Below are 58,009 nucleotides of genomic sequence, written 5' to 3'. Positions count from 1 at the left end.
GATGTCACTGCAGAAAACAATTTTGTTATTTCTGTGCTTCATAAATACTTGATTGTTTTGGATACTTATGACTTTGTTTTGGCTTTCCAGAATGAAATATGATTACCAGTTTTTGAGCACTAACTATACATCAGTCATAATTGCCAAATACTTACATCTCATTTAACCCACAACAACTCAAATCATTTGGCAATAGGTAATAAGTTCAAAGAGTTTAAATAAATCACCCAACTTTGCACAGCTAGTAAGTATCGAAGCCAAAATGCAAAGCCCAGGTGAGTCTGACCCTGAATACTGTGGTCTTAATCACTCAAACATGTCTGCATTGTCACCTGCTTCTGGAAAACCACAAGGAAAGCTTAGGCTCTGATCATAATACATGATGACTCAATCCAGAGTAAGATGGCTGAGGACAGGCTGTAATCAGTATCATCAATATTTAGCATTTTGAATGTCCACTGTTTTGATGACCCTGGTTATTTGAGAAGGAAACAACACTAACAACAAAATGTAGTTCTCGTTTACAGGAGTAGCTTTCTAAGCTGTGACTAATCCTAAAATCTATCCATAATTTGGACTGTGTTCCAAATCCCAAAAACTTCTACAAGGTATGGGGAAGGCTGATGTGCTCACACTGACTTGGATGAAATTGATTGAGACAGATTTGTGTCTGCCCGTGTTTGCTGGTGACCTCCTAACAGGATGGATGTCAGTGGATCTCTATTGGGAGCCCTTAAAATAGAGCAGGGTATTTTGTTCGAAAGCAAAAGTTAGGGGCGTATATTAAGGGAGCAATAAAAGTGAGTGAGCAGTGTTATATGTCCCATATCCCTTCTTTACTCATCCGTTCAATAAATATTAGTTTCTATTATTTGCTTGGCATTGTATGAAGCACTGTGGATATAGCAGTAAAGAAAGTAAACAGACAAAATTCCTCTTCTAGTGGGAAGAGAAACATAAAGATTATGTTTTACTTAAAACAGAAGTCTGGGGTACCTGGGGTGGCTCTGTCAGTTAAGTGTCTGCCTTCAGCTCAGATCATGATCACCGGTCAGTTGGGGGGGGGTTCTTTCTCAGTGGGGAGTCTGCTTTTCCTTCTGCCCCTCAGTGCACGCCCACTCGTGCTCTCTCCCTCAAATAAATAAAAATAAAACACAAGTCAGATGGTAAGAAGTCTAATGAAGTTGGACAGGGAAGGGTACTGGAGAATTCTGGGATGTGTGTGCAATTTTAAATTCTTACACTGTGTGTTGCAATTGTGACAAGACATTGGCCTTTAGCCCCTCTCTCTTCCTGAGCATGCCACATAATGGCCTGGACTTGTGTCATATCCTGTAGGTCCTGCCTTCTGCACATGTAGTGTGAAACCCCAATAACCACTACTGGCTAGTTTCTTGCCGGCCTGAGTGGGCTAGATCTAATCGAGACTCTTAGATCTCTAGCCTAGAGGCGGGTATTCAAGTAATCTCAAGTTTGGGGGAAAATAGGAAGGCAGAGTGAAAGAAATCAAAATAGGATTTCTTTAGATAAGATTAGGCAGAATTATCTCTCACTCTTCACCTCTGTCCTAATCACTTGGGAAGTAGGAAGAAACAAACAAAAAAAACAGCTCAAAGGCTTGGCAGGGCGGGAAGGTAGCTGGAAGGAGGTTCTGGGTAGATTATAATATTAGTTAAGGCAGAGGCAGGTGTGAGGCATCTTTCTGGCTCAGTCAGAGGAGCATGCGGCTCTTGCTTTTTTTTTTTTTTCCCCAAAGATTTTATTTATTTATTAGTCAAAGAGAGAGAGAGAGAGAGCGCGAGCACAGGCAGAGTGGCAGGCAGAGGCAGAGGGTGAAGCAGGCTCCCTGCCGAGCAAGGAGCCCGATGTGGGACTCGATCCCAGGACCCTGGGATCAGGACCTGAGTTGAAGGCAGAGGCTTAACCCACTGAGCCACCCAGGCATCCCGCGGCCCTTGATTTCTTAGTGGTGAATTCAAGCCCCAGGTCTGGTGTACAGATTACTTAAAAACAAACAAACAAGCAAGCAAAAATTTAAAAAGTTAGAGGCAGAAGAAATTATAATAATTTGTCTAATGAATGAGGATATGGTGATGTCAAGAGGGCTGGTAGCTGCTTTAGCAGCTGAAAACATAAAGTCTGGGGTACCTGGGGTGGCTTTAGCCTCCCGTAAGATCCACCAGCTGCTAATCTCCGATAACCGCCCCTACCCCAGCAAACCCAAACAAGATTCTTACATTTTCAACTTACATTTTCTTAATCACATGTGACGTGTGAATAAAATCATTTTCGGATAACCTTGTTTTGTATGGACCTAACACACAGTTTAAGTAGGGTGTGCTTGCAAAGGAACCTTTAAAGCAAGCCCCTGTAAACCTGACGTTTACAAAACATGGCCATGGCTTAGGCTGGACAGAGCCTGTGGAAGGAGTTTCACTGTAAGTTTTAGCTGTTAGAGTGATGGTGATGGTCCCTCACCAGGCTTGGCCAGGCATGCGATTATGGGGTGAAACTGACGATGATGGTGATGAAGTCACGTCCTCCTCTCCTTGTGAAGTCAAAATCGTTATTAAAAAAAGAAAACAAAAACCAGTGACGCTCACGTCATCCAGGTTTAAGGCCTCCTTTTGGTCCTTTAGTCCTTAAACACCGAACCGTCAAACGCGGCAGGTGGGGGTTAGCGGCCGGTTATCCCAAGTCCTCCGTCCCCGGGCGGGGCTCAAGGCTAGGATCTCGGCGGGGCGGGCGGGCGATCCCCGGCCTGAGCCGGCCCGCCCCTGCCCTCCCCGGATGGCCTGCTGGGAGTTGTAGTTCAGTCGTCGAACAGACGCGCCAAGCCCCTTCCCTTTCTTCCGCTTCCTCCCCGCCCCAGATGAGTGCGCAGAATAGGGACCCGCAGGCGGGGCACCCAGAGAGCGTGGAACTACAATTCCCAACGGACCATCGCACCCAAGGCGCACTCCCAGGTAGCCCGCGGCCCGCTCGCGCGCTCCAGCGTACGCGTCGGGCGGTGGCGGGATTTGACCGGGTGCGCCTCCCTTCTCGCCCCCGCCCTCCCGCTCCTGAAGGCCACTGCGGGTCGCGGGGAGCGCGGTCCGTCGGGCCTCGTAGACCCGCCCTGTGTTCGTTCCCTCGAAGCTCTGCGTGCCCCTCCTTCTACCCAGTTTCTTCTAGAGTCCAGGCCCCGCCCGTTTCCCGCCTCCTGGGCCCGGTCGTTCCCGACTCAGCCCGCCCCTCTTTGCGCCCCTGCTGCTTCTGCTGAAGGCGGAGGCTCCATGTTGTCCCCTCAGCGAGCGGTAGCGGCTGCCTCGGGAGGAGCAGGTGAGGCGCTCAATTTTCCCCGGGCCCGCTCCGTGGCCCCTCCGCCGCCCTCCCGACTCCTTCCGAGGGGAACGCCCGCCCGCACCGCCGCCCGTTCCTCGTCCCGGGGCTGGGACCCCGTGCCCCTCGCCGGGGTACCCTCGGCCCGCGAATTCGGGGCCGGGGGCTGCTAGCGAGGCCCGGCCGGCGGGGCGCGGGCGGCGCTTCCTTCGGCTCCCGGTGGGAGCGGCAGCCGTCGGAGGTCGGGCCGGGCGCTTGGGCCCAGCGCTGGGGGGAGGCCCGCGGTGCTCTAGGGCCGGGGGACTGGCGGGCGGCGCCCCGCAGTTGCGGCCCCGCCCTGGCGGAGCCGCGCGCTCCCGGGCTGCGGCTCCCTCCCGCCTGGCGCTCCGCAGGCTCGCGGGCCGGCAACCGGGGTCCCGGTCCTAGCGGGAAGGCAGATGCTTTACTTTGTCTTTGACAAAGCGCTTGACGGCTCCGAAGTGTCTTGGAGTTGGAAGCTTTATTTTTATCCTAACGACCGAGGCGCTGGCAAGCATTAGGAAAGTTGATTTTAAACCCGCACTTCTTTCCATAAACGAGATAAAAGAATGTGGACTTAATGGCTTTTTAGGAAGTTCTTTTAGTACGTTTGGGATCGTACGTTGTTCTCTTGCTTTCCTGAAGACAGAAAGAATGGTAAAAGAAAAACCAAGTGGAAAGTCATCCAAGATTGAGGGATACTTCACCTGTCATTTTACCTGGCTTTATTCTTGCTTAATGTGTTGTGTGCTATTGAAATCGCCAGAAGTTTCACTTGCGAAATTTAAAGGCAATGAAAACACTGAAGAATCTTAATAAATCTCAGCCCTCAAAGTTGAATACGAAGCTGGGTGGAATGATTTGTGAAAGGGAGAAAAGAACTAACGGACGAAAAACACAGTTTCACGTTTTGTTTTGCTTCTGGAGAAGCGAAACCTACGTGGTTTTAAATCCATGTCAGGATTCAGTAGTGCAGTGAACTGAAATTCAAATTAGTGCTTTTTCCCCCCACTTTCCATAGAAACTAGCTTGAAGTCTAGAAATCCCCGTTTCTGTTTTACCATCTGTAAAGGAAAGGCGTGGATGAAAAGGATTTCTATGTAATGAGGAATTAACAGTAGTAGAGCACGTTGTTTTATTAGCTATCGTTTACTCTCTCATTGGAGTAACCGTGAAATTAGGAAAAATGACAACAGGATAGATACGTATACCAGCATACTTTCTGTAGCTTTCACTCAGTAGAAGTTGTTTAGAATAGGGTTTGTTAACTTGGTGTTCTGTGGTGGAGCTCGTGTGTTTTTCATTTTTATGATTTCTAAATCTTAGAATAAAGGATAAATGCACACTAATTTAAAATGAGATAATAGAGAATTATAAAAAGCAGTAAATTAATATAAAATTCTCTCTACCTCCCCAGTCCCCAGTGCTAGGTCACTTAACAGTTTGGCTACATATTAAGATTCCAGTGAAATAGGGAACCCCAGGTTGTGGGAACTTGTTGGGAACTAGAATTTGCCTATAAGGCATACCTGTTAAAGTTTCTATGGCCTTGTGAACTGAGAAATTGTTCAAATAACGTAGCTGCATTTTAAAGTTAATCTAAAAACATTTTTGCAAGTTGTCTTTGAGGTTTTGGGAGTATATTCTTTTTTTTTTTTTTTTAAGATTTTTATTTATTCATTTGACAGAGATCACAAGTAGGCAGAGAGGCAGGCAGTGAGAGAGGAAGGGAAGCAGGCTCCCTGCTGAGCAGAGAGCCTGGGACCCTAAGATCATGACCTGAGCCGAAGGCAGAGGCTTAACCCACTGAGCCACCCAGGCGCCCCTGGGAGTATATTCTTCAAAAAACATCAAAGGGGGAAAATGAGGGGAAAGCTTTAATTAAAAGAAAAAAACCTTTAGTTGGGCTTTTGGATCTGCATTCTGCTGCATGATTAGAATAACCTGTGGTATTTTAAACTGGACAGTGCTTGGGACCCACAGATTGTGATTTAATTCATTGTGTGGCCAGGCAACGTTAAAAAAAGAACCTTGAGTAATTCTAATTTGCATACTAATAGAGAATAAAATTTCCCTATAGGTGGTTGCTTACATTTCAATTGATTTGTTTACTTAATAGGAAGTTTGATTTATAATATCAGTGTATTGAAAAGTTGATGCTCTTTGGAAATTTGTAAAGGATGCTTTTTATTAGTATGTATATCGAGAGAACTTGTTGATGTATTTCACAGCTAAAGCATATTAAAAGTTAGAAAATAGCCTTTGCTGGTATAGTCAGTGAAAAAAAAATAAGATTAAATTTTTATGTCTTGAAATCATAAGGAATCCAAGTCAAATATTGACAATTAAGAAAACCTTATTCATCTGGAACGCAAAACCCTCAGGTAACCAAATGGATTTTGGTGATTTTTTTTTTTTAAAGTTTTTATTTATTTGAGAGAGAGACAGAGGGAGCCTGGACAAGCACGCTTGTGCACACAAGCAATGGACAGGGGCAGAAGGAGAAGGAGAAGCAGTCTCCCAGTGAGCAGGGAGCCATTTCAGGGCTGGATCCCAGGACTCTGGGATCAGGACCTGATCCAAAGGCAGACGCTTAACCAACTGAGCCACCCAGGCACCCTGATTTTGGTGATTTTTTTATTTTTAGGGAAGAGTCAAATGAGATGAATATTGAACTCAGTCTATTAAAAAATAATTTTTTTCTATAGCATAGCCTGGCATCATTTTTAGATTTAACCTAGTCTCTGCATTTCTGAATCTTAAGTACTGTATAGTCATAATTGGTCTTTATAAATCCATAAACCACTACAAAATTGACAAAATGTGGTTTTGTTCAGCATTCTGTGCTCAAGTATAAAGATTTGTTGTGACACATGAATTGAGAAAAAGTTTCCTCTTAAACCCTTTAATTGATTCCAATGTAAATTTTCTCCATATTCTCTTCTGTTGGGTATAGGTAGTTTTTTCATTGAAACAGCTTTAAAAATGTACATGTATCTACCAGCATACTTACTGCCTTAAGACAAAATAGACTATATAAAAGCACTCCCAACCATCAGCAAAATGGAACCACACCCAGCAGTTTGAGTTGGCTGAGGGCTTACCATCATACATGATGATGCGTTCTCGCTGGCCTTGCCTGAGTTAGGGACTTTAAAGACTGCCATCGAGAACAAGGCATGAAATGGTGTGCTTCTGGTTTGGGTGTGTTCTTCTTGCCCTTTAGTAAATGTATTTCAAAAGGAGAGTGGAAAACTCAGGTCATAACTGCCCTGAGTCATACACTCGACTCAGTGAAATGTTTCTGAAACTGTAGTTAATACGCTCTTTGGAACTCTGAATAGTAAAGATGAGCACTGGGGCCGGCTTTGCCGTAGTGGTTCTTCACCTGGGGGGATTTTGCTGCGGTGGGACATCTAGCAATATCTGCAGACATTTTGGGGTCTTAGAACCAGGGGTAGCACTACTGGTATCTAGGGGGTAGAGGCCAGAGTTGCTGCCAAATATCCTACAATTAACAGACTAGCTCCCCACAATGAAGAGTTACCCAGCCCAAGATACCAGTAGTGCTGAGGTTGAGGAACCCTGGTGTGCATTGTTGAATTGATTAACTCAATTCTGTATGAATTTTCTGAAAAAGCAATTGTACTTGCTTACAGTTAACTCGTTTCATTGAGTTTATCACTGTTCAGATGGTCTTTTCAAATATTTGAGGGAAATTAAACTTTTTTCCCTATAATGTTTTTTAATAGAACTTATTTCTTAGAATGTATATATATATATATATATACATATATATACACATATATATATATTTTAAGATTTAATTTATTTATTTGACAGACAGAGATCACAAGTAGGCAGAGAGGCAGGCAGAGAGAGAGAGGGAAGCAGGCTCCCTGCCGAGCAGAGAGCCCGATGTGGGGCTCGATCCCACAACTCTGGGATCATGACCCGAGCCAAAGGCAGAGGCTCAACCCACTGGGCCACCCAGGCGCCCCCAGAATGTATGTTTTCCATAGGACTGGAAAGGTTGATGATGATTCAGTAGTCTCAGTGACTTTTATTTAGCCTCTGCAGCTACTTTTGCATTTTTAAATGACTTTTTTTTTTTTTAAAGATTTTGTTTATTTATTTGGCACAGAGCGAGAGAGATCACAAGTAGGCAGAGAGGCAGGCAGAGAGAGAGGAGGAAGCAGGCTCCCCGCTGAGCGGGGCTCGATCCCAGGACCCTGACACCATGACGTGAGCCAAAGGCAGAGGCTTTAACCCATTGAGCCACCCAGGCGCCCCATGACTTCTTTTTTTAAGATTTTATTCATTTATTTGAGTGAAGGAGGTGACATAAGTGGGAGGGGCAGAGGGAGAGAGAATCTCAAGCAGACTCCCCATCTAGTGCAGAGCCTCACGTGGGACTTGATCCCGGGACCCTGAGATTGTGACCTGAGCCAAAACAAGAGATGGATGCTCAACAGACTGCACCACCCAGGTGCCCCTAAAAGACCTTTTATTTTTAAAAAAGATTTTATTTATTTATTTGACAGAGAGAGAGAGATCACAAGAAGGTAGAGAGGCAGGCAGAGAGAGAGGAGGAAGCAGGCTCCCCGCCGAGCAGAGAGCCCAATGCAGGGCTTGATCCCTGGACCCTGAGATCAGGACTTGAGCTGAAGGCAGAGGCCCAACCCACAGAGCCACCCAGGCACCCCAATCTAAAAGACTTTTTAAAAAGTAGCTGCAGGGGCTCCTGGGAGGTGCAGTTAGTTGAGCGTCTGATTCTTGGGATTCAGCTCATGTTGTGATCTTGGGGTCATGAGATGGAGCCCTATTGGGTTCCTCGCTCAGTGAGGGGGTCTGTTTGAGATTCTCTCTCTGTCCCTCTGCCCTTCCTTGTGCCTTCTCTCTTTCTTTCTCAAACAAAACATCTTTAAGACAAACATTCAGAGTTAGATCATTCTAGAAGAGTTAATGCTGTCATTTGCTCAGATCTCTACAGTTTTCCTTATGAGAATTAGTTTCACTTGTTAGTCTTTCAGCTTCTTTCTACTTGGGTTGTCTGTTCTTCTCATTTTAGTGCAGAGCCAGGCTGTTGAATGCGGTTATTACAGAGATTATTTGAACAGGCACATTTAAACCTACTGGTTAGTCTGGGTTCAGGTGTGTTGTGCCAGAAGTAAAGGCTAAAGCAGTACTTTAAAAGTAATTAGAAGAAAGTTTGTAGCTTCCACATGGACTGTTGAAAGGCTTTTTAATTATCCAAGAATTTTCAGCACTTCTTACATAACTGAAATGATGGCTGATTCAGTATTACCGTGTACTATTTACAGCAATAATCAGAATTGGCAATATGATACAGTATTTGGTCTATTTGTCTTTTTTTTCTTTTTTTTAAAACATTGGTTTTCAGTTCACTTATGTGTAAATGGATGACAGATGTGGCTATAGTCGGGCCATATCTGTGTGTACAAAATGTCTCTTCTGTTATTCATATAAATGAACATAATACAGCATCAACTCTTCATCTAAATAAGCATTAACTGTTCATATAAGTGAGGATTACTATTGTCTCAGAGTGGTTATCTAGATCTTGGGAAATACTTGCTTTACTAAAGGGAAAAGGCGGGGCGCCTGGGTGGCTCAGTGGGTTAAGCCGCTGCCTTCGGCTTAGGTCATGATCCCAGGGTCCTGGGATCGAGTCCCGCATCGGGCTCTCTGCTGAGCGGAGAGCCTGCTTTCCTCTCTCTCTCTCTCTCTCTGCCTGCCTCTCTGCCTACTTGTGATCTCTGTCTGTCAAATAAATAAATAAATAAATCTTAAAAAAAAAAAAGGGAAAAGGCATAAAAGGTTGTCCCCTAAAGGTTTTTCTTTTTCTTTTTTTAAAATATCTTTTTTTTTTTTTAAAGATTTTATTTATTTATTTATTTATTTATTTGACAGAGAGATCACAAGTAGGCAGAGAAGCAGGCAGAGAGAGAGGGAAACAGGATCCCTGCTGAGCAGAGAGCCTGATGCGGGGCATGATTCCAGGACCCTGAGATCACGACCTGAGCGGAAAGCAGAGGCTTAACCCTCTGAGCCACTCAGGCACCCTAAAGGTTTTTCTTTCTTTTTTTTTTTTTTTTAATATTTTATTTATTTATTTGACAGAGAGAGATCACAAGCAGGCAGAGAGGCAGGCAGAGAGAGGGGTAAGCAGGCTCCCCGCTGAGCAGAGAGCCCAATGTGGGACTCGATCCCAGGACCCCGAGATCATGACCTGAGCCGAAGGCAGAGGCTTTAACCCACTGAGCCACTCAGGCACCCCCTAAAGGTTTTTCTAATACCATTCCTGGAGGTAAGATCTCCAGAGTTTAAGATTCCTGAGAAGTGGGAGTAATTTCATTGCAATTAGGGGAAGCCCTTCCTCCCTCCCCCCAAAAACCCTCAAAACAAAAACCCCAAACCTCAGAAACTTTTGTGTGAGTCCTTACTGAGCAAGTTGCTTTAATGTTTTTATCATTATAAATTTTGATCTGTTCTTTAGCCAGGCCTGTACAATTTAAATTTAACCCAAGGGATGTATTGGTTACCTAGCAAGTTTGGCCAGTTTAGACATTCAGGAAATTTTCAGTTGTTGAAGAGTCACTGAATCTTAGAGCTAGAGAAAAAATAGCTTCACCTAACTGCCTGATTTTGTAGAGGAAACTGAGACCCAGAGAAGTAAAACGATTTAATCGTGTGGTTTGTACAGTCATTCTACAGCTGGGCCCTAAGTGTTGGGGAAGGCCTTTCTCCTGTACATTCTACCTCACCGGAGAATAACAACCTTTGCCAAAACAAGCTTTAGTCATAGGAGGGAGAAATGAGGGGTGCCTGGGTGATGCAGTCGGTTAAGTGTCCAACTCTTGGTTTCAGCTCATGTTGTGGTCTCAGGATCATGGGATTGAGCCCTGTGTCAGGCTCCACATTCAGTGTGGGGTCTGCTTAAGATCCTCCCTCCTTCTCCCTCTGTGCCCGCTCCCCCGCCCCCTCGCTGGCTCTCTCAAATAAATATACATATATAAAAAAGGAAATAATTGGATTTGGAGCTATACGGTATATAGGAAGATAGAGTCAGGGAAGCTGTGGAGGCTGAGAAGTAGAGATTTGAAGGAAGTGGAGTAACTGAGGATTCATTGCGACAGTACCATAAATAGATATAGAGAGTGTTAGTCCTGCAGGGTTTCTAGAAGTTAAATCTTGACTCATTTCACTCTTGAGACCACAAACTAGACATGCCCAGAGTCACATAGGTTGTTAGTGGTAGAACTGGAGCAGGAACTTGTCTCTTGACTCTTGTGCCCATATATTTCTACACACTACTCCTGAGAAGGAGGTGACGGTGGAGTATCCAGGTGCATCTGTCCCTGAGGCAGTTGTGTGTTGGACCTGAATGCAGGTTGGGAATTAATCTTGTTGCATCACCAAAAGAGGGTATAGTGAACTTACAAGAATAAAAGAGCTCAGTGAGGGAGTGAAGGAGAACTTCGAGACTGAAGCAGAGCACCCGTGGCGCTCAGAGGAGCCTGAAGAGAAAAAGAAGTAGCAAAAGATGGTGAAGAGGTTGGAAGGGAGCTAGAAATGGGCACTGTCTCTAAGACCAAAGGTTTTCAGGAGTTCTGGAAGCAGATGCCAGTTGTGTTTTGTTATGCAGAGAGGGTGAAGTGAGAAGCAAGGAAGGGCCATTGGATTTGGCAAGACAGGTCATTGATAAACTAGTGAAGAGTTTCAGCAAGGAGGTTGAGAGGAAGGTCAGGTTGCAAGGTAATGAGAAGGGAATGGGCAGGTACATGAATGAAGACACACCTTCAAGGAGTTTGGCCCAGAAAGAAAGGAGACCGCAGGGGGGAAGGGAAGAAACTGGTTTTTATTGAGGTGCTTGACAAGTATTACTGGGTTTAGTGCTCACAATACTAGGAGACTGTTACTCTTCCTTTTAGATACTGGGGCTGAGTATAACAGTTTCCCTACTCCCCAGAAGTTCCCACGTGAGTGATAAGTCATGATTAATATTAATATTGGAATGGGTGGGATAATACAGTATGTATGAGGTTTTAGTAGAAATAGGAAAGTGGGACCACTTTATTGAGTTTCTAGTATGTATTGGACTCTGGGCTTTGAGATGAGTATTCAGTTTCTGAATAAATGGACCTGAAAGTGGTTAGAAATTTATCCATAGTTACATTGAGACTAAGTGGTGGAGTTTATTAAGTTATTCCAGAAATATTTTTTGGATATCTACTATGTGTGGGCACAGTTCTGGGATCTTGGGGGATATAGCATTGAACAGCAGAGACAAAAGTTCTTACCCTAATGGAGCTTACATTCTAGAGGGCAGAAAGGAAGCATTCAAGCCCTGCTGTATCTAGACTCCAGAACGTGTTTTTTTTCTTTTTTTTTTTTTTTTAAAGTATACCATGTAAAGTGATAGGCAGAGGATGGGGCCAGAGGGAGGAGAAGGTGGGTGTTGAAGGGTCAGTCTTTGCCTGGAGTTGGGGGGAAGGGATGTGTTTTTGAGGCCACGGGAAGAAGTGGTTGAATAAGTTATACATTTGAAATTTTGGAATCAAGGCAGGATAGGACCAGAGTCCTGTTTCTTCAGTAGAAAGACCAGTGAAAGCAAATTTGCCCGAGAGGACGAGGGAGGGTGAGGAATAAGAGGAACCAAGGCAGTGGGGAGAATGGTGAAAGGGTTTGACTTAGAGGATGGAGATTTAGCTTTGAGTCCGTGATCCATAAAGTATTTGGGTAGTCCTTATGTAGTTGCTGTTGTGATGTATTTGTGTACTATATTGAAGGAGGTCAGCCCTAATGGATGAGATCGCATCATTAAAGCAACACTTGGGGATAGTAGCTAATAGGCGAGAAAGATCGGGAGGTGGTAAGATCTAAGGGAGAAGGTCCTGAGGTTTTGATTAAGAGATCTTAAGGGATTGAGGAGCCTGAGATATGGGGATAAATCGGCAAAGGACATTTATTTTTTTGTTAAAATTTTTATAGTTTTACTCATTTAAGTAATTTCTGTCTCCCATGTGAGGCTTGAACTCATGACCTCAAGATCAAGAGTTGCATACTCTTCCAACTGTGCCAGCCAGGCACCCCTTTTAGCAATTTTTTTAAAGAACAAAGGGCATTTAGATGACACCTGGAAAGGGGTGAGTAAAAATAAAGTTTTTACTTGGAAGATCAATGATAGTGTCTTAGGGACAGCTGGCTGGCTCAGTCGGTTGAGTATCTGACTCTTGGATTTGGCTCCAGTTATGATCTCAGGGTCGTGAGAGTGAGCCCTGTGTCAGGCTCTATGCTCAGTGCCATGTCTGCTAGAGTTTCCCTCTTCCTCTCTCCCTCGCTTTCCTTTTGCTCTCTCTCAAAATAAATCTTTTAGAAAAAAAAGGTACTGTCTTGTCCTAGAAAATGAGAGAGAAAGATGATATGGTGAAAAGTGAGCAACTTTATTTGTTTAAATTGGATTATTGGTGATGTGTGCAGTTCACAATGATTTTTCCCTTAAGTGGATGGAAACCAAAGGAGCAAGATCTTTCTAAATCCAGTGTGTCCAGTAAACCATTCGAAGAGAAATGCAAGATCAGCTCCGCTCTTCCAACTAAACGTAGTCTGGTTTTCTCTTCCTTTTCACTGTGCTCTGGGCAGAAGGAGAGGAAGAGTTGAGTGAAGGGCTTCATCACCTTTTCCCCCCGCAACTGTCCTCAGTGGTCTTCAACTTCTCTTGAAGTACATCTCATTGTGCATAACTGCATACGTTCCTGTCATTGGGTTATTCCGTCTTGTCAGTAGCCCAGGGAACCTGACTTTCTGTGTCCGTTGCTCTGGCGAAACCACCTGCATTCTCAGGGTTGTGGCCTTCCGCTATATTATAGCCTGACAGATTCATTCTTCCTGTGATCGTCTGCTTTGTTCGGTAGACTTTAATGGTTTAGTAGATGAAATGGAAAGAGCCAGTATCATGAACTTAATTGTGAGATCCTGGGGGACTCTTAAACTGGTTCCTAGGTTTGGCTGTACCCCATAGAGCCTTCAAATGAGTTAATCTTAACGAGGTAGACATTTATTTACTTATTTATTTCACATAAAAGTGAGCCAGCAGGGCAGTTCTGCTACACGAAGTCTGAGGCCTTACCTCTCTTGTAGCTCCAGTATTTCTGGGGCGTCGCCCTCATGCGCCTGGTGCATGATGACTCCCTCCCCCAAATACATCCAGAGAGCAGGAAAGGGGAAAGTGCCTGCCCCAGAATTTGCTGTATCATTTCCAGTCTGAACTGAGTCACACAGTGATAACCCCCGCTGCAAGGCTGGGTTGAAGATTTCTTTTGGGCAGTTTGATACCCAGCTAAAAATCAGTTGCCATAGCGGGAGGGGAAAATGACTTAGTGGGGCAGCAACCAGCCACCTCAGGGACTTGGTTTGGAACTGCTCTGAGTCTTGTGCAGTACTGAACACTGGTTTATCCATAAGATCTGAGAGAGTTCTTGTTAGTTCTTTTTTAAGATTTTATTTTTATTTATTTGACAAGAGAAAGGGAGCGAGCACAAGCAGGGGGAGCAGAGTGAGAGTGAGAAGCAGACTCCCCACTGAATAGGGGGCTCCATGCAGGACTTGATCCCAGGACAAGATCCTGACCTGAGCCGACGGCTGACGGAAGTAGACACTTAGCCAGCTGAGCCACCCAGGCGCCCTCGATAGTTCTTTCATATGAAAGATTGAAGGTCTTTAGGTCCTGGATTCACCTCCTATTGTGGCAGTAAAAAAGACCGCAAGAGATTATTCACAGAAATGTTTCCTTCTTACCCAGGCAGTAATGGGAAAGAAAGATAGTAATACACATTTATTACAAGGGCAATGTGGCAGTTTAAGTATATTTATAACTTGTTTTCCACTAGTCTGATAAAAATATAAAAGTGGGAAGAACCTTTTGTTGCTTTCTGATATTTTAAGTATAAAAAGTGAGTAGTAATTCCCATAGCTCAATGGGTAGAATCTGGCAGGCAAGCTGTTTCGTTGACTTTCTTACTGTGATCACGCAGCCTTCAGTGTTTCCCAGACAAAAGCAATTTGGGGACCATATTTGTGATTTTGGCCATATCTGCTTGCCTGTACTGTGCTTTGCTTAATATTTGTTTTTCAATTTACTTTGAATTGATTCATCTTTTAAACTTAGCATTCTGCTAAGTAGTAAACCATTAAAACATGGTTTTGTTTCCTCATACACATGAAAATACGTAATTATTAAAATAGTGTCCTTTTAACTACATGAAAACATCTTTTATACCAGTGCTGCATACTTGTACTTCGGGAAATAGTGCTTTGCTTCATCCCTGAGGCCACACTGGCAGTTTTTTTTAAACTTTCTGTAAATCCATAGTGCTGAGTGGCTCTTGAATTTCAAAGAATTGATATCTTTCTGCTTTCAACTTTGGTAGGGTAACTACTAGTTAGTGCTTAATTGTGAGGTAAAGAATTAATTGCCCCTAAAATGTTGACTAGGTTGTTAAGAGTGATCTGCAGGGGGTGCCTGGGTGGCTCAGTGGGTTAAGCCTCTGCCTTTGGCTCAGGTCATGACCCCAGGGTCCTGGGATCGAGCCCCGCATCGGGCTCTCTGCTCAGCAGGGAGTCTGCTTCCTCCTTTCTCTCTGCCTGCCTCTCTGCCTACTTGTGATCTTTGTCTGTCAAATAAATAAATAAAATCTAAAAAAAAAAAAAAAAAAAGAGTGATCTGCAAGTCCTAGCACATAAAGAGCCTTTCGAGCTTTTCTCCGGAACACGTTGGACAAGACGTTTAACTCTTGTAGCCCTAGTTTCCTTATTTTTAAAGGTGAGGCTGTATTATTTACCACATGGGGTTATTCTGAAGATTAAATAAAATGCATGTTAAAGGGCTTAGCAGTGACAGGCATCCTTTCTACTGCTGATGGACATTTGGATTGTTTCTCGTTTGGGACTATTTTGAATAAAGTTGATGTGAATTTTTTTTTTAAGATTTTATTTATTGGGGTATTTGGGTGGCTCAGAGGTGGCATCTGCCTTCGGTTCAGGTCATGATCTCAGGATCCTGGGATTGCGCCCTGCCTCAGGCTCTCTGCTCATCATCATCATTATTATTTTTTAAAGGGTTTATTTATTTATTTGACAGGGAGAGAGAGATCACAAGTAGGCAGAGAGGCAGAGAGAGGAGGAAGCAGGCTCCCTGCTGAGCAGAGAGCCCGATGTGGGGCTTGATCCCAGGACCCTGGGATAATGACCCGAGCTTAACGCAGAGGCTTTAACCCACTGAGCCGCCCAGGCACCCCTATTTTTTATTTTTATTTTTTTTAAAGATTTTATTTATTTATTTGACAGAGATCATAAGTAAGCAGAGAGGCAGGCGGGGGCGGGGGGGTGGGGTGGGGAAGCAGACTTCCTGCTGAGCAGAGAGCCTGATGCGGGGCTCCATCCCAGGACCCTGAGATCAGGACCTGAGCTGAAGGCAGAGGCTTTAACCCACTGAGCCACTCAGGGGCCCCTCTGCTCATCTTTAAAGATTTTATTTATTTGAGGGAGAGAGAGTAAGAAGAAAAGAGGGCACGAGCAGGGAGGAGGGGCCAAGGGAGAAGAAGAGGCAGGGAGCCTGACCTGGGACTTGATCCAAGGACCCTGGGATCATGACCTGACCCAAAGGCAGACGCTTAACTGGCTGAGCTTACCCAGGTGCCCTGCTTATTACTGTTTTAAAATTGGAATATTTGTCCTTTTCTTACGGATTTCTATATTGACTGTGGATGTGAGTCTTTTGGATACAGGTGTTTTCTCCTAGTCTGTGGCTTTCATTTTTACTTTCTCTTCATGATGTCTTTTTTAAAATTTAAATTCAGTTAATTAACATATAATGTATTATTGGTTTCAGAGATAGAGGTCAGTGATTCATCAGTTTTATGTAACACCCAGTGCTCATTACATCACGGGCCCTCCTTAATGTCTATCATCCAGTTACCAGATCCTCCCATTAATGATGTCTTTTAATGAACAAAAACTCTTAATTTTAATGGAGTCTAATTTGTCATTTTTTCTTTTATTGATTGTGCTTCTGTGTCATTTAAAAAGTTTTTGCTTTTCTCATGTTCAAAAATACAAGTTTAAAAAAAGGTTTGAAACTAATTTTTTTTTTCTCTACAACAATCTAGGTGATGCCATGGAGAGTGGAAAGCCTGGCCCAGTGCAGGTTGTTTTGGTTCAGAAAGACCAGCATTCCTATGAGCTAGAAGAGAAAGCCTTGGCCAGCATTCTCTTGCAGGACCACATCCGAGACCTTGATGTGGTGGTGGTGTCGGTGGCTGGTGCCTTCCGAAAGGGGAAGTCCTTCTTCCTGGACTTCATGCTGCGATATTTGTATTTCCAGGTAAACTTGAATTATTTCATTTCAGATTGGAAAATATCCAAAAGAGCAAAATAAGCTCGTCGATTATCCTTGATATGTAAAATTACTCAAAATTTAAGACTTAATGGAAATTTCTTTTTTTTTTCCTATAGAAGGAAGGTGGCCGTTCAAATTGGTTGGGTGACTCAGAAGAACCATTAACAGGGTTTTCATGGAGAGGGGGCTCTGACCCAGAAACAACAGGGATTCAGATCTGGAGTGAAGTTTTTACTGTGGAGAAGCCTGGTGGGAAGAAGGTAAGGAAGAAAAGACTTGTTAATTAACAAAAACAGCAACAGGACAAGAACGTTAATGTGTACCTGATAATTCATCTGAAAATAATGTAAGTGCATGGTTTAAAAATAGCACAAGTATATTTTAAAAGGTCAAATAGTAATAGGTTTCTTTTTTTTCATTTTTAAGTTTTTTTTTAACTTTTTAAAAAAATATTTTATTCATTTATTTGATAGACAGAGATCACAAGTAGGCAGAGAAACAGGCAGAGAGAGAGGAGGAAGCAGGCTCCCTGCTGAGCAGAGAGCCCGATGTGGGGCTCAATCCCAGGACCCTGAGATCATGACCTGAGCCGAAAGCAGAGGCTTTAATCCACTGAGCCACCCAGGCACCCCAATGAACTAATATTGATATACTATTATTAACTAAAGCTCATGGTTTGCATTAGGGTTCCCTCTTTGTGTTTATGTTCTCTGGGTTTTGATAAGTGTGTGATAGTGTGCAGCCGCCGTTGCTGTCTCAGACAGTAGGAACACTGCCTGAAAACCCTGTGCTCTGTCTGTTTGCTCCCGCCTCCTCCTCAACTCCTGGAGACCACTGATCTTCACACTGTCTCCAGAAATCTGCATTTTCTAGAATGTCATGTAGTTGGAATCATACAATGTGTAGTCTTTTCTTTTTTTTTTTTTTAAAGATTTTATTCATTTATTTGACAGAGAGAGATCACAAGTAGGCATAGAGGCAGGCAGAGAGAGAGAGAGAGAGAGGAGGAAGCAGGCTCCCTGCTGAGCAGAGAGTCCGATGCGGGACTCGATCCCAGGACCCTGAGATCATGACCTGAGCCGAAGGCAGCGGCTTAACCCACTGAGCCACCCAGGTGCCCCCAATGTGTAGTCTTTTCTGATTGCCTTCTTTCATTTAGCAGTGTGCTTTCATGGTTCCTTACTTTTTTTATAACTTGATAGCTCTTTTCTTTTTATCGTTGAATAATATTCATTGTCTGAACGTACCATGGTGTATCCGTTCACCTTCTGAAATACTTTTTTTTTTCTTTTCTGAAATACTTCTTGTTTGCTTCCAGTTTTGACAATTATGAATAAAGCTGCTGTGTAAGCATTTGTGTTGAAACATAAGTTTCAACTAATTTGGGTAAATACCAAGGACATTGATTGTCGGATTGTATGGCAAGATGATTTTTAGTTTTGTAAGAAACTGTCAAACTGTCTTCCAAAGTACCTGTATCATTTTGCATTTTTTCCAGCAACGAATGTGAAAGCTCTCTTGTTCTGTATCCTTGTCCGCATTTGATGTTGTCAGTCTTCTCGATTTTTGCCATTCCAGTAGAGGTGTAGGGATAGCTCATTGTTGCATTTCCACTCTTTTAAAAAATATTATGTTCAGGGGCGCCTGGGTGGCTCAGTGGGTTAAGCCGCTGCCTTCGGCTCGGGTCATGATCTCAGGGTCCTGGGATCGAGTCCCGCATCGGGCTCTCTGCTCAGCGGGGAGCCTGCTTCCTCCTCTCTCTCTCTCTGCCTGCCTCTCTGCCTACTTGTGATCTCTCTCTGTCAAATAAATAAATAAAACTTTAAAAAATAATATTATGTTCAGACATTCAGCAGGATCAGGAGAGCTTTCAAAAATCAATACAATATTGGGTAAATGTCATACGAATAAGCAGTTCTTTAGAAGTTACCCAAGTAACAGTTTTGTGTGGTTTTCTTGTTTTTTAATATAGCTGGTGAGATTTTAGCTTACAATTTATCTGGCTAAAGAAATAGATAATTTGGTGGGGCACCTGGGTGGTGGCTCAGTTGCAAGTATCTGACTCTTAATTCTGGCTCGGGTCGTGACCTCAGGATGATGATGTCAAGCCTCTGCTTGTACATTCTTTCTTCCTCTCCTAAATAAATAAAATCTTTTTAAAAAGTAGATTATTTGTTTTTACTTTTTAATTGAAAATCTACATTCTTAAATATGTGGCTCCAGTTTATTCTTTTTAACTGTTATGTGGTAGTCTTCATATGAATATATCTTCTTTTATTTGCCCATTTACCCACTGGTGAACATGTAGACTTTTTCTTTCTTTCTTTTTTTTTTTTTGATTTTTATAATCCTTGCTACAGTGAATGATCTGTTAAATGTCTCCTTGAGTAAATGTGCAAGCGTGACTCCAGGTTCTGTGAACTCTGACCATGACCCATTAATGGTAGAGAAATCAATTTATTGGCTCATGACCAGTATTTAAAAAGAAAAAACTAGAGGGATGCCTGGGTGGCTCATTGGATTAAGCGGCTGCCTTTGGCTCAGGCCATGATCTCAGGGTCCTGGGATCGAGCTCTGCATCGGGCTCTTAGCCTGCTTCCTCCTCTACCTCTGTCTGCTGCTCTGCCTACTTGTGATCTCTGTCTGTCAAATAAATAAAACCTTAAAAAAAGACTTGGAACAGTAGAAAAGTGGTAGAGTGCAGTACACAGATAAATTTAGTTTATGTGTGTATTTAGTCAGAATGTTAAGTATACTTTTCTTTCTCTGTGTTCTGGTTCAGAACATTAGAAAGCCACTTGGAAGTGGAATTGCTAGGTCCAAGAGGCCCATTCCGCCTTTTTCTAGCTTCTGCCAAATTGTTCTTGACAGTATTTATGACAGTTGACCATTTCACTGCATGGAAGAATACCATTTCCCCCAAATATCCAGCACTTTATCCGAGTGTATGTATGACTCCTGTTCTTCCAGAGCCTGTCTTGAGTCTTCTTGTTTCCCTGATACAGGCTTATTTTTCTAGTTAGTAAATATATGCCAGTTTGAGCTCTTTTTCATTGAGATCTAAGTCATATATCATAAAATTTATGCTTTAAAAGTACGTAATTCAGCAGTTTTTAGTATAGTCATGAGGCTGAGCAAGTATCACCAGCATCTACTTCCGGAAGATTTTTATCACCCCAGAAAGAAACTCACTACTCATTAGCAGTCACTCCCCATTTCCCTCCTATCCCAGCCCCTGGCCACTACTGATCTACTTTCCTTCTCCACGGATCTGTTTGCCTCCTCTGGGCATTTCATACAGAGTCATACAGTCTGCGGTCTCTGTGTTTGGCCTCCCTGACCCCTCTACCCAACCAGCCTGGTGCTGGTGATTCCAGCCCAGTGCCCTCAAGACCCATCCATGATGTAGAATGCATCAGTACTTCATTTCTTCTTGTGGCTCCATAATGCTGTGTTGTGTGGACGTGTCACACTTTATCTTTTCATCATTTGAAGGATGCTTGGGTTATTTTTACGTTGTGGTTATTACGAATCATGCTACCATGAACATTCATGTACCAGTATTGGTGTGAACATATCCTTTCTTTTTCCTTGTTTTTACTGTGGTAAAAGCACTTAACATGAGACCTACCCTTTTAATAACATTTCAAGTATGCGGTGTAATATTGTCAGCTATGGGCACCGTGTTGTGTAGCAGATTTCAAGAACCCATCCGTCTTGCATCACAGAAACTTTATACCCATTAAACAAGTCCCGTTTCCCCTTCTCCCCTGCCAACCACCATTCTACTCTCTATTTCTCTGAGTTTGACTATTCAGATACCTCACATAAGTGGAATCAAGAAGTATTTGTCCTTCTGTGACTGGCTTATCTCAATTAATATCCTTCGGGTTCATTTGTGTTGTCGCACATGGCAGGATTCCTTCCTCTTTAAGGCTCAGTGGTATTCCATTGTAGGTAGATACCACATTTTCTCTATTCCTTCATCAACTGATGGGCATTTACGTTGTTTCCATGTCTGGGCTGTTGTGAATCATGCGGCAGTGTACCTGGGAATGGAGGTATCTCGAGATACTGGTCTGAATTCTTTTGGGTATATACCCAAAGAGGATTTGCTGGATCATAAAGTAGTTCTATTTTTATTTTTAAATTTTTATTATTATTATTTTAAAAGATTTTATTTATTTGACAGACACACAGCAAGAGGGGGAACACAAGCAGAGGGAGTGGGAGCGGGGAGATGCAGGCTTCCCACTGAGCAGGGAGCCCAGTGTGGGGCCTGATCCCAGTACGTGGAATCATGACCTGAAGCGAAGGCAGATGCTTTACTTGACTGAGCCACGCAGGCGCCCCAAGTCGTTCTATTTTTGATTTTTTGAGGAATCTCCATTCTATTTTCCATAGCAGCTGTATGATCAGAGGCTCTGATTTCTCCACATCCTCACCAACACTTATTATTTCTCTCTTTTTTTCAAAGTAATCTCTGTGCCCAACTTGGGGCTTGAACTCATGACCCTTGAGATCAAGAGTCACCTGCTCTACCGACTGAGCCAGCCAGGTGCCCCTATTTCTCTTGTTTTTTGATAGTACCCATTTTAGTAGGTGTGAAAGGGTATCTCATTGTGATTTTGATTTGTATTTTCCTTTTTTTTTTTTTTAGATTTTCTTTATTTTTATTTGAGAGAGAGGTAGTGAGAGAGCATGAGCAAGGGGAGAGGGAGAAGCAGGTTTCCCACTGAGCAGGGGCCGGATGATGGGCTCGATCCAGAATCCTGGGATCATGACCTGAGCATAAAGCAATTGCTTAATGGACTGAGCCACCCAGGCGTCCCTGATTTGTGTTTTCCTGATGATGAGTGATATTGAGTACCTTTTCACATACCTGTTGGCCATTTGTATGTCATCTTTGGAGAAATGTCTATTCAAGTCCTTTATTTAATTAGATTATTCTAATTAGAATGATCTTTCCTTCCTGATGAGTTGTAGGATTAAACATGTTTTCATTACTTCTGGGAATATATGTGGGAGTAGAATTTCTGGGTTGTATGGGAACTCCATAGCTAACCTTCGAAAAATTGCAGAAATGCTTCCCAAAGCAGCTGTAGCACCCTACATTCTCACTGGAAATGCAGGAAGCTCCCAGGCTTGCCATATGCTTGCCATACCTGATCTTGTTTGTCTTTTTTTTTTTTTTAAAGATTTTATTTATTTATTTGACAGAGAGAGAGATCACAAGTAGACAGAGAGGCAGGCAGAGAGAGAGAGAGAGGGAAGCAGGCTCCCTGCCGAGCAGAGAGCCCGATGCGGGACTCGATCCCAGGACCCTGAGATCATGACCTGAGCTGAAGGCAGCGGCTTAACCCACTGAGCCACCCAGGCGCCCATGTCTTTTTGATTATAGTCAGCATAGGTGGGAAGTAGCATCTCATGGTGGTTTTATTTTTCTAATTAAAAGTTTTATCAAATTCTTTTTTTGTTTGTTTTTTTAAAGATTTTATTTATTTATTTGACAGAGAGAGATCACAAGTAGGCAGACAGGCAGGCAGAGGGAGAGGGGAAAGCCTGATTCGGGACTCTATCCCAGGACCCTGAAATCATGACCTGAGCCGAAGGCAGAGGCTTAACCCACTGAGCCACCCAGGCGCCCCAAAATTCTTTTTTAATTCTTGAAGTATAATTGAGATACCTATAACGTAACTGTTACATTACTTTCAACCTCTTGATTTGATAGTTCTGTACATTATTCATTGCTCACTGTGGTAGTGTAGTCCTCATCTGTTGCCACACAGTGTTACTACAATATCATTGATTATATTCCACATGCTGTACTTTTCATCTTCTTAACTTCTTTTATTACTGGAAGTTTGTGCCTCTTAGTCCCCTTCACTTATTTCATCTGTCCTCCTATCCACCTCCCTCTGGCAACCACTAGTTCTCTGTATTCAAGAGTCCTTTTGTTTTGTTTTTTAGATTCTACATATAAGTGAAATTGTATTTGTCTTTCTAAGTCTCACTTATTTCACTTAGCTTAATACTAACTGGGTCCATCCATGTTGTTGCAAATGGCAAGATCTCTCTTTCTCTTTTTTTTTATGGCTGAGTAATATTCAAAGATGTATACCACATCTTCTCTATCCAGTTATGTATTGGTGGACACTTGGGCTGCTTCCATATCTTGGCTCTTGTAAATAAGGCCCCAGTAGACACAGGGGGGTGCATGTACCTTTTCATATTAGTGTTTTCGTTTTCTTCGGGTAAATACCCAGTAGAGGAACTAATTGGATCATACAGTATTTCTATTTTTAGTTTTTTTGAGGAACCTCCCTACTGTTTTCTAAGGTAGCTGTACCAGTTTGTATTCCTGCCAATGGTGGTTGAGTGTTCTTTTTTCTCCACGTCCTCATCAACACTTGTTATTTATTTTTAATTTTTTGAGGAAATTCCATACTGTTTTCCACAGTGGTTACACCAGTTTACATTTTCACCAACAGCATATGAGGATTCTGTTTTCTTCACAATGTCACCAACACTTATTTTTTAATTTTATTTTTTATTATTAATCCTATACCAGTGTGGGGCTCGAACTCATGACCCTGAGATCAAGAGTTGCATGCTGTGCCACTCAGCCAGCCAGGCACCCCTTGTTATTTCTTTTTGATACTGTCCATTCTGACTGATACCTCATTGTGGTTTCGATTTGTATTTCCCTGATGATTATTAATGAGGTTGAGCATCTTTTCATGTGTCTGTTGGCCATTTGTATGTCTTTTTGGGAAAAACGTCTACTCAGATCCTCTGCCTACTTTTTAATCAGAATGTTTCCTTTTCGGTGTTGAGTTGTAGAAGTTCTTTATTTATTTAGGTATTAACCCCTTACCAGATACATCATTTGCAGATATTTTCTCCTATTCTGTAGTGCCTTTTTGTTTTGTTGATCATTAACTTTGCTATATAAAAGCTTTTTTTTTATTAAAAATTTTTTAATTTTGTTTGAGGCTGGCTAGAAACTTTATTTGGTTTGATCTTATCTTTCTATTTGGCATAATGCTTTCTTTTGCATGGATTTTTACATTTGTTCTACCACAGTGGGGATTAGGGGTATGAAAATAAAATCAAAAATATAAAATGAGATTAATGGGACCTGATATATAAGTTACAGAAAAGTGATAATCATATTATTACTTTTGTGAATACTTTTGTGAATTACTTTTGTGAATGACTGGCTTGGTAAGTGGGTTAATTTGTCTCAGCATTTGACTCTTTTAATGGATGGGGCTCTGTGGGTCTCTGTTTCATACCATCTCATCGGGTCAGAACAGATAATCTCCAGGAAAATTCTCTGATCAAGACAAGGCACTTCAATAACTACTTTTCTGTAGAATTACAAACAGGTGCCAAAGCCTCATTTAATTGTTACCTGTACTTCTCAGTTTCTTCTCTATGTTTTTGCCCTTCTCACTCTAACATATCTTGTTGGTATTTCCCTTTCTCTTAGGTTGCAGTTGTTCTGATGGATACCCAGGGGGCGTTTGACAGCCAGTCTACTGTGAAGGACTGTGCCACCATCTTCGCTCTAAGCACCATGACTAGTTCTGTTCAGGTATCACCACTTGATTAAGATAAAAGTTTGCAGAGGAAATAAGGCAAAGGGAGAGTACATCTGTTTTCAGTTCTGTTATCAGAATGCCTAGGTGATGTGTAAGTGTTCTTTTTAGGCTATAGGTATAAATTAAGCTCAAGAAAGAGCTTAACTGTTTTTCCAGTTCGGTTATAAGTATGTATAAAATACTCCAAGAAGAGTCTGAAAAGTGGAAATTGAAATTACTTTAATTACAAAGGAAATAGAGATTTGGTAAGAACTTAGGAAAACTGATTTTAAGCTGTAAAGGAAGAATTAGGTGGTTTCAACATTATATGCATAGTTTTCCAAAAGACAGGTAATATTGTTTGAACAGAACTCATGTTCTTACGTGTAAACCTTTAGTTGTACAAAGCTTCTTTCCAATGCTCTAGGCTTATTTGGGATTCCTTTGAAGTGAAGCTAGAGTGGTTATCAATCTGGATTTTTCTTTTCTAGATCTATAATTTGTCCCAGAACATTCAGGAAGACGATCTTCAGCAGCTACAGGTATGTATTCATCATAAAAACTTTAACATCATAATGTATCATTTAAAAGTTTTAAGACTAAGGGAAATTTTAAAGCTGAATAGGTTTAGTAATGGATTGAACTATGGGGAGGAGGTTTTTGGCTCACAGTGGTCCTGCACCCTGTTACTGCGGGATAATCAGGGAAGGCCTTACTGAGTTGAGCCCAGAACCCAAGAAAGTGAGAGAGTAAGTCCTGCTGTCTATCTGGGGAGGAAGTGGTATAGGACGGGGGCAGCAAGAAGAAAGACCTGAGCTGGAGGGTGCTTGGCAGGATTGAGGAACAGCAAGGAGGCCAGTGTTTAGGACGAGGAGGTGTGATAGGAGGAGGCTTGTGTGTGTGTGTGTGTGTGTGTGTGTATGCGCGCGCGCGTGCACGATGCGGAGGGACAGGAGAGGGAGAATCTTAAGCAGGCTCCCTGCTGAGTGTGGAGCCTGATGTGGGCCTCCATCTCACAACCCTGAGATCATGACCTGAGGCAAAAATCAAGAGTCAGTCTCTTCACCACTGAACCACCCAGGTGCCGTGACAGGAGGAGGCTTAGTGATAAAGTCAGAGAGGCATTTAGGTCCTGCTGATGCTTGACCTTTGCCAAGGGCTTGGGCTTTTTGTCATAGGGAATGGGTATAGGAGGCATGTTTTGAGGAGAGGAGCGGTATTTAAGCAGAGGATCACTCTGGCTGTTTAGATATGTAGGGACAGGTGTGCATTCAGTGACACTATTGCAGAAATTCAGGTGAGGCTAGGAATGGTTATTTATAAAATGCATAGCATTATGTGCTTAGAAAAGAGTATGTGCTTAATAACTGTGAGCCGTTATTTATTATTACTGTTACTACTACTACTATTAGTCGTTGTCTTTTGTTCTCCATGCAGCCCTTCTTACATGTTATTCCTGTAAAATACTCTTCCAGGGGTATTCCAGAGTTGAATGCAATTCTTGGCGTGTTTTTCTGATCTCACTTGTCCCTTTGACATTCAAGAAAACATATTGACATGCAGAGTAGTAAGGGTGTCATTTATTATGGGGATCACTTTGAGTTAGCTCTAATTTATAGTCCTTTAAAAAGCAAAGAAAATAATTCCTCAACTTTGGCTTGTGCTTTATAACTGGTGGTTCCGCTGTGGGGGTTGGGAGCTACTGTTCTTGAAACATTTCCAGCAAGCCCTGAGTTGGACACCTTTTCACCTGACACTTCTTTGTATTCTCCTTGTTTCGCACACGTTTTTGGACACTGAGCTTGTATGCGGCAGTGGACCCGTGCCCCAGATACACTCATATTTGAGGTGACGTAGTTCTTTATGGATCATGTCATCAGTCAGTCAGAGGCCCTCATGAGTAGGCCCGGGTGATGTGTGAGGGCTGCTGTAACAAAATCCCACAGTTCTAGAGTCCGATCGTCAGAACTCAAGCTGTGCACGGGCCGCACGCTCCTGAGCCTGTGGGGAAGAGTTCATGCTTGACCTTCTTGGTTCCTGCTGGTCTGTGGGCCGTCCTTGGCATTCTTTGGCCTTCGCTGTAGACCTTCAATCTCTGCTTCTGCCTTCCCTCTGCGTGTCTCTTTGTCTTTACATTGCATTCTTCTCCCTGTGTCTGTGTGACTTTTTTTTTTTTTTAAGATTTTATTTATTTGCCAGAGAGAGAGAGAGAGGGAGAGAGAGCGCGCGCAAGCGAGCACAGGCAGACAGAGTGGCAGCAGAGGCAGAGGGAGAAGTAGGCTCCCGGCCGAGCAAGGAGCCCGATGTGGGACTCGATCCCAGGATGCTGGGATCATGACCTGAGCCGAAGGCAGCTGCTTAACCCACTGAGCCACCCAGGCGTCCCTGTGTGACTTTTTCTTATAAGGACACCGGTCATGTTGGCTTAGGGCTCACCCTGATGACCTCATCTTAATGTGACTACCTCTGTGAAGACCCTATTGCCAATAACAGGTCCTGGTGGAGATCCTCCTTCGTTCTAACCCTTCTTCATAGAGGCTGAATTTAGCTCTATCAATTAGTAATAGGACATCTGTCACTCTAGTCATTTCTGTATTTTTTTTTTAAGATTATGTTTATTTATTTGACAGACAGAGATCACAAGTAGGCAGAGAGGCAGGCAGAGAGAGGAGGAAGCAGGCTCCTTGCTGAGCAGAGAGCCCGATGCGGGGCTCGATCCCAGAACCCTGGGATCATGACCTGAGCCTAAGGCAGAGGCTTTAACCCACTAAGCCACCCAGGCGCCCCTCATTTTTAATTTTTTAAGGACTCTCCATACTGTTTTTCATGATAGTTGCATCAATTAAATGTCTGCCCCCAGTGGACAAGGGTTCGTTGTTTTATTTATTTATTTATTTGACAGACAGAGATCACAAGTAGGCAGAGAGGCAGGCAGAGAGAGGAAGGGAAGCAGGCTCCCTGCCGAGCAGAGAGCCCGATGCAGGGCTCTATCCCAGGACCCTAAGACCATGACCTGAGCTGAAGGCAGAGGCCCAACCCACTGAACCACCCAGGCGCCCCTGTTTTTGTTTTTAAGATTTATTTATTTGAGAGAGAATGAGAGAGAGTATGAGAGGTGAGGAGGTCAGAGGGAGAAGGAGACTTCCTGCTGAGCTTGGAGCCTGATGTGGGACTCAGTCCTGGGACCCTGGCATCATGGCCCGAGCCAAAGGCAATCGCTTAACCAGCTAAGCTACCCAGGCGCCCAAGGGTTCCCTTTTTGCCACATTCTCACCAACACTTAATATTTTTCTTTTTGGTAAATATTCATTCTAATAGGTGTGAGGAGGTTTCTCATTATGGTTTTTATTTTCATTTCCCTGAGATTATTGATGGTGAGCATTTTTTCATGTACCCATTGGCCATGAAGTGCCAGATGGGTCTGTCTTCCTTGCAAAATGTCTGTTAGACCCTCTGCCCATTTTTAAATTGGATTGTGGGGTTTTTGTTTATTTCCTGTTGAGGTGTACGAATTCTTTATATACTGTAGCTATTAACCTTATCTGAAAAATGATTTTCAAATATTTTCTCTCACTTGGTAGGTTGCTTTTTCATTTTGTTGGTGGTTTTCTTTGCTGTGCAGCTTTTTAGTTTCATGTGTTCCACTTGGGTATTGTGGCTTTTGCTGCCTTTGCTTTTGTTGCCAAATCCAAAAAATCGTTGAGACTTAACATCAGAAAGCTTACTACCTATGTTTTCTTCTTCTTCCTTTTTTTTTTTTTAAAGGTTGTATTTATTTATTCAACAGACAGAGATCACAAGTAGGCAGAGAGGCCAGCAGAGAAAGAGGAGGAAGCAGGCTCCCTGCTGAGCAGAGAGTTCAATGAGGGGCTCGTTCCCAGGACCCTGGGATCATGACCTGAGTTGAAGGCAGAGGCTTTAACCCAGGTGCCCCACCTGGGTTTTGAGCCACCCAGGCGCCCCACCACCTATGTTTTCTTCTAAGAGTGTTATGGTTTCAGGTTTTATGTCCAAGTCGTTGATCCATTTTTATTTATTTATTTATTTATTTATTTATTTATTTATTTATTTGACAGAGAGAGATCACAAGTAGGCAAGAGGCAGACAGAGAGAGGAAGGGAAGCAGGCTCCCTGCTGAGCAGAGAGCCCGATGCGGGACTCGATCCCAGGACCCTGAGATCATGACCTGAGCCGAAGGCAGTGGCTTAACCCACTGAGCCACCCAGGCGCCCTCATTGATCCATTTTGAGTTACTTTTTGTTTGTGGTGTAAGAAGATGGTCCAGTTTCATTCTTTTGCGTGTAGCTGTCCAGTTTTCCCAGCACCATTTGTTGATGAGACTGTCCTTGACTTGTTGTTGTTGTATGTTCTTGGCTTCCTTTGCATAAAGTCAATGGATCATATACGCAGGGGTTTATTTTTTGGAGAATAGAAAGTTAATCTGTTCCATTGATCTTTGTGTCTGTTCTTGTTCCAATATCATACTGTTTTGATTACTATACCTTTGTAATACAGCTTGAAATCAGGGCCTGGGAATTCTTTTCACTTCCTTTTGTAGTTGGATCCTATTTAATCTTTTATTTGTTTATCCTCCCCTCCCCTTTTGGGGGGAGGTTTATTCTTAATTCTAAACATTCTTCACTAGCTTTCTGAGAAAGAATAGAATGGATACGTAGGATACATACATTTTTTGAGTTCTTGTAAATCTGAGAATATTTTAATTTTATTATAGAATTACAGGATAGAATTAATTTTCTTTTAGAATTGAGGGCATTGCTTCATTGCCTTCCAGCTTCCAGTGTTGCTGCTGAAGTCCCACACCATCTGATCCTTTGTATGTGACCTTTTTCTATCTGAAGCTTTTAAGATCTTATTCTTGGCATGAATTTTCATGGTAATGTACCTTGGTGTGGGCTTTTTCTTCATTCTTTGTAAATGCATATGTTCACCAAGATAAAATGTTGCAGCTGTTGCACCAAGAAAAAACAGGATGCTATTAAAAAGCAGCATTCAGAAAACAAACAAAAACTTGGAAATGTACACTGTGTCAGTCAAATTGGAAACTTCAGTAGAGAAGGAGATGGAAGCTAAATTGGAGAAAATCTCCCTTGCGGGCTGAATGAAAGGACAGAGCAGAAGTCACACCAGAGGGAGCGAAGCAGAGAGAGAAGAGCAGGGTGGGGAAGGGGAGAAGAGGGAAAAAGGGAAGAGAGGAGAGGGCGAGGTGGAGGAGAGGGAGAATGGGAGGCCACAACAGACAAGGGAAATTGGAGCACCAGTTCGGGAGAGGTTGTGTCTGTTAATGATGAGAGATGTTTTAGTAAAACGTAACAGAGAAAATGGAGGGAAAGAAATTATAAAAGGAATAATATAAGATGATATTCTGGAATTGAAGGACACAGGTTTTCGTCTTTCTTGCTAGTAGCTTTTCTCAAGGGTCTGGTGTCCTTGGGCATGTGTATTTAAGAGTGAACTGTTAAAAATCTGACCTGGACCTTTGGCAAGAGGGCTGACCTCGTGACTGCTTCGGATCACAGTGAGGTGACTGTATTTTATTGCAACCCCTGAATGTCTGTTTGTAACATGTTCTGGGGCTGTCATTTTCCCCAGAGAATTCTTGAAACTCCTGCCTGGGTGGGTAGAAGCTTGGTGTGCTGAGTCTCACTATGTGGGGTATGTAGACCTTGACCCAAGTGCCCCTTTCCAGTAAAGTAGGGTACTTACCTTACTCCTTTCGGCTGAGGTATCAAAGTATCAGTTTGGTATCAAAGTGTAAATTCTTTCTGGCTTATCCCCTCCAGACAGCACACTGCCCTTCTTCTGTAGGGGCAGGAAGAGGATTTGGAGCACAGGGAGGGAGCAGGATCTGGGAGTGTAGGTCCTCTCTCTGAAGACTTCTAATGTTTCTTTAGTTGTTAGCCCTGCTCCCTCACCCCCTCCTGCATGGTGGCTGGTGCTTCTAATTCTGAGCCTGTCAGGGATTCTGCTGAGAGAATCTACTTCTTTCCTGTTGGCCTGTCTGTCACAGATAAGGCAGAGAAAGCCAAAACCTGAGATAGTTTTCATTTGTCCGTTTTCCTCCCAGAGTGTTTATGACAACTCTTCTTTGTTGCCGTATCTTTTCTCATCCCCTTTGTCCTGTGAGTTTATAACTTTTGAACTCATTTTGCTATATTTTTAGTCAGAGGCTTCACGAGGACATAGAGATGAATGTCTGTGGAAAGCCCTGACCTTAGGGAATGTGGTCATTTGGTCCTTGGCCTGGCGTACATGCTCTGGGCCCAGTGCTCTTCCTGCTGCCAGAGATGCAGTAGTGCAGGGAACAGACCAACATCTTGCCCTCCTGGAGCGCAAATTCTAGTAGTGAAGACAGAAACTAATCAAAATAAGTAAAGATATAGTATATTAGACAGTGAGACGGGTTAAGGAAAGATATTTAAAAGAGACACGGAGTAAGAAGAATTGTGGGGAAGCTTGTAATCTTTGAGACGGATGGTCGGGAAGGCTTCTGTGAGAAGGAGCCATTTGAATGAAGGCGGCAAAGGGTGAAGAAGTGGATTGTGCAGTTATCTGGGGGAGAACCTTACAGAAGAAGGAGGAGTTGGAACAAAGGCTCTAAGGCAGCAGTGTGCACGGCGTATCTGAGGAAGAGTGAGGCGGGCCAGGGAAGCCAGATCTCACTGGAAGGGACTGGCTTTTCTTCTGTGAGGTTGGAGGGTTTTAAGCAGAGACATGATGTGATTTAACTGACCTTAGAACAGAGCCATTGTGGCTGCTGTCCTGGGGATAGTCTGGGGATGGAGCAAGGACTGAGGCAGGGAGACCAGTTTGGAAGCTGTTGTGATATTCCAAAGCCCCTTGGGAGCTGTGAGTGGTTGGATTCTGGGTTTGCTAATGAATTGGGACATGGAATGTGAGACAGAAGAATAACAGATTATCTTAAGGTTCATGGCTCTCCAGGCTTTTGAAACTGTAGAACTTTGGTCTCATAGTGGCATTGAGTCGTTAAATGGAATCTTCGCTAAATAATAGCCATAGAAATACTTTAAGTAATTTGCCTAACAAACCGTTAACTCTTCTTTTTTAAAGCTCTTCACAGAATACGGTCGTCTGGCAATGGATGAAATTTTCCAAAAACCCTTCCAGGTAGAATGCTAACTGTAAATGTAATTCATGTCTTTGTTTTATTTTATTTTATTTTTTTAAGATTTATTTATTTTAGAGGGTGTGCCTGTGAGTTGGGGGAGGGTAGAGGTCGAGAGAGAATCTCAAGCAAACTCACTGCTGAGCACTGAGCCCCACATTGGGCTTGATCTCATGATCTGAGCCAAAACCAAGAGTTGAATGCTTAACTGACTGAGCCACCCAGCTGCCCTCATGTCTTTGTTTTAGTTCAGAGATCAGCAAACTGTTGATCTCTGGCCCACAGGCCACATCAGGCTAGCTGTCTGTTTTTATGTGATCTATGAGTTAAGAATAGTTTTTATATTTTTAAATGGTTGAAATAAAAAAGTAATACTATCGGGCCACCTGGGTGTCCTTCGACTCTGGTCCTGATCCTCCCAGGGTCCTGGGATTGAGTCCCGCATCTGGCTTCCTGCTCAGCAGGGAACCTGCTTCTCCCTCTCCCTCTGCCTCCCTGCTGCTCAAGCTTTCTCTCTCTAGTTTGCTTGCTCCCTCAAATAAATAATATCTTAAAAAAAAAAAAAGAAAGAAAGTACTATTTCATGACATGTATAAATTAGCTGTAGACACTTGACTTTTAAGTTGCAGATAAAATTTTATTGGAACACAGTTACACTCATTTGTCTATAGCTGCTGCTATTCTTTTCTTTCTTTCTTTTTTTTAAAAGATTTTATTTACTTAATTTGAGAGACAGAGAGCATGTGCAAGCAGGGGCAGAGGGAGAAGTGGATTTCCCAACTGAGCAGGAGCCTGATGTGGGATTCAATCCCAACACCCTGTGATCATGACTTGAGCCGAAGGCAGACACTTAACCGACTGAGCCACCCACGGGTCCTCCATAGCTGCTGTTTTTTACAGCAGTTTAAGATATTTACTCTTAGGTCCCTTAGGAAAAGGTTTTCTGGCCCCTGCTTTAGCCAGTTGTTTCACAAGGATGAGAATGCATAGTAACCTCAATGAGATTAGGGGAGCTTTAAGTACTATTATTTATTATTTAGTTTTCTTTCTAATGTTAAAAGTAGATCTGATTACATGATTAGCTGGTACCGTGTTGTTTTCTTGTCCTTTACTACATTCCTCATGCTTGCCTGGAGAGCAGAGCCCTGAATTGAACATCTTCTCCTCAATCTCTTCCTTCTACTCTTGTCAACCCATGGGAGCAAAAACAGCCAATAGGATATATTCACCTCACATTTGACTTATACATGTCCTCCTCGTGCTTATAAAGTTTCTAAGACTTTACAGAAGAAATAAATCCTTCATAATTTCTTGCCGCCTTTGAAAAAGCTGGCTCTTTGCAAAGAAGTATTTCAGTCATATTAAAAATGAATGTATGCAGCCTAATAATATGTTCTGTTCTTTTTCCTAAATAGACGCTGATGTTTTTGGTTCGAGATTGGAGTTTCCCTTACGAATACAGCTATGGACTAGAGGGAGGGATGTCCTTTTTGGATAAACGTCTACAGGTAAGTAGAAATATAATCTTCTGAGGAATTATCTATAAAGAAAGTAGTGGTAACTTTCTCATTTGCCTCTAACTGTAGTATTTAAAGCAGAATATGGAAAATTCTGTTAAGTGTATTAAATATTTACAAATATTGGTGCATAATGGTATTCACGTAGGAGTGAAGAACCTGGGTACAGAGCAACAGGGATTACAGCAAGGACTCTGGCTTTGAAGGAATTTTGAAGGTCTCTGGACTCTGGTCCAAGCTTTGATCGTGGTTTCTGTTTCACATTTTGCACCAGGTTCTATATGTGCCTTTAGAATGTCATATTCAGGGGCGCCTGGGTGGCTCCGTGGGTTAAAGCCTCTGCCTTCGGCTCAGGTCATGATCTCAGAATCCTGGGATCAAGCCCCACATCGGGGAAGCAGGGGGCCTGCTTCCTCCTCCCTCTCTGCCTGCCTCTCTGCCTACTTGTGATCTCTGTCAAATAAATAAATAAAATCTTAAAAAAAAAGAATGTCATATTCAGAACTTTTGTTCTGTTGTTCTTCAAAATTCTGTTTTGGGGTAGATATAAACAGGTTTAGCTTGCTCTCCAAAAAGTAAAATACAGGAGTCATTTATCCATTACTACTAACTAGTTAGATCCTCCTTCATGCCCACAAACCATCTCTCATTCTTCGGAAGTGTTGTGCAATACTGTTTATTAAGAAACTCTTCAGTCCCTGTTCTTTGGTTGCTGTGGGAGCCAAACTGTGGTTAATCAAATGTATGCATTTATTGCTTCTAGGGTTCTGAGTTTTCTTACTGGACAAAATGTAGGCTGCTATGATCCATCTGAGTTGGGAAATCTTTTGTTTGTCCTATCCTAGTGGTTCCTAGTGAAGAAAAACAAATGGTCTTTTGTAAATTGTTGGTCTTCATTGGCAGGTAAAAGAGCATCAACATGAGGAAATTCAGAATGTCCGAAATCACATTCACTCGTGTTTCTCCAACGTCACCTGTTTTCTCCTACCACACCCTGGACTCCAGGTGGCCACAAGCCCTGACTTTGATGGGAAATTGAAAGGTGTGTTACAAATTATGTTATTTTAGACCTGTGATTCAATTTTTGGAATGAAGTAGTGACCGGAGATTGTCAGGCATGGGTCCAGCGAGTGCTGCAAAGGGACAGCACGTTAGCTTAGAGAGACTGGTACTAAGAGTCGGCTTCGGTTTCTGCCGCTGCCTTGGTGTGACCATTAAAGTTCACCTTAACTTTTCCATCTGACATGGTGGTGGTCAGATTCATTAATGATCTGTGTAAGAGGCCTCTTGTAATTACTGGCTTACAAGAGATAAAAGCACTAAAGAAAGGAACACTAAACATTGGTCACCTGATACTTAGCAAGTACAATTAAGTGTCCAAAAGGAAGGTAAGCGATGCGTGGCATGGCTGTGTGTTTTCATCTTTGTGATTCGTGCAGAGCCTGGTGCTGGGTCATATGTGCATGTCAGGAAGTGTTGACTAGGTAGCAGCTTAGAGAAATTAGAGTCGGGACTCTTGGATTCCATTCTCTTATTTTTGTTCCTTATTCATTAAGGCCTTGAGTCATGTAATGCCCAGCCTTCAGCTTACGTGTGTTAAACTAGCCCCTTTGTTTATGAACTTACCTGAGCTTCTCAGGTACCAGGAAAGTAGCAATAAAAATAGCTGCCATTTCTCAAGGCTCCGCTGTATCTCCCGCCACTTCTCTTTGGGCTGCTATAACCAAATGCCTTACACTGGGTGGCTTACCAACAACAGACATTTATTTCTCATGGTTCTGGAGGCTGAAAGTCCAGGGTCAGGGTGCCAGCACGGTTATGTGAAGGCTGTCTTGCTGTTCTCGGACTTCTGGTTGTACCCTCATGCGTGGAAGGGCTAGGGAGCTCCGTGGAGTCTCTTATAAACATGCAAGTGCCATGCACAAGGGTTCTGTCCTATGACCTAATCGCCGCTCATACCTGCCCTACCTGCCAGCACCATCCCCTCTAGGGGTTAGGATCTCCACATACAAATTTGGTGGGGACACAAACATTCAGACCACAGCAGCAGTGCTGGGCTAGTTTTCTTTCCTGCTTCATGTTCCCAGTGATTCCATCAGCTGATACTGTCTCCTTTATCTCACAGATGGAGAAACTGGCTTAGGAAAGTTAAGGAACTTGCTCAGAGTACTCCAATAGTAAGTTGGGGGCGGAGGGGCGGGGTAGAGATGCACATCTAGATTTTTTTTTTTAAGATTTTATTTATTTTATTTGACAGAGATCACAAGTAGGCAGAGAGGCAGTCAGAGAGAGGGGGGGGGAAGCAGGCTCCCCATTGAGCAGAGAGCCTGATGCGGGGCTTGATCCCAGGACTCTGGGATCGCGACCCGAGCCTAAGGCAGAGGCTTTAACCCACTGAGCCATCCAGGCATCCCACATCTAGATTCTTTTTGCCCCAAAGTCATATTGGGCTAAAATAGAAGTTCTTCTGTTACTTTGGGGAAATAATTTAAAGGTATATAATGTTTAGTTTCCAGGAGAACGTGGCTTTTGAAGTGGGAGTTTTTCATAGTCTCGTAATAAACATAAACTACATCATTTTCAACTTATTTGACTGATTTGATCCAAGAACATTAACGTACTTGTTCATTCTAAGATTTACATTCCAGCTGGTCTTCATAGTGCAGAAGAAACGGAGTTTGAGAGACTTAGTTTTGTCTTCTGTTTGTCACTGTGTTGTGTTTTTATGTGGTTGGCAGCTTTCTTGAGCAGGAGACGTCTAGAGCCTGTTAGATGGCAATTCAGAAATCGGAATTTGGGGTCTAGCTTTAGAGAGAAGTCTGCTCAGGCAACACTGGAGCTGGAACCTTTTACCTTAAAGCAGTTGCAAGCGACTTTTCTGAGTAGAGTCTAGAGAAAGTTGAGCATGTAGGTGATGTGTTCCCTTAGGCTTTTAACACTCTTATTAGACCATTAGACAAACCTTTACCAAACCTAACATCGGGTTTGTTCATCACTGGGAGGGGAGGTGTCTGGGGCGTTCCTAAATGAGGCTGCTGGGGAGGGGGCGGCTTCAGTGACTCCCTCGTGCGGTTGAGCCTCAGCATGCTCTCAGGTCATCGGGTAGAGATATACACAAAGGCATTTCTCCATATTTTCAAACAAATAATGTTTCAAAACGTTGTTTTAAAATTCACTTTTAGGGGCGCCTGGGTGCCTCATTGGGTTAAAGCCTCTGCCTTTGGCTCAGGTCATGATCTCAGGGTCCTGGGATCGAGCCTCGTATCCGGGCTCTCTGCTCAGCGGGGAGTCTGCTTCCTCTCCCTCTCGGCCTGCTTCTCTGCCTGCTTGTGATCTCTCTGTCAATAAATAAAATCTTAAAAAAAAAAATTTTTCACTTTTATGTTATCCCAGGAGATAGGAAGAGCTTTTTAACATTTTCAAACCCCGACTTTTGAAGTTTTGTATACTGTTGGGTGTGCATTTCTGTCTGTTTCCTAGGACTGCCAACAAAGTACCACAAACTGGGTGGCTGAGAACAGCAGAAATTTACTGCCTAACAGGTTTAGGAGACCGGAATTCGGAAATCAGGGCGTCCATAGTGATTCCTTCTGGGGGCTCTGAGGGAAAATCTGCTCCCAGCTTCTCTCCTAGCTTTTGGGGTTTGCTGGTGGGCCTTGGCATCCTTTGGCTTGGAGCTGTGTGTGTCGCTCTGGTCTCTGTCATCATATGGCCACTGCCTTTCTGTGTCTCTGTGTGTTCTCTCCTCTTATAAGGACACCACTGTTTGGATTTAGGCTGCCCCAATCTAGTATGATCTCGATTAGTTACATCTGTAAATTTGCAAGGTCATGTCCTGAGATTCCAGGATGACATGCATTTTGGGGGATACTGTTGAACCCTGTATGTATTTGAATATATACAGCTTGGGGCGCCTGGGTGGCTCAGTGGGTTAAGGCCTCTGCCTTTGGCTCAGGTCTGCGGGGAGCCTGCTTCCTCCTCTCTCTCTGTCTGCCTCTCTGCCTACTTGTGATCTCTGTCAAATAAGTAAATAAAATCTTTTAAAAACAAACAAATAAATAAATAAATAAATATGTACAGCTTATCACTAAATATTCAGTGTACTGATTTTCCTATTATATTTATAAAATAGGGAGCAAATTCTGTACAAGTAGTTGTTAGTGTTGTAATTATGTACTGTTTCCCTCATTCATCATTGAACTTTAAAACACATTTATGGGGGTGCCTGGGTAGCTCAGAGGGTTGAGCCTCTGCCTTCAGCGCAGGTCATGATCTCAGGGTCCTGGGATCGAGCCCCGCATCAGGCTCTCTGCTCAGTGAGAGCCTGCTTCTTCCTCTCTCTCTCTGCCTGCCTCTCTGCCTACTTGTGTCTACTCTGTCAAATAAATAAATAAAATCTTAAAAAAAAAACCAAAACCACATTTATGGATGGGTTAAAATCTTACTCTTACATGAAAAGGCAAGTCCAAAGGAAGAAGTACAGATGTCCGTATGTGCTTATGAAAATACAGCTAGTATCACAGTAATTGAGAAAGTGCGAATGTATTGGTACAAATTCATAGTCTTTATGGGTCAGTCTCAAAACTTAAAATGTTTACATCCTTTGATCCGGTATTTCACTTTTAGGAAAGTATCTTAAAGATCTATCCAATAAGTAGATAAAAATCCATGGACAAGGGCATATATCACTGTAGCATAATTATAATAGGGAGTAATTAGAAACAAATGGGTGTTCTTGAGAAACTGTTTAAGTTATGATACATTTGCACTTTTCAAAGTTTATTTTAAAAGTTATTTAAAGTCTCTCTTTTTTTTTTTTTTTTAAGAGAGCAAGGAAGAAGGGGGGAATAGAGAATCTTAAGCAGGCTCCACACACAATGTAGGACCTGACGTGGGGTTCCATCTCATGACCCTGAGATTATGACCTGAGCCAAAATCAAGAGTCTGATGCCTAACCAACTGAGCCACCCAGATGCCCCTATTCAAAGTCCTTTAAAAGATTAAAGTATAGATGAATCTATCTGTGTTTACACAGATGTCTACGACATATTATTAAATGTCAAAAGATTGCATAATAGCATATGTTGTATGATTGCATTCATTTAAAATGTACATTTATAATTATGTTTTTAAAAGAAAAGATAAGAAAAATAAAAATTTCCTTTTTTGCTTTACTTTAAAAGTATTTAGGGGCATCTGCGTGGCTCAGTTGGTTAAGTGTCTGCCTTCACCTCAGGTCATGATTCTGGGGTCCTGGGATTAAGCCCCATGTCGGGCTGTTGCTTAGAGGGGAGCCTGCTTCTCCTTCTCCTCCCTCTCCCCCTGCCTGCTGGTCCCCCTGCTTATGTCCTCACGTACTCTCTCTCTCAGTCAAATAAATAAAATCTTTTTAAAAAAATATATGGGGACGCCTGGGTGAGCCGCTGCCTTCGGCTCAGGTCATGATCCCGGGGTCCTGGGATCGAGTCCCGCATCGGGACTCCCACATCCTTGCTAGGCAGGGAGCCTGCTTCTCTAGCTGCCTCTGCCTGCCACTCTGTCTGCTTGTGTGTACTCTCTCTCTCTGACAAATAAATGAAATCCTTAAAAAAAAAAAATTTAAAAAATATATGTATTTATAGTCTGCCTTGTGTGTCTGTTTCAGGAACTGTAGTCATTAGGAGGATTGTTTATAAAGAATTTTTATTAGCTCTGCAAAGGTTTGTGTACTTTTTAGGGGCTTTGCAGATGGAATTTTTTGTAATTTTAGGGAACCTTTTTAACAAGGTTTGAAGCGTTTTGAGTGAAGCATAAATTGGGCACAATGGCTTGGAGTATTTGGCAAGTGCTTGACTGAGAACCACATAAACTTTATTGCAGGGGACCTGTCACTGGAGCTGATGTGGTTTTCAGAGTTAAAGAAAATGCCTACGTGTTGTCTTTTTTCAAGTATATACTTGTATGATGACTCGGTTGAGATCCTGCAAGCCCCATTCCGTATAGCCTGGAAAGACATCATTTGCTTGAGAGCAGTTGGGGCTAATCCACAGAAGGACCTTAATGTCATTGCTATAGAACATCTACATTTAGTAAGAGTTACATTTTCTGCAAATGTTCTCTTAAGTACTTGAGGGATTACTTTAGTGATTTTATTTTGCTGTTTTTTTGTGTGTGTGTTTTTTTTCCCCCAAAGAATGACCATTTGTTCAGAGGGGAACAACTCGCCGAACAAGTCCTAGTTTTGGTTTAATCACTGCTCATCTGCTGCTTCCTGTTAGCTAGATTAGCTCCCTTTTGAGACCCTTTCAACAGACACAGATGACTCTGTCGTCATCATAAAGAAAGCTGTCATCTCTCTGTTTTCTAGAGCAGAGAGACCTAATGCAGTAGCCCTGAGTTGTTTAGTTAGAAATTAAACAGAAGGGCACCTGGGTGGCTCAGTGGGTTAAGCCGCTGCCTTCGGCTCAGGTCATGATCTTGGGGTCCTGGGATCGAGTCCCGGATCGGGCTCTCTGCTCAGCAGGGAGCCTGCTTCCTACTCCTTCTCTCTCTACCTGCCTCTCTGCCTACTTGTAATCTCTCTCTGTCAAATAAATAAATAAAATCTTTAAAAAAAAAAAAAAAGAAATTAAACAGAAGAGTTTGTAGGGCCCGATCTTCTTTGGCACCAGGAGATTTTGAGATCGTCTGTCAGGAGGTAGTTCTTGTCTGTTCTGAGTCCAAAACTAGTGTGTTGGTACAGCCTTTGTAGAAGCATTAATAGCTGAGGGCCTATTAAATCTGGGTAAAATCGAATATAGGAACAGTCTGGTGCTAGATTGTGCTAGTTTCTTGAGTGAAATGTTTTTGAAATTCTTAGTCTTTTAGTATGATAAAAGTTGAAACCATAAAAAAAGGGTGGTTTTTGTTTGGTTGGGTTTTTTTTTTGGAATAGGTAATACACTGACATGTCTAAAATCCCCAAAAGAATTACAAAGTTTTCAGTGAAAAGTCTCTTCCTTTTCCAGGCTTCCAGAGTTTCTTCAATATGTGCAAGCAAATATGAATCTACACAGACTGGCATAGTCTGTACGCTCTTTTACGGTTTTTCACTCCATGTTATAAAGAATTTGTCCCACTTTTTTCCTTGAAATTTTTTAGTTTTATTTTTGTTATAATTTATGATCCAGTTTAGATGCATCTTATTTTCTGAATGGCTCCCCATTTGTCCCAGAAATATTTACTGAATAGTCCAACTCACCCCCCCACCCTCACTGAAATGTCCCCTTTATCATGTATTAAGCCACTAATCGATGTGTAATATGGGGATTAATCCTTTTTAAAATTGGTAAAGGCCGTACTTTGGCGCCATCCTGAGGAGACTGTGGAATTAAGAGTATTTTGATGGAAGGTTGGTACCCATTTACTTAGGTGGGACAGATTAAAAAAACCAAAAAATATTCTTGATGTCATGAGCTCTTATAATTGATCAGTTGTTTAAGATGGAATGGGAATCGGTAGAGATGAGATGTACATGTTACTATTTAGAGAGAAATGTCATGCAGATTTTAATTTATGAGGCATAAGTAAAGTCTATGTAGATTACAAAATTAAATTGTAAAAATTAAAGCATGGAAAATTTAATTTTATTAGACCTCTGGAATTGGGGAAGGACTCTTTAAACTTAGGAAGAACAAAAGAAATTGTCAAGGAAAAATGGTATTGGTTTGAATACCTAATATTATGCATATTTTTAAAAAAGGCAAACAAATTGGAGAAAATATTTCAATGATTATAGTATACATAAGGATAGAAGATAGCATATTTGTTTATTTTGTGAAGACTGACTATATTCTAATATATCTGTATCACCTGGTAGGGGAAGAGGAAATCAGTTGATGAACCAATATGGTAGAAAGTTTGGTCTAACTAGCAGCAGTAGAAATGAAAGCAAATTAAAATAAAGAGCTACCATTAAATTTTAAAATGTACTGTTAGGTATCTAAAAGAATGCAAAAAAGTACTACATATGTAAAAGGATACATAGAACTTACATATGTAAGATACAAAACCTCATATAATGAACATCAAAATTGGCAAATTTTTTCTGTAATGGACTAGATAGTAAATATTTTAAGTTTTGTGGGCCAGTTACTTGTCTTTGCTTTTATAACAATGCACAGACAATGCATATATGAAGACATGGTGTGTTTTCAGAAAACTGTGTGGACAGTTACACTTAGCAGGCTGTATTTGGCTCCAGGGCTGTGGTTTGCCAGTCAGCATTCCCAGTGTGCTGCTGTTTTCCTCTTCCTGTGTGCTGCTTCCCTATCCCACCTCCCTGACTCCCCGCAGAAATTACCACTATTCTCAATTTTGGTTATTTTGCCCTTGAATTTTTTAAAAAAATCATTATTTGTGTTTGAAGCATGTAGTCTGTTGCTAAGTTTCTTTAATTTTTGAATCTTATAAAAAATAGTATGTGGCTAACTTGTATTTTCATTGAGTTTTTTTTTTTTTTTTAAAGATTATTTATTTATTTATTTGACAGACAGAGATCACAAGTAGGCAGAGAAGCAGGCAGAGAGAAATAGGAGGAAGCACGCTTCCTGTTGAGCAGAGAGTCCGATACAGGGCTCGATCCCAGGACCCTGGGGCCATGTCCTGAGCCGAAGGCGGAGGCTTTAACCCACTGAGCCACCCAGGTGCCCCTTCATTGAGTGTTTTATCTCTCTCTCTTTTTTTTTTTAATTAAAAGTTTTTAGGATGTCTGGTTGGCTCAGTCGGTTAAGCGTCTACCTTCGGCTCGATCGTGATCCCAGGGACCTGGGGTCCCGTTTCAGGTTGGGCTCGCTCCCTGCTCAGTGGGGAATCTGCTTCTCTCTCTGCCCTCCTCCTCCTACTCACACTTTCTCTCTCTGTGTCTCATGCTCTCTCTCTCAAATAAATAAATAAATGAAATCTTTAAAAATTTTATTTATTTAGTTTAGAGTGAGAGAAGGGGCCGAGGGAAAGGGAGAGAGAGTCTCTAGCAGATTCTGCCCTTTGTGCGGAACCTGACATGGGGCTCGATCCCACTACCCTGAGACTGTGACTGGAGCCGAAATCGGAGTCGGACACTCAATGGACTAAACCAGCCAGGTGCCCCCGAGTGTTTCATTTCTGATATTATCTGTGTTACTGCATGTAGTTTAGTTCATTCACTTTCATTGTAGTATAATTGTGCCTTCTGCAAATATAGCACAGTTTATTCTCAATGGAAACATGAGCTTTTCTAGTTTCTTGCTATTAGGAATAGTGCCAGAGACATTTTAGTATATGTGCATGTATGAGGGTCCTCCAAGTATACGTGCTTTAAAAGCAGGATTCCTGGAGGGTAGAGTTTGTATATTTTCACCTTTACTGGCTAATGTCAGAGTATGTTCCAGAGTGGTGGCTCCCGTTACGCTGCCTTCATCAGTGTATGTAGAGATTCCCGTTGACCCGTCTCCTAGGCAATCCTTAGTGTTAGGAGATACTAGCTTTTGCCAAATTAGTGACATAAAATAGTATGTCATTGTGGCCTTGAATTGCATTTCTCTGGTTACTAATGGGATTGAATATCTTTTCATGTGTTTATTTACATTTGTGCTTCCTTTCTTCTGCAGTTCCTGTTCATGCTTGTTCAGTTTTAAATTGGATTTGTCTTTCTCAGCAATGTATAGACCCTTTGTGTGTACTGTAAGATATGAAACTTTGTTAGTTATGTGTTGCACATATCTTCTCCCATTTTCTGTCTTGTCTTTATTTTTTTTTTTATGGTGTCTTAGTTTTAATGTGGTTGAATTTATTCACCTTTGATCTTATTAGTGCTTTTTTCTTTTTTCTTAAGATTTTATTTATCTGCCTGACAGAGACAGCTAGAGAGGGAACACAAGCAGGGGGAGTGGGGAGGGAGAAGCAGGCCTTGCGCTGAGCAGGGAGCCTGATGCGGGGCTCGATCCCAGGAATCTGTGACTACTACCAGAGCCGAAGGCAGAGGTTTAACGACTGAGCCACCCAGGTGCCCCTGTAGTGCTTTTTAAGTCTTGTTTTAGAAAATCCTTTCCTTTCTCCATACACTCACACCTGCACACACACCTTGCTGTCTCTCTCTTTTAGGCATTGTCTTTCATATTTGTGTTTAATCCACTGGGAACTAATTTTTGTGTATGTATGAAGTAGAGATCCATTTTCTATTTTTCTATAGATACCAATACTTTGACATCATTTATTGAATACTCTGTCTTCCCATTATTTATAATTTGTTAGGTTTTTTAAAAATGCTTTTCATTGGGGTGCCTGGGTGGCTCAGTTGCTTAAGCATCTGCCATTGGCTCAGGTCATGATCCCAGGGTCCTGGGATTGAGTCCCTCATTGGGTTCCCTGCTCAGCAGGGAGCCTGCTTCTCTATCTCCCTCTGCCTGCTGCTCTGCCTACGTGCTCTCTCTCTGTCCAAATAAATAAATAAAATCTTTTTTTTTTTTTTAAAGATTTTATTTATTTATTTGACAGAGAGAAATCACAAGTAGATGGAGAAGCAGGCAGAGAGAGAGAGAGGGAAGCAGGCTCCCTGCTGAGCAGAGAGCCCCATGTGGGACTCAATCTCAGGACCCTGAGATAGTGACCTGAGCCGAAGGCAGCGGCTTAACCCACTGAGCCACCCAGGCGCCCCAAATAAAATCTTTTTTAAAAAGCCAATGCTTTTCATTTGTGCAACTTGCTAAACTCCCATTATTTCTAGTAATTTATATGTGTAGATAGAAGGTACTATCTATGACACCTAATGAAGAATGGAGTTTTTGCTTTTTTTCCACATCACATTTTATATTTTTAAAGTTTGTCGTGGACCTGTAGGAAGATAAGGATCCTAGTGCAATGTTGGACAGAAGCAACAATAATGGACATCTTTAACTTGCTCCTGATTTTTCCTGCAGAGTGATAAGTGCCTCTTCAGGGAGCTAGAGGCTACTGACCTGGACTATTCCAGACCCCTTTTGGGTTTCAGCTTAATTTAGGAGTTAATTTTGCCCAAAGTTTAGCACGCACCCCCTCCCCCCCGCCCGCCCCGGTCACAGGGAACGGCCTCAGATAAGCTGCAGCATCATGCGAACTTAGTGCGCCGCTCTGGTCCAGTTCCCTCCTGCCCCTGCTCAGCTCCTTGCTGCCGCAACCTGCACATCCAGGTCCAGCAACGCAACGGAACAGATTCTATGCAGGGGCTTGTCAGGGAGAAGGCCTCCTCAGATTCTCCAGTCCGGAGTACTGTCAAGCAGAAGGCCCAAAACAAGAAAACTCTAGTGTGTTGCAACCCTTGGCTGGCTCAGTCAGTAGAGCCTGACACTTGATCTCGGGGTTATGAGTTTGAGTCCCATATTGGGTATAGGGATTGCTTAAAAATAAAATTAAAAAAAAAAAATCTCTAGCGTGTTGAGAGTTATAAACAACCTTCTTATACGTTGGTGGGAGAGGTATAAATTGGTACAGTCTTTCATAAAAATGACAGCAATATATAGGCTCCATGGAAAGGAAGGGGTGTATTTCAAATGTTAATCATCATTATCTGGCTTTATGGATTTTTTAAAATTCATTTTGAATGTCTTCCAGGAGTGTACATTGTCATTGTATTATCTAGTAATTGCTTTTAGAGGACCATGTATTCCAAGGAAAGAATCTAAGGAAATAAAAGTAACCTGAAGATTTTTTTACAGAAAGTCTTAATTTGTAATTGGAAAAACTTAGAAGCCACTTTGTTTTATTCCCTGCTCTGCCCACAACTCTTACAACAATGTCTGCTACGAAAAGGTTCTGAAAAACTGTTGAATGAATAAAATTTGAAGTCCGATTTCTCAGTTTTATATATTAGGGTTACTTTCTTTTCAGCTGATGTTTGAATTAGTTGGGAACCTTAGAAGATTCCTTGTGTTTTGATTCCCTTGTGTCTTCAGAGATGGACCAGCTTGTTCTCACTTTGAGGAAGGAGCTCTTATTAATGGCTCTCCTGAACCCTCAGTGGGAGTTTTGTAGAAGCTGCAAAGGAGCTGTCCTCTTTCCTGAGATAGTAGCCTTTTTCTTTCAGGATGGCCCAGAAGGTCTTGAGGAGATAATGGAAAATAAATGCCATGATGGCCGCCTGGGTGGCTCAGTGGGTTAAAACCTCTGCCTTTGGCTCAGGTCATGATCCTGCGGTCTTGGGATCAAGCCCCACATCGGGCTCTTTGCTCAGCGGGGAGCCTGCTTCCCTCTCTCTCTCTCTCTCTCTGCCTGCCTCTCTGCCTACTTGTGATCTCTGTCAAATAACTAAATAAAATCTTAAAAAAAAAAAGCCATGAGGAATAGGTGCTTCTGCTTCTTTTAGCATAAAAATGAACTACAGAAAAGCAAATGAATGATGAATAGTGATTTCTCATGGATCCAAGGGGAACATGAAGGTGTGGTAAGGGAGAGGACTGGAAGGGTTGATAATTGATTTTTTTGAAGACTGTGTTAGTAAAATTCTTTAAAAAGTGAGATTTCGTGAAATATTACGGAGTAGACTACATCCTGCAGAACGAAAACCAGGGGAAGGATATTCTGTGTGTTCTGTTGTGGACTAGGCAGCCCTTAATCTCGAGAAGGGAAGGAAGGAGACGGTCCAGGTACACTCTCACAGAGGTCCATCAGCGATGTGGCCATGGGCAAAAAGTGTCAGACATGGTTGGGACTCTCTCACCTCACTTTCTTTCTTATCTTTTTTTTTTTTTTTTAAAGATTTTATTTGTCAGCGTGGGAGAGTGAACATGAGCTGGGAGAGGGGCAGAGGGAAAAGTGGACTCTCCGTTGTGAAGGGAGCCAGATGTCAGGTTCCATCCCTGGACTCTGGGATCAGGGTCTGAACCAAAGGCAGACACTTAACCGAATGAGCCACCCAGGTGCCCCTCCCTCCCCTCACTTTCAAATGTTAAAATAGATAGACTGAAGATTGCATTTTCTGCCCATCTTGGTCGAATAAACCCGTTTGGCTTACTGTTTTCTTCTTCGTGGTCTTGTGAACAGATATTGCCAGTGAATTCAAAGAGCAGTTACAGGTCCTGATCCCATTTGTGTTAAACCCAGCTAACTTAATGGAAAAGGAGATCAATGGCTCAAAAGTCACCTGTCGGGGGCTCTTGGAGTATTTTAAGGTAAATATGGGTTTTAATTATCAAAATATTTGACTTTTGGTAAAACTGATCTAGGTCATAAACTAACTTGAATTTTACTATTTTCAAGCTTAGGGACAAGTTTCTCATGGGGGAGATGGGGAGAGGCATTTTCAGAGCCTCCAGTGTCCTTCCAGGAGTGGGCCACTGGGTGGCAGTATCGGTCTAAGAACCAAATGGATGTTCTTTGCACTTTCTTAGAGGAGTAATTACTGTGGCTAAAGGAAGATTGTTCCTCAAGGAAGATGGTGTGGACAGGAGGTGGTTAGGAAGTTGCCGTGAGTAGGAGGAGACGGCACCTAGATGTGACATGGCTTCTTCAAGGCGGACGGTCACTGTGCCCACAGGTAGTGGTGAGGCCAGTGTGCATGGGGAATCTGGTGGGACTCCTAGTCTTGCTAGGCTCGTGCTGCTTGAGAACAGTTTTAGTTAACTAAAAAATGCTAACATGCACTCAAAGGTGTGTTGTGTTTTTGCTAATTCCTGGGTGTTGATCTAGGTCTTTAGGAAAATGCAGTTTGGTCACTTTCTAAACATTAAAGTAGTATTAAATGTGACAGAATCACATTTTTCACAGTCGTTTCTATGTTTATATTCTAAGGCATATATTAAAATTTACCAAGGAGAAGATCTGCCTCACCCCAAATCTATGCTTCAGGTAAGCAGTTCTTTGACGTCCTAAATGATACTGTTTGATACTTGTTGACCTACACACAAGAAGCCACGTCCTTTGAGAATGTGGGTGCCTGGGTGGCTCAGGCAGTTAGGTGTCCAACTCTGATTTGGGCTCAGGTCATGATCTCAGGGTCCTGCGACTAAGCCCGTGTAGGACTGTGTGCTCAGTGGGGTGGTCAACTTGAGAATTCTCTGTCTCCCTTTCCCTGTACCCCCCCCCCACCGCTTGTGCACGTGCTGTCTAAATAAGACTTAAAAATGAATACTGTTGCTTTCCTTGCCTGTTTATGCTGAAGTATGTTAATTTTTAGCACATTCTTCATGGTGACTGTCCCTGGTTTATTTTTTATTTTTTTAATTTTTTTACAAGATTTTATTTATTTATTTGACAGAGAGGGAGGGAGGGAGCCAAGCAGGGGAGAGGCAGAGGGAGGGGAGAAGCAGGCTTCCCACTGAGCAGGGAGCCCGACATGGGGCTCTATCCCAGGACTTTGGGATCACAACGGAACAAAAGGCAGATGCTTAATTTACTGAGCCACCCAGTTTTTTGTGTATATTCATGGGGATACAGTTTAAGCAGAACGGCCCCTCACTGGGCCTGGTCTTCCCACCAAACGTACTGTGGAGAGCACTGTTTTATTATACCCAGGTAGAATAGGCCCATTTATCTTAGATAAATTATTGTCCTGTTACCTGTTGTCTGCTTTAGTAGAACACGTCCTGGCATACCTCTTTACTGCTTACTGGTCAGGTTTTTTATTTTCAGCCACTTTTATTTACAACATTTTGCTATTTTCAAGATGTCATTTTGTTAACACAATTTCTGACTTTCATGTGCAGAACATAAGGCCATTTACTGTAAAATGTTTCTTTTTTTTAAAAAAATTATTTATTTCTTTGACAGAGAGAGAGACAGCGAGAGAGGGAACACAAGCAGTGGGAAGGGGAGAGGGAGAAGCAGGTTTTCCGCTAAGCAAGGAGCCTGATGCGGGGCTCCATCCCAGCCCCCTGGGATCATGACTCGAGCCGAAGGCAGACACTTAACTGCCTGAGCCACCCCGGCGCCCCATGTTTATTTCTTTAGTAACAAAACATTTTCACAAAGAAAGCTAGAGTTTGAAGTTCACAGAAAGACAAATTTTTTCCCTTCTTTTTTGACCCACATCTATTTCTTAATGGTATTTCTAGAGGTTAATTGATGATAAAGACTCTATGTATAAGGATGTTTTTTGGCAGAAAAGGAATATTTTCTTTCATAAATTGGGCAATGTAGAAACCTAAAAAATGGCCGAAGTATCCTAAAAAAAAAAGGAAGAATGGGGCAGGGTGAGAGGACATTGGCACTTGGTTGTTTGTGGAAGAATGTTGAAAGAGGGGATTCAGAGTTTATGCTTTCCTTTCTTAAAAGGCCACTGCTGAAGCCAACAATTTAGCAGCTGCAGCGTCCGCCAAAGACATTTATTATAACAACATGGAGGAGGTATGTTGGGCACGTGTCTTATTCTAACATATCTGTCACCTGGGCCTGTGGCCGACTTCGGAAGCCCAAACTGATCCTGTTTAATGTATCTGAAGCCGACGAGACAACAGAGCTGTGTTCAGGTCCCCCTGGTAACTGGGGTCTTCTAGTTCTTTCCATTACTAAGCAAGAAGAAAGCAAGCTTTCTTCTGGTGCAGTTAATGTCACCCTGCTTATTTCAGTGTACTTTTCAGAGAAGTGAACCCAGACTTTTACCGGTCTTGGTCATCATTTTAAAGTTAATTTCTCATGTCTTAAAATGTTCTGACTTTTTCAGTTTTTTTACTTGTTTCCTTGGGCACTTGTTTTCAAAGGGATCTTCAACATGTTATGTCTTTATTCTTTTTAGGTTTGTGGGGGAGAGAAACCTTACTTGTCTCCAGACATTCTAGAGGAGAAGCACTGTGAATTCAAGCAGCTTGCTCTGGACCATTTTAGGAAGACCAAGAAGATGGGTGGGCAGGATTTTAGCCTTCATTACCAGCAGGAGCTGGAGGAGGAGATCAAGGAGCTCTATGAGAACTTCTGCAAACACAATGCCAGCAAGAATGTCTTCAGCACCTTCCGAACCCCCGCGGTGCTTTTCACGGGCATCGTGATTTTGTACATAGCCTCGGGCCTCACTGGCTTTGTTGGTCTTGAGATTGTGGCCCAGCTGTTCAACTGTGTGGTTGGGCTGCTGTTAATAGCACTTCTTACTTGGGGCTATATCAGGTACTCTGGTCAGTATCGCGAGCTGGGAGGAGCAATTGATTCTGGCGCAGCGTACGTACTAGAGCAGGTGAGTGGGGCCGCTGACCAGGCTGCGGGTGACAACCACAGATGCTTGTGCCTTTATCGTAGAGTGTTGCCACTTGGGAGAGCTTCACAGTGAAAGAAGGCATGAGAAACTTCCCCTGGCCGGTTTTTGTTTTTTGATAGGCACTACGTTGTATCATCCTTCTTTAGAATGTTCATATGTATTCCTCATAGTTTGTTTCCATGCCTGAAAACTGCCCTCTAATGCGAGAAAGTTCCGACTTAGACATACTGTGTTACTCTTGGGGAGCTTCTAACCACATGCTCTTCAGACACATTTCCCGTGTGATTCTCCCCTCCTCCGAGGTTAATTTGCTTCACTGAAAATCAGGAGCTTGGGAAATCTCTCTGTTTTGAGTTCTGCTAATGGGTGGCATCTCTTTCGCTTTAAATCTTTCACAAAGCCAATGGCTGTTGACATTGACGTGTTTTCCAGGTGCACGGATCTCTGAGCCTGATTTCTTTCTCTGAGTACTGTGAACGGATCCGTTAAGTCAGAAGCTTTTGAGGAGCCAAGATGGCTTCCCACACAACTAGGCTAGCAGAGCAGAGGCTTAGCTAAGTCTCTGCTGCCGCAGGCTCCCCGACACCTGCATTTTCATTTCCTGATTTTCTTTCTTTCTTTTTTTTTTTTAAAAGATTTATTTATTTATTTGACAGAGAGAGATCACAAGTAGACAGAGAGGCAGGCAGAGAGATAGAGGGAAGCAGGCTCCCTGCTGAGCAGAGAGCCCGATGCGGGACTTGATCCGAGGACCCCGAGATCATGACCTGAGCCGAAGGCAGCGGCTTAACCCACTGAGCCACCCAGGCGCCCCCATTTCCCTATTTTCTGAGAACCTAACCCATGATGTAGACAGAGATTTCTGCAGGTTTCCCTCCGAAGTCTTTCTCTTGGTGCTGAGTTGTCTTTTATTAACTGACATGTTGAATCAATGGACTCTTGCAGGCTACTTCTCATATGGGGAATTCCACTCAGGCTGCGATGAGGGATGCTGTTGTTGGGAGGCCCCCTGTGGATAAAAAAGCTCAATAGCATCTTGACGAGGGGATCCAACGAGAACGCCGCCAGCCCTTCCTGATGTCTGGGTTTCTGCCACGCCAGGTCCAAGTGCAGAGGAACGCAGATCTGGGATCACCTGGGAAGAGCTGAAACTCAGCAGTAATAAATTAATAGACAGACCTTTCCCGTGGCTTCATATTCTTAAACCTACTTCCATTGCTATTGGAAGCATTTCTTTTCCTTGCTGATATAGATCCACGCCTGTGTCTGTTTTCTTATTACTCTCTGCTTTGTGCACTTTATGGGGGAGAAAGCTAAAGGAAAAACTGCAAATGTGGTTTTAAATCCTGTATGTACCACTCAGTGCCTTTTAAGATTGTATCCAGGCTTTTGAGGACACAATAGGGAGGGAATCAAGAATAACCTCATGAAAGATGCTGTTTTGGGGTGAAACCGGTCTGTTCTTTTATACCTTACTATTTAAAAATGTTTACAAAACTTGCAAAAGCTTCAGAACAAAAGACTGAAAGTGACGTCATTACACTTTTAAAATCTTATAATGTTAAAAAATCCTGCTTACCAGAGAGTGTGGAAAAACCACAACCTATTTAAATCCACCATACACTGAAATTTATGGTCTTTTACTGACAGGCTGACAGTTTTGTTGGAACATACTCTGATTTTATTTTTGCCTTCGTTCCTCTAGCTTCTTTTTAGAAAAGAGGCAAACATGCCTTGAAGAGCCAGAATGGCTCATAATGAAAAGAGTAAGCGCGATACTTTAACCAAAAAAGCTTGAGTTTAAATGAACTGTGTGACCTCTGATAAGTCACTTGAACTTGTGCCTTGGTCAGATTCACTGTTTGCAGGTTTATATACACACATGTATTCTATATATATCTCACGGTTGTCATTTAAGAGGTCTTGTTTCAAGAGTTCTCCATAAGAACAGAACTTGATTGAGGACTAAAGGAAAGACATCACCAGACATCACTGCCTTCAGTTGTCCTGTTTCTTGTGGCCTAGGAGTAAATCAGGTCTTTATCCAAAACATTTACTTATGTTCTCCTGGCCACTAATCTCTTTAATAATAAAGCTAAAATTGTCAGTTTTGTTCAGTGAATCTTCTTTTCTTTAACCTCACTTGACTGGTAGCTTTAAAATAGCTTTGGCTTAGTGAGGACTGAAGTCACACCCAAATGTGGACATGGTCTAGAAGTGTCTAAGAAATCTTTTTATTTACCTTGACTGGGTGATAACATTTTATCTATGAATTGCCTTTTCCTTGGATTATAATGGTGAATTGTGGATTTTTAAACTCCATAAAACTTGCCTGTAAGTATTTACATAAACTTCCAGGTAGGAGAGCCTTAATTCTTAAGATAATTTTTATTGTGGGAGGGAGGTAGAAAGGCTCAGGTGAAACCCAAGTGTAGATTCTACACCCATGAAGACGTCTGAATGGAAGGCAGAAGAAAGAAGCGTGTAATCTCTTTATCAAAGAATTTTCTTCTTACTACTTTAAACACTTCACCACTGAAGTATTTTTATGGGTCTGAATTAATTCCAAGCATTTTATATTTTTTTTCATGTCTACATACCATCTTGCCCTGATATTCAGTTGCCATTAAATTTTAGGAAAGTTCCAGCTTGTTCTAAAAACTGTTTACTTGCATATCAGTGATGCTTAGTGTTGACTGTTAAATTGGAAACTTCTCTTTGAAATTGTGGTGCATTTTCAGGTGGCCTCACATCTTCCTGGAGGTTCATAATATTTGCTAAACGCCTTGCAGATGTTGAGGTACTTGACTTTTAATGCATTGTAGAGGCACATTTATAGATTTCAAATGTTGTCTAGAGTGATGCTTTTAATGGTGAGAAAATGATGATGTGTCTAAAACGTATTTTAATACTAAAGTATTAGAATTTTTAAAGTGAACCAGTATGTGGTAATGTAGGACTTTCTTAGGATTTAGTTACTGTTCAAATTCACCATTTCTGTTTTGATCTTAAATAATTTGGTTAATTCCCTGGGGAAGCCTTATTATTTTTGTCTTTATAGGTTAACTTATTCTGGCTCTGGAAAGCATTGGATCAAGTTTTCTCAATGATGATCCTTAATGAGTTTTCTTTGGCTTTCATTTCTCTATTTTTCCAGTAAATTGGTAGCTTTATGTCAACTTTTTCAATAAAAGATGCATTCTCATTGCTGGCTTTGAATAATCCAGGGAGATTTATAACCAGGTTGAAAAGCATGTCTTATACCTCATAACTTCCCGTAGCCTTTAGTTTGTGGGTCAGAGACATTGCTTAGGCGTTTACACTGCAAATGTTTGCCTGGTGTGTGTAGCTTTGCCACTCGTGACCAGCCTTTTCACAGAAGCATTTATGGTTTGCATGTTTCCAGCAGTTATATGGGGCATTGTCCTATTAATGTATAAAAGGAGGTTTTTAGAATGTCTATAGGAAGTATTCATTTCAGGAAAAACAATTTTTAAAAATCCAGTTCGCTTTTTATAGTAAAAATAATAGAATCAAAATTTCAATTCTTTCATGAGAATATCTTTCTGGATTGGTTTGTAGATACAGTGGGGGGAAGGGATCATGTGTGATGACCCAGCGTCTTCAGAGCTGTACCCTGTTTTAGCGATATACCAACAGATCTGTTCCGCGGGGGGCTACCTATTAATGCTGTCTTCGTACTTGGTAGAATTGCCTGTGAATATCATTTTGCTGTATCCATTCTTTCTCTTGTCTCTTAACATGAGATGAAAGGCTTTAGGCAAATAAACAGACACACTGCCTCGTTACTGGCCGAGCATTCCATTAGCAGGCCATAGCCAGTGTTTTACCTGCCTTATAAAAGTGGTGTCTTGGATAGGGTGAGTTTGGATGGGTCCCTATGTATTATGGATGCGTTACAGATAAGTAGGTTGACCTAAGCCCAGGCAAAAGTGATTTAAAAAAAAAAAAAGTTCTATTTTTTTCCTGGAGTTTTCTTTCTTTTTTTAAGTAGTTTATATGGAAGTCTTCATCAGACTTTTTCCCCCAAAGAAATATTGAAATGTAATTTAGGAGGATTTAGGATGGCTACCATCCAAGTAAGCCAGTGTGGGCTACATCTTCCTGGCTTACATTTAGATCTGACAAAATTTTAGTCAAGGAATAGGGCATAATGAAGACAAGCTTCAGTCATGAAAGTACAAGCTGTTTGTGTAAGTGGTTTTTTCCCATTGTAAGAGCCCATTTGCTGTGATGAGTTAGTTTTTCTTACTTACATCGTGTTGTAATGTTTTGGCTCTCATCTATGTCAGAGTGCCTGAGACGTATTTGGGAGACTTGTTTAAAACCATTCTGATCACTAGCTTTATGTCAGGGATTGCCTCCGTGGGTCTGGATTTTGGCCCTGGAATTATCCCTTTGATATCAGTATTGGAGGAGGCTCAGAGACCGGTGAGAGAGCCGAGCGGACAGACAGGTGCTGCCTGCGGCTCCAGATAGGTTCTCTGTTGCCAGGACTAGAACCGATGGCTCACCGTGTTCAGAGTCATAGGGGCGATGTCTTTCATCTAGAGAATTAGCTAAGCTTGTTAAAGCTGTTTTTCTAAATTAAGATATCCTAGTGCCTTCTCTGAAAAATGAATGTACAAGTGTCCTGTTTACTAACGAATGTAATTAGGATTTAAAAAAAAAAAAACACTTTTTGAAGGGTGTTTTTTAAAAAGGAAAATTTAGCACTGTGACTTGAACCCCTCATCTTTCGTGCACAGAACACCTTAAGCTAATAAAAATAAAAACGAAGGAGAAAATAACAAAATTCATGACAGAAGTACCCCCATAACAAGAACTTTCCAGAACAGGTCTAGGAGCAGAAAGATTTCAAAAGAAAATGTTCCTCCTTGGAAGGAATTTTCATGTGCTGGAACTAAAATTTAACTGTAGTGCTCTTCTGACCAAGGAAGGGTTGCATTTGATTCCTGAAGCTTCCTAATTTAGTTGGCTAAATGCTGCCATGGACTTAAGCCTTAAAGGGATCCATATTAATCCTGAGCGTCTACAAGTTTTCTTTTTCTTTTCTTTATAAAATGATTTGTTGAAAATACTTTCTTTCTCCCAGACCCTTGCCTTTGAATGGCTTTAAAATTTAATACCCGTTTTTAAAAGTGCAATGGGATGAGATTATGCTATTAGTTTTAAAAGCATGTTTTCTGTTTCTTAGTTGTAAGGTCATTTAATTGAATAAAGATTATAGCACCAAGTCTCGTGTTTTATTTTGTTTCTTTCTCCGTTCTTTAATACAGGCAGGTCTGTGAAATAGATTTGGGCTTGGCAAAGTGAATAGGATATCTGAGGGGAGGGATAATAACTCCATGTCTGGGGTGGTTAGTGGTAACGTGGTTCGGGTGTGTCCCTTTCTCCATCTTGCGAAACCGTACCGAACGGTGTTGCTAGCTTAGTGCTGGAGAAGGCTGAGGACTTGGAAGTATTGCTTAAAATCAAACACAAATTTTATTTACAGTAACATGGACTTGTGAGGACCCTTGAACTTGCAGCACTTTCCTTTGGTTGCCCCATCTGGTTGAATGCTTCCTCTTTGGGAGGGGATGAAGCTCTATCTATCACTGGTGACCTTGGAGCCAGTGGAGAAATTGCACTGGACTTCCCAAATACTGGCTAATTGCTACACATAGCCCATTTGGCCCTGCAGTAAGATTTCTAGTATGTTTATAGTTCAAAACATATAGTTGGGGGGGCGCCTGGGTGGCTCAGTGGGTTGAAGCCTTTGCCTTTGGCTCAGGTCATGATCCCAGGGTCCTGGGATCGAGTCCCGCATCCGGCTCTGCTCAGTGGGGAGCCTGCTTCCCTCTCTCTCTCTGCCTGCCTCTCTGCCTACTTGTGATCTGTCTCTCTGTCAAAGAAATAAAATCTTTTTTTTTTTTAAAGATTTTATTTCATTTATTTGAGAGAGAGAGACAGTGAGAGAGAATGAGCGAGGAGAAGGTCAGAGAGCGAAGCAGACTCCCCATGGAGCTGGGAGCCTGATGTGGGACTCGATCCCGGGACTCCAGGATCACGCCCTGAGCCGGAGGCGGTCGTCCAACCAACTGCGCCACCCAGGTGTCCCAAAGAAATAAAATCTTAAACATACATATACTTGTTGTGGTCAGTAGCCATCCATCCCTCCCTCTCTCCCTCTGTCTCTCTCTCATGGTCATATGGAAGGTTCCAGGCTAGCTGTTGCACTTGTGTTCATCACAGTATAGTTAGGGAAAGTGCAAACTAACAAACTGGTAGGATAGGGAAGGTATGGTGCACACCGGAGGGCTACCATCAGAGTGGCGATGCCCCCCATAGCACAAGCCGGGGAGAAGGAAAGACAGGTGGGGAAAGTGGGCGTGTGTGGCTGGGGAGAAGCCAAGCAAACTATGGTTTGTCTTTGGGGCATTGACATTCTTGCCTTTGATTACCATCTATCAGTTTGCAAAGATGAGTTCAACTCTAGCAGAATCAAAGAAGAACTGATGGTAACTGGATGTCTGGGAGCAAAATTGACATCAGGCACTGGAAGAACTCATGTGTCAACAGGGCAATTACCTCATGTCTGTGGCGGCTGTATTATCTGTGTTTGCAGATGGATTTCTTCTGTGCTGCAGGGGAGGTAAGGGACAGATGGTTCCAGGCTTACATCATACCACTTTAATGTCTCCAGGGGGAAGAGCCCTTTTTTTTTTTTTTTTTTTTTTAACCCACAGCCTATTTAAAAATGTGTGTGTACATAGCTCCAACTTAGAGAAGGCTTCTGATTGGTCTGGCTTGGGTCATATGTTCCTTCAGGGTCAGTTGCTAGAGCCTGGGGGCTGGGGCCTGATAGCCGGACCAAGGTCACATGTGTTCCTAGTTCAGGGTGCTGTGGCACGGTGATTTGGCAGGTCCACCGGAAACACAGAGTCACCAAGTGAAAGACTGCTGGACAGACAAAAAACAAATGCCCATCACAGTCCCCAGTGCCCCAGACTGTTGCTCCATTTAACAAATGGGAGAATGAGAAAGCCTGGAACATTTCAGGAATGTTCTTTCAAAGGGAAGTAGGTGATTATGCTGCACATTTATGCAGGGGAAACTCTTCAGAGCCTCTCAGATTTGTTCTCATTAGTGGACCTAAGGCGTTTCAGAAATCGGTTCCAGGAGGAAATAATTACACTTCACCTTCCTTTTCTTTCATGAAAACCTGATTTTTCTGGTCAAACGGTCACAAAGCCACACCAGAGTAGCCCGGGTAAGTGTTAAAAAACCTGTTTTCAGTCAGCAGGGACTCTTAATCTCAGGGTCTTGAGTTCAGGCCCCACATCGGGCACAGAGCCTACTCAAAAAAAAAGAAGAAAGACTATATTCAGTTGACCTTGATGGGAGTTTTCCCCAGATGAGTGTTCAGGTATTGAGAGTTAATGTCAAGTAACAGAAACCCTCGTGTTCTCACCAAGTGTTCCTAATGGATTCTGCTCCTTTAAATGTGGTTTGCTGGCCCCTTCTCTCTCTCTCCCCTCTCTCCCCTTCCCCCTTTCCTTCTCCTGCCCTGGCCTTGCTACCCCTCCTACACCACCTGCTCAGGATCCCCAGAGGGTCTCGTGTCTTCAGCATAAATTTGAGCCATTTTCCCTTAACTTTCTCAGAGACTCCAAAACACTAGATTCTCCTGGGGGAGCCACTGTCCTCATTCGAAGGCAGAGAATGGGGACATTGCAAATAATGACCATGACCCCGCCTCGGCCCACCATCACCCCGTCCCCTGCCACACAAAGAGCAGGGCTCCATGGCTGCAGTTGCAGAAAAGACCAGAGGCTTTGGAGTCAGCGCTCGGTTTCCTGGCATGGCTTCCCATGCGAACACTGGTGGTGGACTTGGGAAGGGGCCTGGGGACGCTCTCGCTGGTGGTGGCACCAACATCGAGGGGTAGCTTCTTGGCCTGGGGTCTTACAGAGCTCCACTTCGTGGCGCTGTGTGGAAGGTGAAAATCACTTTCCTGACACCGTCATTCGTCAGGATGCTTTTTGTTTTGTTTTCCCTGGCACAACACTCAGGAATTGGGCAGTCACCTCTGAGCAGTTCTGAAAGCAGAGAGTCCGGAGAAGCAGAAGTCAGTCTGGTGTTCTCCAACCCCAACCTCTGCACCTTGGGTTTGGAGTGCTTTATGGATAGTCACTTGTTTAATATGCAAAACGATTTGTTGGGTGAGTAGCAATGCCCATAAAGCTCTGGTATGTATTTGCGTTGCCTCTGACTCTCCCATTGGGAAGCTGGTGACTGACGTGTGATGTCATTGACGAGTCTGTGCTTTTCCTCCTGTTAACAGCTGACATGTCCCCACGAGGATCTACCACGTGCCACGCACCAGGCTCCGTGCTTTGTAAGCATCATTTCATCTGCAGCTCTCCCTTCGGGGAATGTATTTTCACCTGTGATCTTACATATTGTCCAGCATCACCATTGCTCTGTTTACGAGATGAATAGACCAGGCTCAGAGGGGGACGGGTGTCCTGGACCCTACAGCCAGCAAGTGACTGGGCCAGGATGTGGCCCAAGCATCTCGAAGGCAAGGGGCAGGGCTGTCTGGGAGTGGGGACAAGAGGGATGAACAGGAGCTCGTTCCACTCTTAGCGAGCCAGAGTCCAGCCAGAGCCGGGTGCCAGGAAGGGCCTGTGTCTGGTCATTCATTCATGGAATCCGAGCTGTGGACCTGGTTTGGGGGATATCTGATGGCTTAAGACCCAATCGTGAAAAGGGCTTTCTTTCTGCCGGACCTCTGAAAGCCTTCACATGGTTTTCAAATTTAATATAGTTTTCAACTGTAAG

At 42.6% G+C, this 58,009-nt stretch overlaps 1 protein-coding gene across 2 annotated transcripts; it reads left to right on the top strand.

Annotated features, from left to right (window-relative positions):
- The first annotated feature begins 2,877 nt into the window (after positions 1 to 2,877).
- On the top strand, positions 2,878 to 52,364 carry ATL3 (atlastin GTPase 3). 2 transcript variants are annotated; one of them, XM_044259527.1, is made up of 13 exons: positions 2,878 to 2,966; positions 16,530 to 16,744; positions 16,876 to 17,019; positions 24,255 to 24,359; positions 24,837 to 24,887; positions 31,435 to 31,491; positions 32,905 to 32,997; positions 33,910 to 34,048; positions 46,018 to 46,145; positions 46,765 to 46,821; positions 48,247 to 48,318; positions 48,707 to 49,138; positions 50,105 to 52,364. In XM_044259527.1, exons 2-13 carry the CDS (start codon positions 16,538 to 16,540, stop codon positions 50,189 to 50,191), a joined length of 1,572 nt encoding a protein of 523 aa, XP_044115462.1. In that variant the 5' UTR covers positions 2,878 to 2,966; positions 16,530 to 16,537; the 3' UTR covers positions 50,192 to 52,364. The 2 variants fall into 2 exon arrangements, with proteins under 2 accessions (XP_044115462.1, XP_044115463.1); XM_044259528.1 differs by lacking the exon at positions 2,878 to 2,966 and adding an exon at positions 3,226 to 3,321.
- The last annotated feature ends 5,645 nt before the right edge of the window (positions 52,365 to 58,009 follow it).

Source organism: Neovison vison, chromosome 7, assembly GCF_020171115.1.
Source record: "Neovison vison isolate M4711 chromosome 7, ASM_NN_V1, whole genome shotgun sequence".
In the NCBI taxonomy this organism is placed as follows: domain Eukaryota; kingdom Metazoa; phylum Chordata; class Mammalia; order Carnivora; family Mustelidae; genus Neogale; species Neogale vison.
The sequence above is the reverse complement of the archived record's forward strand: the minus strand, read 5'-3'. Positions and strand labels throughout refer to the sequence as shown.

Excerpts from the sequence above, each read along its gene's own strand:
- ATL3 (XM_044259528.1), top strand. The coding sequence starts at position 3,276 with ATGTTGTCCCCTCAGCGAGCGGTAGCGGCTGCCTCGGGAGGAGCAG. Across the intron at positions 3,322-16,529 it reads GGCTGCCTCGGGAGGAGCAG|GTGATGCCATGGAGAGTGGA; the intron begins GTGAGGCGCTCA and ends ACAACAATCTAG. Across the intron at positions 46,146-46,764 it reads GGCTCTTGGAGTATTTTAAG|GCATATATTAAAATTTACCA; the intron begins GTAAATATGGGT and ends TTATATTCTAAG.